This window comes from Macaca thibetana, chromosome 12, assembly GCF_024542745.1.
Source record: "Macaca thibetana thibetana isolate TM-01 chromosome 12, ASM2454274v1, whole genome shotgun sequence".
Lineage (NCBI taxonomy): Eukaryota > Metazoa > Chordata > Mammalia > Primates > Cercopithecidae > Macaca > Macaca thibetana.
The window spans coordinates 59,297,150-59,369,238 of NC_065589.1; the positions used below are offsets into that span (position 1 = coordinate 59,297,150).

Sequence of the window (72,089 nt, forward strand, 5' to 3'; positions counted from 1 at the left end):
CCCTAATAGCCAAGACAATCCTAAGCAAAAAGAAGAAAGCTGGAGGCACCAAGCTACCTGACTTCAAACTATACTACAAAGTTACAGTAACCAAAACACCTTGGTACTGGTACCAGAACAGATATATAGACCAATGGCACAGAGCAGAAGCCTCAGAAATAACGCCACACATCTACAATGATCTGATCTTTGACAAATCTTACAAAAATAAGCAATGGGGAAAGGATTCCCTATTTAATAAATGATGTTGCAAAAAGTGGCTACCCATATACAGAAAACTGAAACTGGACCCCTTCCTTATGCCTTATACAAAAACTAACTCAGGATGGATTAAAGATTTAAACATAAGATCTAAAAACCATAAAAACCCTAGAAGAAACCCTAGGCAATACCATTCAGGACATAGGCATGGCAAAGTCTTCATGACTAAAGCACCAAAAGCAATGGCAACAAAAGCCAAAATTGACAAATGGGGTCTGACTAAACTAAAGAGCTTCTGTACAGCAAAAGAAACTATCATCAGAGTGAACAGGCAACCTACAGAATGGGAGAAAATTTTTGCAATCTACTCATCTGACAAAGGGCTAATATCCAGAATCTACAAGAAACTTAAACAAATTTACAAGAAAAAACAACCCCATCAAAAAGTGGATGAAGGACATGAAGAGACATTTTTCAAAAGAAGACATTTATGTGGCCAACAAATATATGAAAAAAAGCCCATCACTGGTTATTAGAGAAATGCAAATCAAAACCACAATGAGATACCATCTCATACCAGTTAGAACGTGATAATTCAAAAGTCAGGAAACAACAGATGCTGGTGAGGATGTGGAGAAATAGAAACACTTTTACACTGTTGGTTGGAATGTAAATTAGTTCAACCATTGTGGAGGACAGTGTGGTGATTCCTCAAGGATCTACAACTAGAAATACCATTTGATCCAGCAATCCCATTACTGGGTATATACCCAAAGGATTATAAATCATTCTTTTATAAAGACACATGCACATGTATGTTTATTGCAGCACTATTCACAATAGCAATGACTTGGAGCCAACCCAAATGCCCATGAATGAAAGACTGGATGAAGAAAATGTGGCACATATACACCATGGAATACTATGCAGCCATAAAAAAGGATGAGTTCATGTCCTTTACAGGGAAATGGATGAAGCTAGAAACCATCATTCTCAGCAAACTATCACAGGAACAAAAAAACACTGCATGTTCTCACTCATAAGTGGGAGTTGAACAATGAGAACATATGGGCACAGGGAGGGGAACATCACACACTGAGGCCTGTCCAGGGTTGTGGAGCAAGGGGAGGGATAGCATTAGGAGAAATACCTAATGTAGATGATGGGTTGATAGGTGCAGCAAACCATAATGGCACATGTATACTTATTTAACAAACCTGCATGTTCTGCACATGTATCTCAGAACTTAAGTATAATAAAAAATAATAATATAGGAGCAAACCACACACATTTTTTCTTCCTAACCTGAAATATAAACTAACAATTGTGATTATGCCAGAGAAGTTATTTTTCTTATTTATACATGCAATTTGGTAAAATGGTGTTTAAACTACACATTTGTAGGTTTAAAATACATAGTATGATCTGTACCTCTCAGGAAAAGATTGTTCTCTTGTGGAAACCTCATTAGCTCATCATTATGTTATCCTATTGAGAGTCTAGTTTTTATAGTACTCCAGGTATAAATATTAAATGGAAATATTTATACTAAATTGTATCAAAGAATTGTAATTTAACTAGACCTTTTTCATCAACATGAGTTGTGCTTTGAACACATGTTTCTAATTTTAGATCCTCCATCTAGGATTATGAAATAATGTAGATGAGAAATTTCTGAAATGGGTTATCCTAAACATCAGTTAATTTTTTTCTGAAACTTATTGACATGATCTTTTATTCTAGCTGCTAGAAACTCTCTAAACATTTGAATAGCATATGAAAATATATAATGTTTAAATATTCAAAGGTAAAAGATAGCTCACTTAAAAGAAATACTGTATGAATAATTAAAATAAAGACAGGACCTGGCCACGACATTGCAAATTACTGCCTTAAAGTCTCCATGGACAGGCAGTTCTTTAAAAATAGAAAGCTGTTTTAATCAAAGCCAAATGTTTCTATTTTTAAATTCTTGGCACACTTCTTCAGTACAAGATGATCTTCAAAAAGAAAAAGGCAGATGTAGCCGCCAGCCTGCAGTGCTTGAGCCCCAGGGAGGCAGCATGGTTTGATATAGGCAGGCATGCTCATTGCTTATATTTTCTTTGGACAATCAGTATGAAAGAACCAGACTGTGGAAAAAGCTTGGCCTTTGGGTTGTGAGTTGTTTGAGTTGTGGATATCTAGTTGGTGTTCTGTAGCACAGGGTAAAGATAAATCGCACAAGGCATTTGTGGGTATTACAAATAAAAATAAATAAATAAATAAATGAAAAGGTTCAGTACGTTACAGAACCCAGAGTGATTCACCTTTAAGTATTATAATGTCTGATAAAAACAGAGTAGGAAATAAAGCTTAGCAACCTTAGAAGGGTGGTGTTGATCAGCGTGACAGTGCTTTAAGAATTGTCGAACCATTCTAGGTAAACCACTGCTTATAAATGTTACAGATCACAGTAAGCCAATTTAATTTTCTTTGTTGTTCAGATTCCTGGTGAGGATATTTAATGATGTGGATAGATTTCTGACTGAGCTAATACTATCACAATAATTCCCTTGACTTGTAATATTTGTAAGCATCTTATAAAGAGAAAATAATAGGCTTTCTCTAGGATTTTCTGTTATATACAGCTATTTTTCAGTCTTTAAAATTGAGAACTTCATAAGATAATACAAATAATACTTTGTGTAGTAATCTCTGTGAGGAATCAACACAGTCAAGGATTTTCTTCAACTGTTATGCAAAAAATTGTGGGTTTTTTTCTAAGTTTTTTTTTTTTCTTCAATAAACTCAACATAGACTCTTTTTCATTTAGGTTAATGACAATGCCACTTGAGTAAATAAAGAATTCAATTTAAAATGACTTAACCTGTTATCTATGTTTTATATTTTAAAGCTTGTTTTATGATTTTTCTTCTTGGATTCACAATTCACCAAATGAAAGGGAGAATGAGTGAACTTCCTGTTGCAGAATACAGAAACTACTCTAGCTAGTTTAAGCAGAAACTATTTAATATAAGAAATTAAGTGCTTACAAAATCATTGGAAGGGCTGGAGAGCAGGCTTTAGATGGACTCTTCAAGAAGAATTCTAATATCAATAACTCAGCTAACTTAAGGAAACCTCAGCTTCCCCAACCAGGAAGCTCCTGCCATAGCCACTGAACCCAGGCTCTTGATGTCCTAGCTGGAATCTGGGAATCAAAAAGCCACAAACAGAATAAATCTTGAGCCAGCTAGCTTCCTGAATGTAGCAGAAGACATAATCTGAATGTTTTCTAGGCTTTGAAAGCCTGTGAATATATTTTACATTAAAATCAATAATCCAAATATCCATGTTTCAACAGTATTCATAGGATATCAAGTCTTCTTCGTCTTTCCCTGACTTGTATTTATGGTAATCTTCCAAATATCTCACAAATACTTGAGAGTAACTCCCCTCCCATAGCACCCATGCTTTTTTGCCCCATGTCATGCAGAGCAGGCACTGTCCCTGATCTTTTGCTATTTTACAGTCTCTGATACGCGTAGCTGTTCTGATAGTGGGTACTACTACTCTACCATGCCCAACAGTACAGCTGCCATACTCTCCTGCTATAAACTGAACCTTAGTCTCTTTCTTAGCTTTACCAGGCATAACAGTTCTTTGCCTAGTCCTTATCTTGAGTCATGAGGATCTAGCTAAATGTGTACATCCAGAAATGTGTTAGATACACATAGTACTACGTCATAAAAAGCTATTTTGTAACACAGCCATCACTAAAAATTAAATTATATAACCTGAAAAACTGTCAACCTGATGTTATAGAGCAGAACTAGGAAAAGATACATAGTAGTAACTCATTATACAGTATATCTGCTATAAAGATACAGTAGATGTATATAGCATTAAAAGCACAGATAATACTAAATTGTAAAAATAAAATAGAAATTTAATTTGGAGTACTTATTGCTTTTGTGCCTGTTTCCAATAAGCTGACAAGAGTGAGGTGATTCTGTGTTTCTGTTCCCTAACCAATGACCTTGCCCTCATCTTCAAACTCAATCATCTCCACATCCACATGAAGACAGACCCCTATCTCTCACCATATACAAAAACCAACCAAAATGGATTAAAGACTTAGATCGAAGACCTGAAACTACAAAATTACAAGAAAAATAGAAAGGGGAAAAGCTCTATGACATTGGTCTAGGCAATAATTTTTTAGACATGACCCAAAAAATACAAGTAACGAGCAAAAATAGACAAATGGGATTGTATGAAATTAAAAAGGCTCTGCACAGCAGAGGTAAAAATAAACAGTGAAGAGACAACCAACAGAGTGAAGGGACAACCTACAGAATGGGAGAAAAAATATTTTTAAACTATACATCTGTTAAGGGGTAAATATCCAAAATATATAAGGAACTCAGACAACTCAATTGCAAGAAAAATAACTCAATCTAAAAATGGACAAAGGGCTTGAATAGCTATTTCTCAAAAGATAACACACAAATGGGCAACAAGTGTATAGAAAAAAATGCTCAACATTGCTAATCATTGGAGAAATGCAAATCAAATCACCATGAGATATCACTTCACTCCTGTTGGAATGGCTATTAACAAAAAGACAAAAGATAACTAGTGTTGGTGAGGATGTGGAGAAAAGGGAACCCGTGTATAATATTGGAGGAAATGCAAATTAGTATAGCTATCTTATAAAACACTATGGAGGTTCCTCAAAAAATTGAAAATAGTACTACTGGCAATCCTATTACTTGGGCATCTATTCAGAGGAAATGGATACAATATGTTAGTGATATCTGCACACTTATGTTTATTGTAGCACTATTTACAATAGCTAAGTTATGGACTCAACCTAAGTATATATCAATGAATGAATGAATGAAGAAAATGTATATATACACAACGAAATACTCTTCAGTCATTAAAAAAAAAGAACCCCGTCTCTACTAAAAATACAAAAAATTAGCCGGGCATGTTGGCGGACGCCTGTAGCCCCAGCTACTCAGTAGGCTGAGGTAGGAGAATGGCATGAACCCGGGAGGCCAAGCTTGCAGTGAGTGGAGATCGCGCCACTGCACTCTAGCCTGGGTGACAGAGCGAAACTGTCTCAAAAAAAAAAAAAAAAAAGAAAAGAAATCTTGTCATTTACAACAGCATGGTTGAACCTGAAAGACGTTACGTTAAGTGAAAAAAGCCAGGCACAGAAGGACAATACTGCATCAGCTCACTCATATGTAGAATCTTAAAAAGTTCATCTCATAGAAATAGTAAAATGGTGGTTACCAGAAGTTGGGGAGGGTGGGTGAGTGGCCTTGGGGAGATGTTGGTCAAAGAATATAAAATTTCAGTTAGATAGGAATAAGTTCAAGAAATCTGTTGTATAACATGTTGACTATTGCTAACAATAATCTTGAAAAATGCTGAGTGTAAAGTGTTCTCATCACAAAAATGTTAAGTATGTGAAATGAGTTAGCCATTCCAAATGTGTACATACTTCAAAATGATATGTTGTACAGGATAAAAAAATACAATTTGATCTGTCCGTTTACAAAAATAAATTTAAAACAAAGTCCAGTACCTCTTCTAGGCTTCCAAGCAGACTTCTCTCATTAAGGCTGGTCTCTGGCACAGTGTGAGCACACAGTAGAGTTTATTTGACTTCTCCATTTCAGTCTATTTCTTATCCTCTTCTTTTCCCCTTTGGCCCAAATAACACCATTTTTCTGGCTCATTACTTTCTACCAGCTTACCAAAACAGTGACTCACCTATCAGTTTCTTAGCCACTTGCCTTTCAAGGAGAGGGTTTGTGGAAAGTAATTTTGAAATAGCTTTTTCATAAATAACCATATACAGGATTGGCCCTATTGATAGGAATTTCTGACTAATATTCGTTTTATGTGTATATGTGTTTTGAGGATTTGATTCTTTGATTATTGACTTTGTTACTTTTCTTGCACCATGATGCCAAGGTGAGGCCACTTGATTATTTCTCCCCAGAGAAGAATGGAAACTCTAATTTCAAGGCCATTACCTCCTACATGCGCTTTCTCACCCTTACACCACCCATGTAAATGACCCCAGGACATTGAAGCAGGTTTCTCCCTTTCCCTAGGGCTCGCCCTTCCCTGGATGGTGATCAACTCAGTCTCATTCCTGAGCACCAAAGTTTCTAAGTTATGTATACATGGCAGTAAATGAGCCCCTTGGAGCAAGATAATGCATGATAAGGAAACGGTCTCCACATTCTTGTCTTTTCAGGGCAGCCTACTTTTTAAATATTCAAATAAAGTGACTATAAGCTCCCTCCTGTGTGGACAAAGGAAGTCCAGGGTTGTTCCTGGTGTTTCAGAAGATTCTCAGAGGAATTTTCTCAGGGAATATTTTACATCTTGCTCTGAATCTCTGCTCCTGGCTTCAACTCATTAAGCACTTGACTTCTTGTTCCTTCTCTGAAGTTAGAATTCTCCTCCTACCCTCTTTCACCCCATGGGTGGACAAAGACCCCTTCTGTATAATTCCCTAAGGCACCAACAGGGTAGTGACAAATCTGCTGCAGTTTGGAGAGCAGTCACAGCACAGAAAAGGACAATTTAACCTAGGTTTTATATACCTCGCAAACCATTCTTTCAGCAATCCCCTGTTGGGAATTATCGACCACTTCTCTCCTTTGGCTTCTATCTGTTCTTTTATTCCATCTTCTCTTTCTCTGCTCAAATTGAGGACCCTAGTCTCTAGTCTATTCTACTTGCCTTCCCTTGTAAGGGAAACTAACATCTGAGAAACTGAACAAATCAAGCCATTCATTAAAGACTCTCTTTTATAATATTATTCAGAGGAATCTGGCACTGTTTTGTTTTAACCTGCCTTTTTAAAAAGTAAGCATATGGATATATGTGCTACTGTGTGAACCAGTGTGCCTATTTGTTTCTTGTATTACCAGAGATACTTTGTTTTTCTAATCAAAATAGCAGTCCTCTCTCTGTCACTCCCAAACCCAAAGGTGGCAATGACTGCAGTTAAAAAAAAAAAAAAATCACACACATACTTTTTCTTTGTGATTAGGTGATTCCAGGGCTGGTTCTGACTTTATAGCCAGCAAAATACTTCTGCCTATAAATGGGAGATGTTTCAAGAATTCAGACATAACCTTGTTTTGTTGTTCACTCTGCATTTGTAAAAATCTGAATGCATCTTTGTTAGTGGAGGCTTTTGCTCTCTTAGTGAACAATGCCGTACAGTAGTAGACACTGAGAAAGTCTGAAACAGCTCAGTACTGTTAACTGCCAAACTATTTAAGAACACCTGAGTAGTCTGACGGCAAATTTTTCAATCACTATTAAATTACTTCTGTGCCTTGGAGGGTCACGAGATGCTGTAAATGTCAAATGTTTTTGTCATTCTACTAGATTTCTATGAGGAACACATGCACCTCAGCCATGGCTGGAAAGACTGAATATAAGAAAATATAATTCTAAAAAGTTAGGCAGGGTAAAGGATCACCTTTAGAGAAAGATTACATAATTACATTATAATAGGCCTTCAGGAAATACAATCTCTTCTTAATTTTCTTTCACTCTGCCACAGATTTCTTCCTGAGTACTGTCTTAAGAAACTCCTGCAAGCAGGAGCAGAAATGTAATTATCATTTCAACCATATTATTCATACTCTTTGGCACACATATTTATTTGTATGAAGTCACGGTCCTTTAAATTTCCTAACCAGTATCCAGGAATATCAAGTAACCCTAATTTGAGGTTAATTAATTTATTTCATGAGATAGAGGTTTTTTTTCTTCATTTAATGAAAAATTATTCAGTGATTTCTCTACTTGCACATTACAGGTGAAAGATTAGCTTATAAAAATTTAAAAATTCAAGCAAATTTTTCACACAAAAACAAAGTGATGAAAATCTGTCCACAAGACAATTTGATGACGTTGCTGACATGCTGTATACTTACAATAATAAATAAGATAATGCTGCTCTAGTACTTTTAATTAAATATCAAGATGATAAAACAGAATCAAATAACGATATATTGGTCTTGAATACTGGTATATGAAATTTGCTTAAAGGAAAACAAGATGGTTGTTAGACTCTGAAGGCATCTGGGTACTTTTAAGCACATGCAGGGGCTGATGAAATAAACAACTAATTTTGACCAAATGCTCCCTCATCTTGGGGTAGGTGTGTATACCAAGCACTACTCTTGGTTTTCTTGGTTCTAATTTCTTTTTTAATAAGGTAGCCAGCATTCCTCATGGTAAAATTAGCTAAATGTTTCTGACACAGCTAAGAACTGCGATAAATAGAAAAGCAGGGAAAGATATGTGGATAGTCCATATAAATGAGAAAGTTGATGTACACAGCTGAATTAATTGAATTTTAACAAATAGGAGACAAAAATATCTGTGTACTGACTTTGAGAGCCCCAGAGAGGAGGTGATTGTATCGTGGTGGTTTGGATTGGGGTCAGTAGGTGACACCATCAATCCAGTGCCCTTTGGTAGCTTCCTGGCACAGAAAGGAATCTGTATGAGGTCAAACAGATAGTTGTGTTAAGAACAAGCTAGATAAATTTTACTCCATTACATTCTTAATTCCCCAATATACTTCCTTACAAAACAGACTATCAGTTTTGCCTCCAGAGGAATTTTTAAATCTGTTCCTCCCTTTAACCAGCCTTCCTAACATCTGTACCATATTTCAGATTTTTATTAAGCTCTTCTATTTTAATATCTTCCCAATTAGTTGTCAAGACTCCAGTATCTTTCCCCTCTAATACATTCTTTATATGACTGAATTGGTAGTTCTCTTGACAGTAATAAACATAGTTAATTACTTCACATTTTAGATTTAGTTAATTCCATGTATGTTCCACAGGCCATATAAGGCCTAATTGTGGAAGATGGTCTAGTTAAGATGTTTAGCAAATAGTCTCTAATTTACCCAGCATACTTGAGTTGACAGAATAATAGACTATTTTTGCCTGTTTGCTGCTGCCTAGATAAAATTGGCTTCTGGTAATCATCATTCTAGTGGACTTGGCTTTATTAGTAATTATAGTTGAAGCTAAATGTAATTAATATATATTGACCTTCAAGAATCATTTAAATTCTATTTTGAAATGTGGGCATAATAAATTACTAATTAAAGAAAAATTAGTTGAGAGTATAATATTCTTATGTATTTAGAAAGCTACTGATTTAGTGTTCCTTACTAAAAATGGATTTTCTTGACACACTATTAATAAAAATGTATGGGGGGCAGACTGATATGGATTTCTATTATATGAATCAACACTAGGTAACAATAAAATTGGATGCTTCTTTCTTAAATTATTTTCTGTTATCCAGAGGCAAACAGTGACATCTTTAGTATGGTACTCTAAATCCTTTATATTCCGACCTCTATTGGCATTTCTATTGATTCTGCTATACTCCATGCTGGAGCCACAGCCATGAGAGGCTGTTTATTTCGCAGACAAAATCCAATTCTTCAAGAGCAACCTGAACTTTGTTCCTTGTGAGGTATTTTTTCCATAGTTCCTCTGTTTACCATCCATTACTCAGTGCTCCTGAAGCAGTGCACTCATTTCTCCTTTCTAGCACTTACCACCATTAGCTGATTGAATTCCTCCCAACAGCCACACTCTGTGCTACCTGTGAGTAGGAGTAATACTATGTTCTGTGCAATCCAATCCCCTAAGCAGAGCACTTGGCCCATTGGAAGCAATGAAACACGTTTAATTGATTGTTACAGGAGGCACATTATATGTTAGAGGCTTTTCACTCCTTTCTGTATACCGGAATTGCCAGCAGAGATTTGTGAACTTATGAGTACCTGGACTCCATACCAGACCCACTAAATCAGTATTGTTCAGGGATGACTCAAGGTTTGTGCATTTGGAGCAGAAGCTCCACAGCTAATTCTAGTGTGGGTGTAACTGAATTTGTAAAAGAATAGATCAATGTAGACTAGAATCGCTAGAGAAAGGTTGTAAAGAAGGGGCCATGCACCAAACTTTGAAATTCTAGGAGAAGATATATCAGGTCAAGGAAAAAAAAAAAAAGGAAAAGTACCAAGATGGAAATAAAGGAACCAGTTTAAGGACAGCAGTTTTTTGAATAGAAGGTTTATATGATGAGTAATGCTTGATAATTATGGCTAAGCACTATAGGACCAGAGCATGGGGAACTTTGAAAATCTGCACAGACTCAGTGCAGTCCACACAGACTGATAATCTTAGAAATGGGTGCATCACTGAATCTTGTGGTCATGCAGCATATGTCTAGGAAAAGGGTAGCTTGATTATGAAAAAGAGGAAGGCCTTATTCACAAGAATTTTGTTGAAGCCTGCCTTCTGAAATTTGCCAGTTTTTTTGTTGTTTTTTTTGTTTGTTTTGTTTTGAGACAGAGTCTCACTCTGTCGCCCAGGCTGGAGTGCAGTGGCTGGATCTCAGCTCGCTGCAAGCTCCACCTACTGGGTTCACGCCATTCTCCTGCCTCAGCCTCCGGAGTAGCTGGGACTACAGGCGCCCGCCACCTCGCCCGGCTAGTTTTTTGTATTTTTTAGTAGAGACGGGGTTTCACCATGTTAGCCAGGATGGTCTCGATCTCCTGACCTCGTGATCCGCCCGTCTCGGCCTCCCAAAGTGCTGGGATTACAGGCTTGAGCCACCGCGCCCGGCCTAAATTTGCCAGTTTTTTAAAGAATCATAGAATTTTGGAGATAAAAATACATATTTATCTTTTGTCCCTAGGTAGAATTTCACAGAAAGTTTATTTCTCATTAAAAAAAAAAAAAAAAAAAAAAAAAAAAGAGATGCTTCAGTTGTTAAATAAGTTTGAGATATTGGATCAAGTGGTCCATTTCCTTTCTAAAATTGATGAGTGCATAGGTTATTTTTAAAAAAACAGTATGACTTCCCAAAGCCTACAATATAGTAATTTATATTAGAAATCTCTAAGAGGGAAGTATAGTAAGCAAGTTTTCCCAAACCCTTTGTTAGAAGTAGTTTATTAACATGTCACTGGACACTTAATCCTTTACAGACAAGTTCGGGAAGCATATTATGTCATAGGAATTTAAGGAAATGACCTTTGGAATTAAGCAACTTGAGTAAAAAACCCGACTTCATGATGTGAACTGATTTAAGTTGGCTTCATCATTCCCAATTATGAGATTTTTTAGGTGAGAGCTATAGGTTTTGCCTCAAGCCGTGTGCCTTTTCTTCAACTTATGAGAGATGGGAAATTATGATGAGAGCAAACTTCAGGCCTCAGACTCGATCCTTCCACAGAAACAAACAATTTATTAGCACACTATCAAACAATAGTCATAAAATCTATTCACTCTGCTTTTTTGTGGGCATTTGATATAAAGACCTCTGTCCTTCAGACACCTGAACCAGACCTTGCATGAATAGGCTTATTCAAAGCAGATGTTTCAGTCTTCTAGGCAGGCAGGATACTGCTAAGAATCAGAATCAGACAACAGAATCCTCTCTTAACGGATAAACATAGTTCCAATTGTGTCCTAAGCCCAGAGCACCTGTGCTAATTTGCATTTTCTGTGGAAGCAGGTATCAAGATAGGATTAGGAGTGCAAAAGGTTTATTGAAGAATAACACACATGAAAGGAAACAGAGTGATTTGGTAGTGTGAGAGTCTTCAGAGTGAGGGGCAGACCTGACACAGCAGGAGACTTTCAGCCAATCATGCACCTTGATATCCAAGTGGATCACAGCACCACTCTGAAGTGTGCTGTCTTCTGGGATCATAGATTCCTAAGTCCTTTTCATGCAAGGGCAAAAGTACTTGTAAATATTTCTAGCCAGTCCACATATCTGTGTTAACATTAATTTTACCAGTAAAAATCTCTTCTACCATCACTTAGCTAATTAGCAAAGTTTCTACTGCTGATCAGAGATGGAAATAGTCCAAGTTGTAGAAGTGGGCTCTAAGTGTGGAATCCTGATTGGAGTCAATCAAATGCTAAGCAACCACCTGTGAGTATGAATTCTTAATTAAGGCTCCTGACAAACATTTGACCTTTGAGCAACATGAGTCTGAACGGTATGGGTCCACTTATATGCAGACTTTTTTCTATAAATATATTGGATTTTTTCAGAGATTTGCAACAATATGAAAAAACTTGCAGACAAATCATGTAGCCTAGAGATACTGAAAAAATTAGGTATGTCATGAATGCATAAAATATGTAAATACAGCCTAGTTTATCATTTGTTACCACAGAATATATACAAATGCATAAAAAATGTTTATGAAAACTTACACACACACGCAGACCATACATGGTGACATTGGCAGTCAAGAGAAATACAAACAAAGTAAATGTTTGTTTACGAAGTAGGTGCAGTATTAAATTATAACTGCATACAATCAACTATAGTACATACTTTACTATTGTAATAATTTCATAGCCACCCCCTGTCACTATTGCAGTGAGCCCGTGTTGCCAGAACCTCTTTAAATAAACACCATGTGACTCTCATCATCTCTGAGTGGTTTTACTCTCCAGTAAGTTGCACATGGCAGAAAAAAAAATGGTATCTTGCAGTTCTCAGATATTTTTCATGTTTAATGCAATTATGTAAGCCTTTAACACCATGGGACTCATAAGAAGTGCCACTGGTGATCCTGCAAGTACTCCCAAGAAGCAGAGAAAAGTCATGGCATTACCCAAAAACCGTTGAACTGCTTTACATGTACCATAGGGTCTGCAGCTGCAGTTGCTCTGTTTCAGACAATTCATCTTGTAAACAGACAGCATAAACATGGTATTGAAGTATGGTACTGCAAATTATGATTTTCTTAACCTTATGATTTTCTTAACATTTTCTTTTCCCCAGCTTTTTCTATAATACAATATGTAATACATATAACATAAAATATGTGTTAATTGATTGTTTATGTTATTGGTAAGGCTCCCAGTCAACAATAGGCTATTAGTAATTCTGTTTTGGGGTAGTAAAAGCTATATGTGGATTTTCGTATGCTCAAGGGTTGTTGTCCCTTGCAGGGGCCTTTGAAAACAGTATGCTGAGAATAGATAGGGCTCAAGGACAGTATCTCCAACTGAACTTTTAATGAACTCCCGTAGGCGCCAAGAAGGCAGGCAGATAAGAAAGAGCATAGAAACAAGGAACTGAGTAGAAGGTTGCATCTGGGAAAAGAAAGTTTGTTTTGCACTGTGTCCTTTCTGCTGACGTGGGACTTATGGAGTATAAATAAAGTGAGGCGGAGGCTCTGAGTGCGGCCGCCATGTTCTCTGTTTGTCTTTGTCTTTTGTGTCCTTTCATTCTCCACCACCCCGGGCACGGACCCCAATAAGTGGCGCAGCGAGCAGGGTCAGCACGGGTGAGTAGGGGAGAACAAGAAGGGGAACCTCCTAGGAGCGGGTAAAGCCCGGATATTGTTAAGGGGATCCTTCTTAAGCTTTCATTATGGGAATTCCATCTCTCTGGCCTCAGAATATTTATGGCTGTTTCAAGGACTGTTGCTGTCTATAGGAGTAGAAGTGAAAGAAAAAGACTTTGAAGCGATTGTTTGCCCATGTTGAACAACATTGTTACTGGTTTCGGTATCAGACTAAAGTGCAGCTGAATCGGAGAGAATGGTTACAGGTAGTAAAAGCTCTGCTTAGAGCTCACCAGTTAGGGGATATTATACCTCTAAAATTGTGGACCTTGTGTAACTCCATCACTCAGACATTAGAGTTACTTGAGACTGATTCAGAGTGTGGTGATGTAGCCACAGGAGGAAAGGTATCTGAGGATTTGGGAAAAAATAAATCTGAAATGGAGCCCATTTGTGCCAGGGTAACAGAGGATGGGGGGGTAGCAAAAGGGGGAGAAGAGAAAAAGCCAGCTCTTCCTTCTTCTAAGGGGAATTCTGACATGTAGTGTATTATGGAAATGCTTCAACAAATATTACAGATACATTCTTCTAATTCACCTTTGCGAGCTTTCCCTGTTTCTTTTCCTTCTGCCCTGTTAAAAGAGGATTTTCCAGTGCCTCCAACCCCCCAGCTTCCTTACCTTTACCTTTGTCTGGCAAAGTTTTCTCAGTGCCTTGCCCGCCATTGGGGGAGGGAGAAAAAGAAAAGATAAAAAAATTTAAAGAGCTGGATCTGTTTCCAATTATTTGTGCTTCTTTTGCTCCTAATGCTCAGTTTTCAAATAGTGGCAATAATGTCCAATTTAATGCCTTACAAATTAAATTTTTAAAAGAAATGAAAGCTGCCATTTCTAACTATGGACCTCAATCTCCTTTTATTCTTGGTCTTCTTGATGCTTTTTCATCAAAAAATTTGATGATTCCTATAGACTGGGAGACTTTGGGGAAGGCTTTTCTTGATCATTCTCAGTGGTTACAATTGCACAGCTGGTGAATGGACAAGGCGCATGTACAGGCTAGAAAAAATGTTACGTGTGATCCCCCAGGACCCACTGAGGAACAATTCACAGGCACGGGCCAATATGCTACTCTTAATGCTCAGGCTGGTCTAGATGATGTTGCCCTTACTCAAATCAAGACTTTGTTTTTAAGGGCCTGAAATAAGATAGAGATAACAGGAAAATCTTCCCTTTCCTCTGTGAAGATTTTACAGGGCACAAATGAACCATATCCAGATTTCGTAGCCCGTCTTTAGGATACTGTCTTGAAAATTGTGGGTGCTGGCCTTGCTTCAAAAATTTTGTTACAAACATTGTCTTTTAAAAATGCTTATGCTGACTGTCAAAAATTGTTAAGATCGTTAAAGGCCAATGGGGCCAATTTAGATAAATATATTAAAACTTGTGTTAGTGTTGGAGGGGCTATTTATAATCCTCAATTATTTGCTGGACCTTTGTCTAAAGCCTTAAAAGGAAATAACAAACAAGGTGTTTGCTTTCAGTGTGGTAAACCTGGACATTTCAAAAAAGAATGTCATAAAAATTGAACACTTTTATCCCTCAAGGCAGAAAGCTGCCTTCAGAGGTATACAAATGTTGTGGTAAAGGTCGACATTGGACAAATGAATGTTGTTCCAAAACTGATGAAAGTGGAAATTTACTGTCTCCTCTCCTGGGAAACGGGAGTCGGGGCCCACAGGCTTGGGGCCCCAACAATTACAATACAAGTCTCACAATTTATACGCCTAGAGGCAGAAAAACGTATTCTCAATAGGGAGGGTTTGGTAGCACAGAAAAAACTGTTTTTTGGGAAACTTTAGTTTCTAATCAAAAGCCCTTATGTTCATTGCACATTAATGGAATAGTTTTTAAAGGGTTAATTGATACGGGGGTGAATATGTCTATCATTTGTTTAAATTAGTGGCCTATACAATGGAAAAAAAGACAAGTTTCAGTTATACTCACTGGCTTGGGTGCTGCTTCTGTGGTTTATCAAGACGTAGAACCTTTAACCTGTGTCAGTCCTAAAGGTCAACAAGGTCAAGTGTTTTTTTTTTAATATATTATTCCTATCAATATTAATCTTTGGGGACAACATCTTTCACAACAATTTGGTGCTTTTTTAAACATTCTTCATATTTCCTCAGCTGCCAAAAATATGATGTTCAAAATGGGCTACAATCCTTTAAACTCATAGCCACTGTTCACCAGCCTCAAGTTTTATAATTAAAGTGTAAAACAACCACTCCTCTTTAGGTGAAACAGTGGCCATTATCTAAAGAAATACTTAGGACTTTAAAAGAGTAAGTCAAAAAACAAATGGCCGAGAGGAATATAAAGCCAAGTACTTCTGCATGGAATTCCCGTCTTTGTCTTGTTCTTAAAACTATAAATGTTTACATTCAACCTAGGGGAAGTTTACAGTCTGGTCTTCCTAATCCTGCCCTTATCCCACAAAGTTAAAAATTAATGGTCATGGAATTCAAAAATTGTTTTTTCTCTATTCCATTACAACCTCAAGATTGTAAAAAGTTTGCCTTTACTATTCCTAAATGTAATAATGGACAACCCATTCAAAAATATCAGTAAAAACTTCTTCCCCAGGGTATACTTAATAGCCCTACTATATGTCAAAAATTCGTACATAGGACTTTAAATCCTGTAAAAAATCAGTTTCCAACTGTGTTAATTTATCATTGTATGGATCTTCTCTGTCCCTATTTTTAATAATTCTCAGCCACTTTCTTGATATCAATGGAAAGTTTTACCTCAAGGTATGTTAAACAGCCCTACCTTGTGTCAAGAATTTGTCCTTTTGCATTTCTTTCTACTCACTTAATATTGCCCCAGAAAAAATTCAACTGAATTTTCCTATTCAATATTTAGGTTATACCTTAGGAGCACGAAATATTCGACCCCAAAAAACTCAAATTCGACGTGATCATTTCAAAACATTAAATAACTTTCAAAAGATGTGTCCTGTTTTAGAAATACCAACATATCAGTTATAACATCTTTTTTCTATTCTAGAAGGAGACAGTCACTTGGACAGCTTATGCCATTTAACTCCTTTGGCTTTACAGGAACTCCAGCTTGTAGAAGAGCAACTTTAAAAGGCCCATTTACATTATATCCTTCCCAATGTTCCCCTTTCCTTTTGTTTATTTCATACTTTACATTCTTCCACAGGAATGATTCATCAAACTAATCGGCCACTAGAATGGATCTTTTTGTCCAATAAAATATCTAAACGCTTGGCTACTTATATCAATCGTTACTGTCGACAACTTTGGGGAGGAGATCCTTCCTTAATTATCTCTCAATTCACTCATAGTCAGATTACTTATCTTCTTACAACTTCTGATTCTTGGCAAGTTGCTTGTGCTTCATTTGTTGGTCAGTTTTCTACCAAATATCCTAAGTCTCCAATCTTTTCATTTTTTAGACAACATTCTGTGTTGCCTTTCTCACCAATTTCTATATTTCCTGTTCAAGGTCCTACCTTTTTTACTGACGCTAGTAGCAATGGTAAGGCTGGATATTAGAGTGTTCATCAATTTCGAGTTACAGTTTATCCTTATCCCTCGGTGCAACAGAGAGAATTGTTTGCTATTCTCATGGTCTTAGTTGATTTCCCTACTACTAGTTGTAACATTGTTAGTGATTCTCAATACGCCGTTTATGTTACTTATATTTCTCAGGCCACTTTACCTCTTTGTGCTACTTCTTCTCTTCAGAAACTCTTTTCTTTGTTATCCTCTACTTTGAGCCAATGTCGAGCTCCTTTATTCATCACTCATCTTCGTTTTCATTCTCAACTTCCTAGACCATTAGTTCATGGTAATACTCAGATTGATTCGCTTTTAATCGGCCACCTACATGCTACAGAACAAAAATATACTCTACATCACACTAATAGTTCTGGCCTTCAACGACGGTTTCATTTAACTCATAAACAAGCTCGTTCTCTTATTCGAGCTTGTCCTTCCTGTGCTCTTTTGAGCATTCCATCCTTCCAATCCACGAGACGTCCCTTCTTTTGGACGATTAAAGTATGTTCATCATACCATTGATACCTTTTCTCATTTTCAATGGGCAACTCCGTTGCCATCTGAAAAAGCTGATTCTGTTATTACTCATCTCTTAGCTTGTTTCGCCGTCATGGACATTCCTCTTATACTTAAAACTGATAATGCCCCTGCCTATGTCTCTCGTAAATTACAAGTTTTCTTACAGCAATACAATATTCAACATATCACCGATATCCCGGGCAACAGTCAAGGTCAAGCCATCATTGAGCGTGCAAATTTAACCTTAAAAACTCAACTGCTAAAACAAAAAGGGGGAAATGAGCCCCCAGAAACCAGATTTTGAAGGTTCCTTTTACCTTAAATTTTTTGAATCAATGGAGACAATTGCAAGACTCCGCTGCCGTAACCCATCTTTCCTCACCTCCCTCGGTGATAGTCCCCGCTGACAACTTAAAGGTTTGGTATCCTAATGAAGAAGGTAAGTATGTTCAAGGGCAAGTTCTAAAACAGGGACGGGGCTATGCTCTTGTCCTTACAGGGAGCGGACCTGAGTGGTTTCCTACAAGATGATTGAAACCCTGTTGAAAAGAAAACTGGATTCAGCATGCATTTCTTCCTTTGTTGGATGTGCCTCGGTGGGGGACTTATTTCCCTTAGTGAGGCTTTGTATGAATATTGGACTTATATTCCCTTTCCACCCTTGTATCAGGAAGTCGCCTGGGGGGAGGCGGAAATTAAGGTTTTCACCAATGACACTACTTGGATGCCGTCCCCCTATATGAACAAGGACAACATAGAATGGGAAATGGGAATCATAAACAGCACATACCAATTTGGAGTGGAAAGACTTCCAATATGCATGGGAAATAGTCCTCATTGTCTCCGAAAATCACATGAAGCCTGGGCTGTTCACTATAATCATAGTCATATGGCTGCTAATACTGTTATTATTGTAACTAGAAGCTTTTAATATAATCATACTGTATATAGTAATGAAACTATTCCTAGTTCTTTACCTTTTTGTCCTATTCCAGAGGTTTCTCCTAATATTGAGGTGCTGGAGTGGCAACAATGTCGGGGAACTAAACCCCAGATTTTATTAGAATACAATGGGATGCAAATAACTGATTGGAGTGTGCATGGTGATTTTCAAATAAAATTTAGTCACATACCTTTGAAATGGCACCGGGTAAATAAAAGTATTGCCGCTAACAGTAATGAAACCTTGGTATGGCGTAAAGGAGGCCTGAAGTACAGAGTCATCTTTGGAAGTTGTTAGCTGCAGGCGATGCCATTAGCACTTTTGTGGGGAATATGTCCCTTAATCTTTCTAACCCGAATAACCCCTTTCATATTCAGTTATATCAGAATACCTCCCGATATATTATTGCTTGTGTCCATAAGCCCTACCTATTATTAGCGGGGAATTTGACATGGGATAATGATACGGGGATTGTTAATTGTACAGATACGTGTACATTTTTGTCTTGCCTCAATCATTCCTGGTGGCACAACTTTACTGGAGATATTCATATCCTTAGGGCTCGTAAGGAAATTTGGCTACCTGTTAACCTTACACGACTGTAGGGGACATCACCTCTTGAGACTTATATTTGGACTTCTCTCCAGCGAACCCACCGTGCCCTTGGACTTATAATTGCCTCAGTAATGAGCCTTTTCGCCATCGCCTCCACTGCGGCCGTAGCAGGACTCGCTCTTCATCAAAGCATACAAAATGCTAAATTTGTGCAGCAATGGCACGAGCAATCTCACCAGTTTTGGCTTCAACAATGAAACATTGATTCTCAACTTGCTGAAAGATTAGACAACATGGAGCAAGCCTTGACATGGCTTGGAGATCAGCTTACTGTCCTCAGTACTCGGATAACCTTACAATGTGATTGGAACTCCACTCAATTTTGTGTAACACCTGTGCCTTTTAATATCTCTCAGAATTGGACTGAAATCTGAAAATTATTAGTAGGCCATAAAAATATTAGTTTGGACATCCAAGAGCTCACTCAGAACATTTCTGAAGCATTTCGACAACAATTACATGTGTTGTCCAGAACTGCAACCCTGCAGGAGCTGGGTCAACGCCTTGCTGCCCTTAATCCATAAACCCAGATGAAAACATAGATTTCTACAATCTCTGGAAGTATATTACTTTGGGCACTTGGATTGGGTCTACTTCTCTTGGTGATTCGATGCTCCCTCTGTCACCTCCAAAAACAAAAGAAAACACAGGAACAAATATGGGCTACCTTTTTAGGATTGAGGCAAAACAAAAAGGGGGAAATGCAGGGGCCTTTGAAAACAGTATGCTGAGAATAGATAGGGCTTAAGGACAGTATCTCCAATTGAACTTTTAATGAACTCCCGTAGGCGCCAAGAAGGCAGGCAGATAAGAAAGAGCATAGAAACAAGGAACTGAGTAGAAGGTTGCATCTGGGAAAAGAAAGTTTGTTTTGCACTGTGTCCTTTCTGCTGACGTGGGACTTATGGAGTATAAATAAAGTGAGGCGGAGGCTCTGAGTGCGGCCGCCATGTTCTCTGTTTGTCTTTGTCTTTTGTGTCCTTTCATTCTCCACCACCCCCGGCATGAACCCCAATAGTCCCTGACTCCTGTGTTGTTCCAGGGTGAACTGTATTAACTACTTCAAAGGTGTAGATTAAAATGCTGTTAATATTTACAATGCAGTCTATGGCAAAATGGTTTTAATGTAAACTAGAAAATGTAATATTCACTTACTGTGTGCTTGGGTTATACACTTAACCTCTTTAAGCATCAACTTTCTTGTTTGAAAAATAAGAATAATAATAGTTTTTACCCTGTTAGCTTGTGGGATGAATGCTTAACAAAAGAGCTTGATGGATCACAACTCTTATAAAAGTTACTTGTTATTATATTTTAAATGCGTGGAACATGTACCTGGGGCTAAAATAAATCATCAAAATTATCCGGCTTGTTGGTAAAAGACCAGACAAGAGTCCAGGCCATGGATTCTTAGTCTAATAATTCTGCCAGTACATTGTCACCATTTTTGTTAATAAAAGACTTTATTTTTAATCATATGAGACAACTACATTGGTGGTCTGAACAAAGTTTATTAATAATTTCTTCTCTTGAAATGCATGTATTACCGGGGTGATTAGCTTTGTTAATCATGCCTACCATAAAGTCAACCAATTAATTTCCTTCTGGATAATCTCTGTATTATTGTGAGAGTGAAAATTTTGGGCATTAGAAGAAGTATATTTTTGGACTATTAGGTTCTAACTCAAAGATTTTGAAAGCCCGGTGGCAACAAATGCCTTGAGGATAAAGGGCAAGATAAATGGAGGTGGAAAATGAGTCAAAAAGGGAAATAGAAAGATAATAAAGCATGGTTTACAAATTTGGCTCAGAATATCATGCTGCTCTATATGTTACTGATAAACACCTGCATTAGTCAGGGTTCTCTAGAGAAACAATCAATACAGGATATATAGATATATAAAATAAGATTTATTATGGAAATTGGCTCACATAATTGTGGATCTGAGAAGTTCTACAATATGCCTCCTACAAACCAGAAAATCAGGAAAGCATGTAATATACATCAACCTGAGCCCAAAAGCGTGAGAACTAGGGAAGCCTATGGAATAACTCTCAGCCCAAGTCTGAAGGCCTGAGAAAGGATTTGGTGGGAGTTGGGAGTAGAGGGATTCAGGGGGCTGCTGGTGTAAGTCCCGGAGTCTTCAAAGGCCTGAGAACCAGGACTTTTGATATCCAAGGGCAGGAGATTATGGATGTCCCAGCTGAGAAGAGAAAGTTTGTCCTCCTCCTGTGCTTTTGCTCCATTCAGTTCGGCCCTCTGTAAATTAGATGGCGCTGGCCTGTGTTGGTGGGGGTAGATTTCTTTACTCAGTCTACTGATTCAAATACTAATATTTTCTGGAAACACCCTCATAGATGCACCCAGAAATAAAGTTGTATCAAGTATCCAAGCACCCCTTAACTCAGTCAAATTGACACATTAACTTATCTTTCAGCTAACTTCTCTAAAACTACACTTTTTATAGTTTCTCTGAAATTTGTACTATTACAAGAAGGTCTATTTAGTCTGGCCCTTTTGAGGATGAATTACTCTTTTGAATCTAGATTGATACATTTTTCAAACTTATAAGCTCAGTGATTCATTTATTAATAAATATTAAAATGCATTGAATTAATGTACTTTTTTGGGATGGCGATGGGTTATTGATTTCTACAAATACTATGTATATCATCTTACCTAGGATCAATATATTTCATTACCATACTGGAATATCTTGTGTCTGGAGTTGCACTTTGAAAGTGATTTTATTCTAGAGCTGACAAGGTCCGTTCATGGCTGTCTAATTTTAGGAAAACTTTATCTGCATTTTTGTAGTCTTTTCATACTTAATAAAAGTTATGCTGATGTTGTGACTTATCTGTCTTCATGGACTTACTCTCTAGTCTTACAATCAACTGTTTGTATGTTGTATGAATTGTTCAAGTATCTCAACTGAAGTGACCTCAATATCCCTTTATCTAACCCTCCATAGAAGATTATCATCATCATTGTTATTATTTGATTACTTGTTCCACATCTTCTTTAGTTTCTGATTGTGTCATATCTCTTTAATTTTATATTTCCATTATTATAATTATATTGTGACAACCTGTGTCATATCCATTCTAAAATATTTCATTTGGCTGATTGTATAAGTTTTATTTCAATTATACCTGATTGATCTTTAATCATAAGAATAATATTTAATGTCAGTAATGCTCCTTTTTCAAGTAGAGAATTATTATTTTGATATTTGATCATTTGAGTGCAAATTTTTCTGTTGGAAAACATTGCTTCCTTGCTTAGAAGTGAAAAAATATAATAAGGAGTTGGGCTGGCGCAGTGGCTCACGCCTGTAATCCCAAGCACTTTGGGAGGCCAAAGTGGGCTGTTCACTTGAGGCCAGGAGTTTGAGACCAGCCTGACCAACACGGTGAGACCCATGTCTACTAAAAATACAAAAATTAGCTTGGCATGGTGGTGTGCACCTGTATTCCCAGCTTCTTGGGGGACTGAGCTGGGAGGAAGTATTGAGCCCGGGGGCGGAGGCTGCAGTGAGCTGAGATAGTGCCATTGCTCTTTAGCCTGGGTGACACAGCGGGACTCTGCCTCAAAAAATCAACAAATAAATAAATAAAGGAGTCGATGGTACTGCTGTGTATATATGTTATATATAGAATGTATATTTACAGATATGCACAATAGTATATAGGTATTGCATACATGTTTATATTTATGCATCTTTCACTTAAAATTTTTAATTGATTTCCAAATATCCTGCTACTAAGGTAAATAGCTATTAAATGGACACAAATATTTTGATAAATTGTAATGGAAAAAGTATGCATTTCATCCCAATCCAAGATAGAAACAAAATATTGTTTTTATGAGAAAAATAAGTATCAGTTTGGAAGTAAATAGTTCATTCAGAAAATTTAACGTGATGAAAGTTTATACTATTCCCATTTTCTCTTATTTTTCAATAGTTTCTTTAGCACATTTTTAACTTTTTAGGGGTCATAGTTCTCTTGTACTCAAATGACACAAAGACACAGCATAGAAAAATCAAAGCAAAATAAGGATCTAACAGGTGACTACATAGAAAAACATGAAAATAATGTATAATGAATGTATAGTACAGTTGCAAAGTCATAGAAGACTTGCCAAACATTCTCAAAACATTTGTTTTAATCCAAATATGAGGCACAATTCAAAAATATTTTATTTGATATTCTTTAACCAAGCACGTATGGTGAGAATATTAGCATTTTTCTTTACCTGTAACTATAAATTGAAATATTACTACTTAAAGAGTATTTATTGAATGTGTATATTTAGTAAAAGTATTATACTCCACCCAAACAGAAATTATTATGAAAACAGTCTGTTAACATGTAATTCTGTATATTTAGTATAGTTTACTTTATGCTCGCGTATGAAACACTTTTATTCCTTTAAACCTGTCATTCATTTAAAACAAGCACTATGTGCTTTACAAAATTTAGATATGTGCAGAGGGTAAATTATGAGTTTATAAAAATTAAAGTCACATAATTTTAACAAAAATTCAGGGCACTCAGCTGAGTGAAACCACTTCAATGACTATTTTTAATAACTGTGGGATCTTCCTACCTGATGCTGATGACTCTCATTTGTAGGATTGAGAGTAAATTTCAATCTACAATACCTCATTGCCATCTAGCACTGATAAAATAACATTCAAGGAAATAAACCAGAACAGAAGACTTTATAAGTTACTTACCACCTCAGTTTCAGCTCCAAAGTACCTAAAATCTTTAACAGTCCTTATCTGTTACATAAAATATGTTATGTAACATATTGTTATGACTGATAACTTCTTTTTTTTTTTTTTTTGAGACAGAGTCTCGCTCTGTCACCCAGGCTGGAGTGCAGTGGCCGGATCTCAGCTCACTGCAAGCTCTGCCTCCCGGGTTCACGCCATTCTCCTGCCTCAGCCTCCCGAGTAGCTGGGACTACAGGCGCCTGCCACCTCGCCCGGCTAAGTTTTTGTATTTTTAGTAGAGACGGGGTTTCACTGTGTTACCCAGGATGGTCTCGATCTCCTGACCTCGTGATCCGCCCGTCTCGGCCTCCCAAAGTGCTGGGATTACAGGCTTGAGCCACCGCGCCCGGCCATGACTGATAACTTCTGGTCTAACAAATATCTTCCTTATTGTTGTCAAAAGTATGTGGAACTTTCCATACTTCCTTTTTTCTCCACCAAGACACATTTAGGGATTTTCCTAGGGGGAAACTTGGGGTTGAGGATCTTTCTAAAAGTTAAATTTTTATTGTTATTTTTGCTAGAGATGTTGGGTTTTGTTGATGAGTATGAAAGTTGTTTTGCTGCTCAACTATGGCCTGAATATCAGCAAAATCACCATCACCTGTGAGCTGGTAAAAAATGTAGAATCCTAGGCCTCATTCCAGACCTACAGAAACAGAACCACATTTGTTGGAACAGAAAATACATATTTGAAATGAATCAATTAGAGTAGTTGAATCCAAAAAGAAAGGTATAATAAGAGTTTAAGGGATAGTTGTGTGACCAAAGTGAGTCAACCTGATGTTAAATTATGTGATTTAGTGAAAAACAAAGGAAAGCTATATGCCACAAAATAAAACATAGCGCATTCCTCTGTGCCATATCATACCCTAATCACAAGTATGAACTGAGGAAAAGAAGAGTAAGGCAATATGCTGAAGAAATAGCATAATTTCTCTTTTGAGTTGCATATTAACCAAAAGGAGATGCCGGTAATATATATCCTTCTCATTCCTGTGGCATTTATTTTAGGGATCCACACAAAGAGGGTAACACATGCATCAATCCAATGAATTTATAATTTATTACTCAAGGAAAATAGGATTTTTTTTCCAGCTTTTATCTTCAAACCACTTTTAATTTCTTTGCATCAAGAAATAACTACAAATTAAGTGCCAGTAAGTAAATACCTGATTGTAATAGATTATTGCTTCTAATAATTTCCAAATAAGAAAGGCTTATTGTACTCTTTTAACCAGGAGGGTGTGTCCACTCTCACAGTAAGCTTGGAGGAGGCAGGAGGGAGGAACAAGATACAATTCATAATAACTTAGCGGGGCACACAGCCAATATTCAAAACCAAGAATCCAAAATCCACAAATTGAAGGTTTTTCTATAACATTCTGACGAATATATGTGCTGCTTTTACTTTTAGAAATTTCAGATATTGATGTAGTTGTAATATGCAGTTTTATTTACCTCTTGTTTATAATTGCATGGTGATGTATGCATACAAAACTTTACTGTAATTATTTCATATTCAATTACAATTACAAAATATTTGACTTATCCTAGTGATAATTCAGTTTCACAATTAAATGAGTTGCAATTGATTTTGCTTACATCTAGAATCAACTTTAGTGACAGGAATTTCTTGTTTTGGCAATATTTTAAAAAGTGTCTAAATCGACCTTTTCATTGTCGACTTTGGAATATTTATTGTATTTTTTCCTCAATTTTAGTAATATATTTTAAAATTTATTGTTCCTACTCACTTAAAAGTTATAAGCGTGTGTTAAAACTGTAAGTCTATATTATTCAGGTAAAAGAAAAGCATATTAATTATTGATTTACTACTATATCTCTCTTCCAGTTCTTCAAATTAGTACAGTAAATACTGCAACAAAGGCAAACAAAAGTGAATTTGAAACATATTTGCAAAGCTATAGACAAAAAGTGTGACACACTTAGTTTGACTCTCGATCCTATGTTTTATGATGGTTATATACTCTGAATTTTGCTCAGCTACCTATGCTCCACCTACCTATGCAGAAATTTATTTTGCTGTGGCACAACTAGTTAATAAATACAAATTTGATAGTGTCGCTGCTACAATGTAGGAGAATGAAACAGAGGAGATTTTAGTGAGTGAAGTTACCCTATTGTGGCAAGGTCTGCTAGTTGTGCCCAAATCCTTTCACCTTTCTTGCTGGTGTGATCCTATGACTAAATTCTTAACTATGGTATGTGAGTGGAATGATGTGTATAACTTCTCGTTTAATTGATTAAGATGACTATACTGAATTTTCTCTTTCCTTTCTTGGTGGTTGAAAATGGCAACAACTGAAAAATCTTGGAAGTGACAAGTTAAGAATAGAACTATCCTAACTATCTGGTAAGTCTGGGTTCTGGGATGACTTTTTTGGAGCTGTGACCAACTATCTGCCCTGGACTACTATGGGAGAAAGAAAAACACATTCCTATGTTCTTTGACCAGTGTAGTTTTCTCGATGACAGTAGCATAGCCTTCAGTCTAACTAATGCAACTACTCACACATTTTCCTGGTGATCATAGTTAGGATGGCCATATAATTGTCCAAACTGAGAACTTCTGGGTATAAAAGGGTGTTCAATTAATAATGAGTCTAGGAGAGCTGGTGTGAGTTGTCAGTGTTAGAACGAGGAGGTGGATGGACTGGAGCAGAGCAGCTCTGGCTGTAAAGCCATTTTTCTTTTCCTACAATGGCAGTCTCATTACGTCATTCATCTAAGCATGTTATAAGGCTGGCTCACAGACTGAGACCTTTCACCATTTGGATTTATAATAGGTACTATTATTTTGTGAGCTCAACATTTCAGATAATGGACACTTTCAGTCCACCTAAAATCTTTAGTAAAATAAATGAGTGAGAAAAATTGGGTTGTCCCAGGGCTATCCTCTGATTGAATACCTACATTTTTTTGGCCCTACTCCCAGTGGCCATGAGGTTTTTGTACAGTCTTAAGACAGGTTCTTGTTCCCAGGAGTCTTGCCTTCTCTAATTAACCTCTGAGTTTGGATTCCTCACTTATAAAATGGGAAAAAGAATACTTATTTTCCACTGCAATTGTGAAGATTAAAAAAGAGAAACCACATAGGGAATTTAACATGGTGCCTGGCCAATGAAAACCAGTCAAAGTCAGTGGTAATAACCAAATAAAAGGGAGTTCCAAAGTTCCTAAAACTAGGCACCCCAGAGCAGAACTCATCATCATTTAACAATATGTACATCTTTGTTATATCATCTTTTTTTTTTTTTTTTTTGCTAATAATTCCATGAGACATTCTTGTGTCCACACTTGAGTATTGGCTTCATGTTTACCTCCATCTTCTCTTTCATCCCCAATTCCAGTTGGTCACAATATCCTGTTATGCCCATCTCTTGGATCCTGCCCTCCTCTTCCTTTCCACTGCTACTAGAGTTCAACTTCAGGTCCTCTCAGGACTAAACAATCACAACAGTCTTTTAAATATTCTTTTGCTTCCCAAACATTTTTTATATAGCCAACCCCCCACATAGCTACAACATTTTTTATATGAAAGTAACAATTTTTTTTTGATGGAAAAAATCCATGAATAAGGTACTAAATTTGGGAGGTGAGGGGAGTAGAGTACAAAGAAGAATTTAAAGTTTCTTGTTAACACCTACAGATATTTTTTCTTCTACTCATGTATTTAGTCTTATAAGAATATTTTTTCATAAGTAGAATTGTACTATATATATTTTGCCAACTTGGATTCAAGACCTGGATTAAAAGGATTATAGATTTTATCAATTACCAGAATTTCTAATGTCATTTCTAATGTGTTTGATAAGATTAAGAACTCTTGACTTCCTGCCTCTTTTTTAAAAGCCTATTTTAGAAGGATACCTGTCAAAATAAGAAATACTTTAGAGGTTTTTCTTTTTTCCTTCCCTTCAAGCTATCATTTCTAGGAATAGAGAGTTTCTATGTGCAGGCCTCCATGGTATACCAGATTCCTTATTTTCACCTGAATTTAGCAACTAGGCCATACTTGATATCCTTGGTTATTTCTTTTAGGGATTCATTATATAGCAGGTTACATTTGGGAATATCAGAAGATTCTCACAGCAGTAGTGCTACCACCTGGCTTACCACATTATAGCTTTATGCTTTTCATGCTTTACCTGATTTAAGAGATGAGGGAATTTCCAGATCTTTCAGCGTATAAATTCTCTGATTTTCTTAATTAGAAAACATATGCTATTATCCTTAGTGCATTTCTACCCTAATGCTTCACTCATATGGTATGTAAAACACTCATATTCCCTTTCCATGGGTTCCCACAGCCCAAAGTATGAGGAAACAATTGTTGATAAACAGTGACCACTTTGTGCTTACATATATGTTCCAAGACTTCAATTAATATTTTTAAGCCCCAAAACTAAAGTATTAATAACAGAGAAATGAGCATTTATTGTGATAATTATATGAAGAAATGGGTTGCATGGCAGCCTCCCCAAAAGATAGTATGCCTCCTAATTCCCGGTACTTGTGAATATTACTTTATTTGGAAAGAGGGACATTGCAGATACTATGTTATGGACCTTCAGATGATGAGGTAATCCTGGATTATACTGTTACACCCTAGACCCAATGACAAGTATCCTCATGAGAAAAAGACAGGAGAGATTTAACACAGAAGGAAGAGAAGAAACACACACACAGAGGAGAAGGTGATGTGAAGATGGAGGCAGAGATTGGAGCGAAGTGGTTACAGGCCAAGGACACTAATGGTGACATTCACCAGAAACTCCCTGCAGACACCTTGATTTGAGATGTCTAGTCTTTAGAACTATTGTAGAATAAATATCTGTTATTTTCAGCTACCTAGTTTGTGGCAATTTGTTACAGTAGTCACAGAAAACAAACACACATGACAAATCCTTTTAAAAGTCATTTTTCCCAAGTCATATAAAGAGCTTTTTTTTTTTTTTTTTTTTTTTTTTTTTTTTTTTTTTTTTTTGAGACAAGTCCTCACTCCGTCACCCAGGTTGGGTGCAGTGGTGTGATCAAGGCTCACTGCAATCCTGAATTCCTGGAGTCAAGCAATCTTCCCACTTCAGCCTCTCAATTAGCTGTGACTACAGGCACGCACCACCAAGCTTGGCTAATATTTTTAATTTCTGTAGAGACAGCGTCTTGCTATGTTGTCAGGGCTGGCCTCAAACACCTGGGCTTAAGTGATCCTGCTACCTCAAGCCTCCCAAAGTGCTGGGATTACAGATGTGAGCCACCATGCCCAGCCAAGACCCTCTCATAAGCCAGAAGTAGTCTTACCTACAGATAGCAAAATGTGTTTTTTAAAAAATGAGTAAATTCTACTTGATAAAGATGGAAAAACAGGAATGGGGCTTACTCTTATATTAGTTTTCTATACCTGCATAAAATTTGCCACAAATTAGTAGCTGAAAACAAAAACTTATTATCTCACAGTTATATAAGTCAGAAATATGAACATAGCATGACTACATTCTCTATTTAGTGTCTCACTGGGCTGAACTGAAAGTATTTCTAGGTTTTCAGCTTTCTTTGGGGGATAAGGGCCCTCTTCTCCAAGCTCACCTACCCTTAGCAGAATTCATCACGTTGCCACTGTAAGACTGAGGTTTCTGTTTTATTGAGAGCTATGGGTTCAGAACTACTCTCAGCTCATCAAGCCCATCAACATTCCTTGCCATGTGACCTCCTCCATCTCTAAAGTAAGCAATAACATACTGAACTTCTCTGAATTCCTCTTCTGCAATCAACTGAAGAAAAGGCTTTGCTTTCAAAAGATTTATGTGATTAGGTCAGTTCCATCCAGACAGTCTTCCTATTAAGGTCAATTGATTTGGGGTTTTTATTATATCTGCAAAATCCCATCACAGTAGTACTCAGATCAGTGTTTAATTGCATAAGTGGGAAAAGACATGTGTGCCCCAGAGTCTGGGAATCCCACAGAGGCCACCACCTTAGAATTTTTCCTATCACAACCCTCCTCTCTGAAACAACTAAAACACGAGGTAAGATGATATATGAAACAGTGGCTCTTATGTCACTGGTCACCAGGCAATGGTGGACAATGGCTACTAAAAGATGGGAAACAAATGAGGTGAATCCTACAATCACTGCAGTTTACTGCATGGAGATAAGTTTCCAGGCTATAGTACAAGGAGAAGAAACCAGTGATGGTTCAGCAGTCCCTCCAATAGAACTGAGAGTCTGTGAGACCAAAGGCAGAGTTCTGGAGAAGAGAGTGTGACACATTGAACTCCAGAGATCTGCAAAGGGTCCCTTTCATGTCTTCAGCATAGCACTAATCAGCATATGCAAGTATAGGACTTAGGCTCGGTCAGGAGAATATCACTCGAAATGATTGAATGTATTTAAGGGATCATCTCCAGGATGTATACAAACCGGGAAGCAGTTTCTGATATTGGGATATGTCATAACTCGGACTATTGGTAGACTGAAGTATGTTGCTTTAGTCATGGGTTAATATTACCTAGACTAAGTTCAGTGCTAGTGTTTATATAACAAAGCTTAAAAGCATAAAAGGGTCAGACTGTTTCCAGTTAATTAACTGCTTCCCGGGATAAAACTTGAGTATTTATAGGAGTACAAAAATATCTAGCACTCAAAAAGGTAAAAATGCATAATGTCTGGTATCCAAGAAAAATGTTCAGACATGGAAGGAATCAGAAAAATGTGACATATAATTATGACAAAGTCAATAGAAACATGACTCAGAAGTGGTACAGATAATAGAAGTATAGATGAAGACATGAAAATAAATTGTAGCTATATTCCATATGTCCAAGAATGTAGAGAAAGGTTATTGTGGAGAGATGTGGAAAATATAAAGAAGGCCAAAGTTGAATTTCCAGAGATTTTAAAAAAAAAATCTAAGATGAAAAATACACTGAATAGGATTAATAGCAGATTAGACTGCAGAATAAAAGATTAATGAACTTGTAGACATGGCAATAGAAACTATCAATGAAAATCAGCAAAAAGACTGAAATTAATAATGGATCAACAAGCATGGGACAAATTTTATTTTATTACTTATTTATTTACTTTTTTTTTCTTTCTTTCTTTTTTTGAGACAGAGTCTCGCTCTGTCGCCCAGGCTGGAATGCAGTGGCGTGATCTCGGTTCACTGCAACCTCTGCCTGCCAGGTTCAAGCGATTCTCCTGCCTTGGCCTCCTGAGTAGCTGAAATTACAAGCATGTGCCACCACTCGCCACCACGCATGGCTAATTTTTTGAATTTTTAGGAGAGACAGGGTTTCATTGTGTTATCCAGGATGGTCTCAATCTCCTGACCTCATGATCCTCCCACCTCGGCCTCTGGAAGGGACAAAATTTAATTGCATTTCTATATAGTAATGATGAGGATTTTTGCTCCTTAGTTCAGCTAAAATCGGGGTTCTTGTCTAACAACCTGGAAAAATTAGGCACACAGAAACAGTGAAAAGTGAGGAAAGTGGAATGTATAAAAAAAAGCTCTCAGCGAAAGAAAAGGGGGTCAAGCTGTGTGTTCCTAGCTCACAGATTGAATACCAGGCCACCACACAGGCTGAAGAGGCCAATGTATCAAAGTATCCCCTCCTACCCTTCTCCACCCCCATGAGGCAAGAATTCCTGGTGACTCTACCCCATTCTCCCAGTGCACAGGCGAGCCACTCCACACTGATTTATTTCCTTTACTGTGCATGTGTTAAGGGACAGAATTTTTGACCTTGGGCATGTTTAAGCAAGCCCCTTGTGCACAATGAGCAGGGCAGAATTTGGCTGTCTTTTGTCTCTATCCGTAACAATGAAGAAATAGAACTTGAAATTTTAAAATACTATCTTACAATGGCATAAACACAAAATACCTGTGTACTGAAAAGCTTAAAGCACTGCTGAGATAAATAAGCAGATCTAAATAATGGATCTAAATACTTAAATTCACACACCTAATATTAGAATGTCGATTCGCCCCAAATTGGCATATATTTGTTCAATGTAATCCCAATGGAAATCCTATCAAATTTTTCAATAGAAATTGGCAAAGTACCTATAAAATTCATATAGAAATTCAAAGTGTCTAGGGTAGCAAAACATTGAAAAAGAAATTTGAAGGGTTTATGCTACTCAATTTTAAGACTTAATAAAAGCTATTCTAATCAATATAGTCTGGTATTTACCTAAGAATAGACAAGTAGTTCAATCTAACAGAACAGAGAGCACAGAATTAGAACCATACATTAAAATTTGACTAAGGAGCAAAGCAATTTAGTAAATAAATGATTGCCTTTTCAACAATATGTATGTCAGAACAACTGGATATTTACATGCAAAAACATCAATTCATGCTTCTCACTATATAAAAAAATTAACTCCAATGATTTACACAACTTAACATAAACCATAAAACTATAAATCTTTTATGAGAAAACCTAAGAGAAAATCTTCATAATTTTGAGTTAAGCAAATTTTCGTAGCTATAACAACAAAATCATGAACCATTTAAGAGTAAATAGGTAAATGGAGAGCTATTTATGACAAACTCATAGCCAATATCATGCTGAAAGGGCAAAAGCTGGAAGCATTCCCTTTGAGAACTGGCACAAGACAAGGATGTCCTCTCTCACCGCTCCTATTCAACATAGTATTGGAAGTTCTGGTCAGGGCAATCAATCAAGAGAAAGAAATAAAGCATAGTCAAATAGAAAGAGAGGAAGTCAAATTGTCTCTGTTTTCAGATGACATGATTGTATATTTAGAAAACCCCATCACCTCAGCCCCAAAAAGTCTCAGGATCCAAAATCAATGTGCGGAAACCACAAGCATTCCTATATAGCAATAATAGACAAACAGCCAAATCATGAATGAACTCCCCTTCACAATTGCTACAAAGAAAATAAAACACCTAGGAATACAACTTACAAAGGATGTGAAGGATCTCTTCAAGAACTACAAACCACTGCTCAAGGAAATAAGAGGGTACAAATGAAAAAAAAATCCATTCTCATGGATAGGAAGAATCAATATTGTGAAAATGGTCATACTGCCCAAAGTAGTTTATAGATTCAATGCTATTCCCATCAAGCTGTCATGGACTTTCCTCACAGAATTAGGAAAAAACTACTTTAAACTTCATATGAAACAAAAAAAGAGCCCACATAGCCAAGACAATCCTAAGCAAAAAGAACAAAACTGGAGGCATCATGCTACCTGACCTCAAACTATACTACAAGGCTATAGTAACCAAACAGCTATCTGTCCTAATGTTTGGTACTGGTATCAGAACAGATATATAGACCAACAGGACAGAACAGAGGCCTCAGAAGTACATCTACAACCATCTCATCTTTGACAAACCTGTCAAAAACAAGCGGATGGATTAAAGACATAAACATAAGACCTCAACCATAAAAACCCTAGAAGAAAACCTAGGCAATACCATTCAGGACGTAGGCATGGGCATAGACTTCATGAGTAAAACACCTAAAGGAATGGCAACAAAAGCCAAAATTGACAAGTGGGATGTAATTAAACTAAAGAGTTTCTGCACAGCAAAAGAAACTATCATCAGAGTGAACAGACAACCTATAGAATGGGAGAAAATTTTTGCAATCTATCTATCTGACAAAGGTCTAATATCCATAATCTACAAAGAACTTAAACAAATTTACAAGAAAAAAAAAACAACCCCATCAAAAAGTGGGTGAAGGATATGATTAAACACATCTCAAAAGAAGACATTTATGCAACCAATAAACATGAAAACTCACCATCAATGGTCATCAGAGAAATTCAAATCAAAACCACAATGAGATACCATCTCATGCCATTTAGAGTGGCGATCATTAAAAAGTGAGGAAATAACAGATGTCGGAGGGGATGTGGAAAAATAGGAATGCTTTTACTCTATCTGTGGGAGTATAAATTAGTTCAACCATTGTGGAACACAGTGTGGCGATTCCTCAAGGATCTAGAACCACAAATACCATTTGACCCAGCAATCCAATTACTGGGTATATACCCAAAGGATTATAAATCATTCTACTATAAAGACACATGCACATGTATATTTATGGCAGCACTATTCACAATAGCAAAGACTTGGAACCAGCCTAAATGCCTATCAATGATAGACTGGATAAAGAAAATGTGGCACATGTATACAATGGAATACTATGCAGCCATAAAAGAAGAATGAGTTCATGTCTTTGCAGGGACATGAATGGAGCTAGAAACCTCACTCTCGACAAACTAATACAGGAACAGAAAACCAACAACTGCATGTTCTCACTCATAAGTGGAAGTTGAACAATGAGAACACATGGACAGGGAGGGGAGCATCACACGCCAGGGCCTGTTGGAGGGTGAGGGGCAAGGGGATTGAAAACATTAGGACAAATAGCTAATGCATTTGGGGCTTAAAACCTAGATGACAGGTTGATGGGTAGGCAAACCACCATGGCACATGTATACCTATGTAATAAACCACATTCTACCCATGTATCCCAGAACTTACAATATAATTTTTAAAAAAATGCAAATTAAATGTCTCTTCTTTAAAAGCCACGTAAAAGAGAATGAAAAGACAACCCATAGACTGCACATCACATATTGGATGCTAGATTTGTATCCAGAATATATGTAAACAATGCTTAAAACTCAAAAAGAAAAAAGTGACTCAATAAAAAGAATGGGCAAAATATTTGACACTTTACTAAGTATGTATGAATGGTGTGGTAGGCAGAACAGTGGCTTCCCAAAGAAATATGCATCCTACTCCCCAGAAAATATGAATATGCTACCTTATGTGGCAAAGTAGAATTAAGATAGTAAATGTAATTTTGTTACCAGAAGTTAAAATGGGAAGATTAGCATCAGTTATCCAAGTTAGCCCCATATAATAATCGCAGGGTTTTTTGTTTGTTTGTTTGTTTGTTTTTTGAGATGGAGTCTCACTTTGTTACTCAGGCTGGAGTGTAATAGCGTGATCTCGGCTCATTGCAACCTCTGTCTCCTGGGTTCACACGATTCTCCTCTCTCAACCTCTCAAGTAGGTAGGACTACAGGCACACACCACCATGCCTGGCTAATTTTTTGTATTTTTAGTAGAGATGGGGTTTCACCATATTGGTCAGGCTGGTCTCGAACCCCTGACCTCAGGTGATCCACCTGCCTCGGCCTCCCAAAGTGCTGGGATTGCAATCATAAGCCACCCTGCCCAGCTCTCACAGGGTTCTTAAATATGTAAATGGGAGGCAAAAGAATCAATGTTAGAGAGATACAACATGAAAATGGCTTGTCTGGATTTATTGACTTTGAAACTGGAGAAAGGGGCCATGAACCAGGGAATATGGGCAGTCTCTAAAGACTGAAGAGGCAAAACAGAGTGATATGGTTTGGCTCTGTGTCCCCACCCATATCTCATGCCAAATTGTAATCCCCAGTGTTAGGGCCTGGTGGGAAGTGATTTGATCATGGGTGGTGGACTTCCCACTTCCTGTTGTTGTGATAGTGAGTGAGTTCTCACAAGATCTGCTTGTTTAAGAGCCCCCTTTCTCTCTCTGTTATTTTTGCTACAGTCATTTAGGAAGCAGTGCCTGCTTCCCCATTGCCTTCCACCATGATTGTAAGTTTCCTGAGGCCTCCCCAGCCATGCTTTCTGTACAGCCTGTTAACTGTGAGCTAGTTAACCCTCTTTCCTTTATAAATTACCCAGTCTGAGGTCTTTCTTTCTTTTCTTTTTCTTTTTTTTTTTTTTTTTTCAGATGGAGTTTTGCTCTTGTCACCTAGGCTGGAGTGCAGTGGTGCGTGTAACCTCCGCCTCCTGGGTTCAAGCAATTCTCCTGCCTCAGCCTCCCTAGTAGCTGGGATTACATGCACCCACCACCATGCCTGACTAATTTTTGCATTTTTTTTTTTTTTTTTTTAGTAAACACAGGGTTTCACCATGTTTGACAGGCTGGTCTTGAACTCCTGATCTCAGGTGTTCTGCCCCCCTCAGCCTCCCAAAGTGCTGGGATTACAGGCATGAGCCACCGTGCCCAGCTCAATCTGAGGTATTTCTTTATAGCAATGCGAGAATGGACTAACACACAGAGTGACTCCTAGAGCCTCCAGAAAGAAATGCATCCCTGCAGAGCTCTCTTTCTAGAGAAATTTCTCTCGTCATTCTCTCCTGTTCAGTGTTCAAGCCTCCTCTTATATACTGTCAAAGTGGCTAATGGGAAGTGTTTTAAGCCAGTAGCTTCATGGTAGTTTGGCATAGCAGCAATAGGAAGCTAATGCAGATGGCAAATAAGTGCATGGATAGTTGTTCAACGTCATTGGTCGTCAGGCAAACACAAACTAAAGCTACAGTGAAACACCATTAAACTAAATTTTAGAATGATTAAAATTAAAAATATTGATCATTCCAAGTTTGTGTGATGACGTAGGGGAACTGAAACTCTTAAACACTTCTGGTGGAAGTATACAATTTTGCAACCATTTTGGAAAACTCGTTTCTTGACAATTTAATAATGCATCTACTATATGACCTATCTAATTTGTAGGTATTGACATAAGTCAGATAAAACCCTGTCTATATAAGGATCTGTACACAAATTTTTATACTACTGTTATTCATATTAGTCCCAAACTAGAAACATTCCAATTGTCCATTCACTGGGAAATGTACAAACACCATGTGGTGTGTTTATAATAATGAACTATTTAGCAATAAAAATAAATGAGATATATATGGTACACATAAATAAGCCACAGAAAAGTTATGGTAAATGAAAGAAGCCAGACTAAAATTAGTAGCCACTGTATTATTCCAATTACATGAAACTCTAGAAAACAAATGAATCAACAGTGACAGAAAAACAATCAGTAGTTGCCTGAAGACAAGAGTGGGGAATGACAAGACAAAGGAGGATTACAGAGGGACTCAAGGAACTATTAGGGTATCGTGGACACGGTTGTAAGAAAACTTGATTGTGGTAATGGTTCTATGGTATATATATGTCAACGCCTATCCAATCACACACATTCATTCACATTCATTATGTGCAGCTTGTTAGTCTTCAAAAAGCTTTAAAAAATATAAAAGTGAGAATTCTTCCATTACTTTTGTTGAGACTCTAAGGATTGAAGCTAAAAAGTTTAACTTATCCCACATTTCAAAGACAGGTATTAGACCATGTATGGTCAACTGCTTTGTGTCCTAAACTTGACTGGCCACTTTCCATTAGTCACTTTGACAATACACAAGGGGAGGCTAGAACACTGAGCAGGAGAGACTGATGAACAAAATTTCTCTAGAAAGAGAGAGAGCTCTGCTACTATTTTGTTTCCCCATCTTATATGGTTGAAGGATGCTTTAAGTTTATCTTAAACCAGTGAGCAGCAAGTAAGAGACCCTTACCAAAAAGCACCCACCTGACCTATGATCTCTGGAAGCTGGGGAAGGCAGAGACTAGGACATGGTCTGTGGATTAAAGAAGGCCAAAGCTGAAAGACTATTCACTTGCCTGAAGACAGAGCACGGAAAGAAGACCACAATGTGGGAACTACATTCCAGAAATGCCAGGAAACGTGCCTATTTCTCTCATCTACACATGAGCCACACAGACAGGAGATGGCCGTGAGTTGTCCTCGAAAGGGATACTGATTACCTGGATCACCTGCCGGATGATGTGATACCAAAAGAGATCATCTGCTGTGGGGTGAATTTCCACAAGTCTAGAAATGAAGCAAGCTTGTTCACAGACAGCCGAAGGAGGCAACTCCATTCCAGCTAACTGAAATCAAAGAATCTTTTAATGGGGGATCACTCCCCATTGCTAAATGGAACCCACAAAAGCACTCTGAAGAGGAAAAGTCAACACTGGGCACCTTCCTGATAAAGGCACCAACATCAGATTACAACAGTGTCAGTCAACTATACATTTCTGCCTCATCCTCTTTTTCTTTTCCTATCATAACATTGAAGAAAGAGTGGCAGAGGGGCAAGTGGGGAAGGAGAAGTGGAAGGTATGGTGGAAAAATGATGATGAAGCCAACTTCGTGCTGTGTCCAAGAATGCTAGCTGTTTCCCCAAATTGATTATCTCCTTAAGAGACAATAAATTACATAATTTTCAGTGGACAAATGGCAATCCCCCCACTATTTCTTGGGCCCCCTGTACTTCTGAGAGGCCATGTGATCAAATTTTGGCTTGATGTAAGTAGTAATATCATCTATAACTTCCGAAATGTTTGCTTTAACTAAAAGGGACAGCACAGTCTTCATCTCTTTCCTTCTGCTAGGGAAAATATGGATATGATGCCCTGAGTGCTTTCAGGCATACTGAAGTTGAAGTGGATGTCACATGGTGTCAAGAATAATGGACAAGCTAGTATAAGGAGCCTGAGTCCCTGATGACAGAGTGGTACCAGCCTCCCAGACCTGGACTTTACATGAAGAAGGAAGAAACTTCTATCTGTTTTAAGGTACTGGAAGTTTAATTATGCACATCTTAATCTAATATTGATATATGTGCCTTCATCAAGAGAGTTTTCACAATTTGAGACAGTACTGAGCTGGGGAAGAAGGGAAGTTCTGATTTGGGTAATAGTGAAACTGTATTTTCTACGTAAATGGACTTAACACCTCTAAAATGAGACTCAAGCCACTAATGGACTTAATACCTCAATGAGACTCTAGTTCGCTAATATCTGAGAGTGACTGGAAGAATAGCCTTGTGATCTGTCTCTGAGGGGTGCAGATGGGGGATTCATTGATAGACAAAGAAAAGCAGTAAAGTAAAAACAAAATAAGTTGCACGTATTTGTTCCCTTTCTTTTAGGGCTAACTCATTCAATGAATTGGTTACACATTTTTTTTCCTAATTGACTGATCAACACGTTATTATGTGTATGAACTCAGTTTAATATACTCATGATACATACTACCTCGAATTGCTCAGAGGAATCTTTAACCATTGTTAAAATATTGCTTATTAGATATAAAGATATTAATGTTGGAGCCTTAGTAATTAAATATAATTGTAATAACTAATAAGAGCTATAATTATTTTCAACTTTGTCACAAAGAATCTTTATACAATATTTGTTCTTCCACTATTTAGGGTGTTATAATTGATTCTAAGGAGATCTTACATTGTATTGGATATACTTATAGTTCAGCTTTCCATTGAACCTATATTAGTTTTTTTTTTTTAACATAACCATATTTGAACACATACTGGAAGACAAATGTGTTCCCCGCCCCAATACCTCCTTCTGTATTTGGCGTCTTGCACAATTATAAGACAGATATCCCTTGAGAGACACTATGGTTTTCAATTGCCCTTGAAAGAGAACATTTCTTCTCATAAGCAATTGTAGAAAGGAGCCTCTCATTACACCTCAGTTTCAGCTGTTTTGAAGGATGATTACCTCTTTCTTCTGGTGCTCAGATATTAACCTTGGTTGCCCTTGAAAGAACCTGTTCCTTCTGTCAATGGTTTTACCATCCTGATTTGCTTTTCAAAGGGAATTTTATGCATCCTATATCGACTATATTTTGTCAGGCCATTCCAAATACTTTCCAAATTTGACAGCCATTTTTTTTGCATGTGTTTTAGTAATAACTGGACCAAAATATTAATTTTTAAAAAATTTATCTGTCATTTTCCTTCATCCTCTTTTTTTCTTGCAATTATAAATGGTGCTGCCACGAGCTTTCTTTACTCACAAAAGAATTATGCATTAAAAAGTGTCCATGCTATTTACTTGAAGTAAATATTGAAAAATAGAATAACAGCATATGCCACTAACATTTATTGATTCTTACTATCTATAAGGCTGTATGTTAAGTCTTAATGAAAACACATTTTCTGTTTTAATCTTCACGACGAGGTAGTGCTGTTAATGTTTTGAACACATGAAAGAACTGAGGCACAGAGCTATTAAATATATTGTCCATGGTCATGCAGAAAGTGATATAGTCAGAATTTGAACATAGACTTTCTTCTTTTAGTGACCTTGAGACAAACGGTTGTGAGGAGTTATTATTCTAAAATGTAAATCTAACCATATTACTCACCAATGATGTTTTACAGGTAAATGATGCCAGTATAAACCTGACTTAAAGAAATGTTCTCAATGTGACTATAACCTATATTTTCAATCCTCACCCAATCTGTTTCGGTCACACACAAATCATCATCTTACACCAGAAGTGTAGAACCACTTTGCTGTCCAGGTTATATTCTCTTATGACTGTACTTTGGTATGTGGGGATCCATCCATGCTTAATCCCTTTGTGTATGTTAGCCACCTGCAACCATTTCACTCTTTCTTTAATATGTCATTTGTGAAGACTTTCTCAGTCTCCACTACTGGAAAGAATTAATTGTATCCTCTAGAGTGGGGCGAGACTGCTACTGTGGCACAATGTTTTGAAAATATTGTCATAAAAAAGAATGTTAGGATGGTATCTGGAGTAAAAGGTAGGGATAAGGAAAATATATTTTTTAATATGGGGGATATTTCAACATATTTAAATGTTTATGGGACAGTTCCTGTAAAGAGAGAGGCTAAAATGGGAATTATCCTTAGTGAGTGGCATGTAAGAAGATGTGAGGAGATGGGATCCAGAGTAATGAGAAGAATTTGCCTTAGAGAGGTTCCCTGGGAAGAAAGATGCTATTTTAAGATCAGGAAAAAGAGCATCCAGGTAGGTATGTCTTTTCGGGACCTGAGAGTCAAAAGAGTACCTAATTTTCTGTGAAGGAAGAATCGATGCCACTGAAAGTCAGTGAAGTCTTGTGGAGTCAGAGGGAGAAAAAGAGAATGAATAAGTAGCTCAAATCTTAATTCCAATTATGCATTTTAAAAGTCTTTGTGTTTGCAAAGAGTATATCACATGTAAAATATGGAGAAGTGGAAACAGAGCTAAACATTTAAAGGGGCTGCAGGGATAATGTTCCATCATCACTTAATTAGTAACATCTCCACAACACAAATAATGAAATGAATTGAATGTGTAGAACAAAGGGGAATAAGGATGCAGGCCAGCTTTCCCCTAAAGAGTTTTGTCTAGCTATGTCTGGTTATGTTGTTTGTCTCATAGAATATATATTTTTTCTCTTTAACGTGCAGATCTTAATAACATCAGTCATTTGTAGCTTTCACAACAATAGAAGGTCTAAGTGCTGAAATAATAGGAAGTCTAAGATATTAATTGTTGCTTTATCAAATGTGTGATCAGCTTTTCTCTAAAAATGAACTCTAACAAGAGATAATCAAATGACAGGGACTGTTTCTTTAGTCCTTGCAATCCCATTTTAGTTCTCTGCGTATGATCAACAAATTCTGGTTGAAATGCTTTTCATGAAATCTGCAGTTCTTACTATTTTCTAACTTCCTCTTCTCTCTGTGTAGAGAGAACAATGAAATTTCAGTGACTCTTATGAGCAATTCTTTGATTTTCATTTTGTTCTGCTAGGATCACTAGGATGGCAGTTCAAAGCATTGTTTTCCCCATGCTAGAGGGTCTGTTCTCTTACTTAGGTAATTTAGGGAATTGTTTAGTTGTTTAAATTCATTCAAACAATGGCCAGTTCTGATATCAAAACATTTATTTTTGTTACTCTTTGCTTGAAATAAGAAATTCAAAGCTCTGAAAATGGTACACACAGAGCAACACTTTCCCAGGGAGAGATTAACATAGCAAGAGATTCCTCCGAACTGTAATCTACTACTTTTCAAATGAATGTCAAGTTATGCTGGCCAGTGCATTCAAATGCTTTAATCACTTCATCTATTCTGTTCTCTGCTTTCAAAAACTAAAGTACAATTCCTAATGTTTGCTTCATTGTCATACTGTCACCAAGGATACCTGACGCAAAGATTCTCAGCACTGTAGGATTACAACAAAAGGTTATAGATCTTCATTACTGACTTCAGTACAGACAATCATTACAGAACTCTAGAGCACTGAATATTTTGGTGCCTAAGATTCTTTAAGGTGGTTATCTTAGATGATGTTTACCTTCTCTGTGTAGTGTATATAAGAAACTGTGAAGATTTCCACAAGTCATTACAAATCAACCCTTAAATTGTCAGTGTCTGTGGTATTATATCTAGCAAGTGGAGTTTCACTGGTTCATATCAGTACTTGGAACATATAAGAATGTTATTTTTAAAAACATAATATTTCTTTTTTTAACTTTAAAGTTCAGTGATACAAGTGCAGGTTTGTTACACAGGTAAACTTGTGTCATGGGGGTTTGTTGTAGAGATTATTTCATCACCCAGGTATGAAGCCTAGTACCCATTAGTTATTTTTCCTGATCCTCTCCCTTCTTCCACCCACCAATCTCCAAAAGGCCCCAGTGTATATTATTCCCCTCTATGTGTCCATGTGTTCTCATGATTTAGCTTCTACTTATTAGTGAGAACATGTGGTATTTGATCTTCTGTTCCTGTGTTAGTTCACTAGGATAATGGTCTCTAGCTCCATTCATGTCCCTGAAAAGGGCATGACCTCATTCTTTTTTATTACTGCATAGTATTCCATGGTGTATAGGTACCACATTTTCTTTATCCAGTCTATCATTCATGGGCATTTAGGTTGGTTCCATGTCTTTGCTATTGTAAGTAGTGTTGCAATGAACATACATGTGCATGTGTTTGCATAACAGAATGATTTATATTCCTTTGGGTATATACCCAGTAATGAGATTGCTGTGTTGAATGGTATTTCTGTCTTTAGGTCTTTGAGGAAATACTGTCTTTCACAATGGTTGAACTAATTTACACTCCCACCAACGATGTATAAACATTCATTTTTTCTCTAAAAATAATATTTCTATTTACCTTCTTAATTGTTTTTTCTCTACTTCAACTTTCTAGCTAAAATTGAATGCAAAGAATTCAAAGTTCCACCATCTATTCATATACCATATGTTAGTTTGACCAGTAAAAAGATAAACCAAGGCCCTGCTTTAAGAAATGAATGAATTATTCACTAACCTGAACAGGAAATTGGAACTTTTTGATCTTCAGCATGTGTCAGATTATGGCATAGAGAGGTAGTCAGGGTGATCAAACTCTGCAATTACACAGAATTTCATTAAAACCAAGTAAGTCCAAAAAGGCCATATGATGAAAATGTGAATTTAAAGCCAGAGAGTTTGATATTACTTACTCTTCATTTTTACATCTTACTGCTTTATCTATTATGAACAATAATTTATGCAGTCCTCTATTACTTTTAATTATTGTTGCTGATGTTTCTTTTATTCATGGCCAATAGTAGTACAATATTTAGTAAGTATAATTTATAGACTTGCTTCCAGGGCATCTTGAATATTCTGTAGAAAAAAACCTCTACCAATATATTCCCAAACTAAAAATTATGTAAAATTTAATTCCATATCTACTAGTTAAGGATTTTTTTCAGATTAATTCTATAAACTATACAACATTTCATTGTTTTTACATGGCCTGTTGATTTTTATATTCTCTGAATTAGTACGTCACATTTAAAAATATATACTTGCATAGAAGATCTAATTTTTCACCTAATGCAAATTGAGTACATATTAAACAATTTTGTGCGAAAAGGCACCTTACTTGCAAGAAGCTCACAGCCCGATAGGGGAGACAGGCACAAAATCTGAAAAATTGCAATGTACAAAAGTATTGCATATTTTAAAATAACTAAAAGAGTGGAATTGAAGTGTTCCTAAAACAAATGAATGATAAAAGCTTCAGGTGATGGATATCTCAGTTATCCTGTTTTGATCATTACACATTTTATGCCCATAATAAAATTTCTTATGTACCCCATAAATATATACAAATATTATGTACCCATACTATTTAAATTTTTTTAAGACAGAGAAAAATAAGTGATAGGTCAAAAATATAAAAATAAAGCAAGAACACAGAATGAAGCAATGAATTCTGTCCCGGAAGACTGGGAAGATGGTGTTGGAGAGGTGAACGTTGAAGAAATGGAAAGCTTTCATTTCTTCACAACCAAAGCTTCCATTTCTTCATACAGCAATCCCATTACTGGGCATATACCCAAAGTAATATAACTCATTCTATTATAAATACACCTGCGTGTGTGTTTGCATTGCAGTGCTATTCACAATAACAAAGACATGGAATCAACCTAAATACCTATCAGTGATAGACTGGATAAGAAAATGTGGTTTTACAGTGAGCCAAGATCATGCCACTGGACTCCAGCCTAGTGACAGAGCCAAGACTCCATCTCAAAAAGTGGTTTTTTAAAAAAGATAGTGTAATAGTCTGTTTTCACACTGTTGATAAAGACATACCCAAGACTGGGCAATTTGCAAAAGAAAGAGAGGTTTAATGGACTTACAGTTCCACAGGGCTAGGGAGGCCTCATAATCATGGCAGAAGGCAAGGAGGAGCAAGTCACATCTTCCATGGATGGCCACAAGCAAAGAGAAAGAACTTGAGCTGGAACATCCACCTTATAAAATCATCGTATCTCATGAGACTTATTCATTGTCATTAAAACAACATGGAAAAGGCCTGCCCCCATAATTCAATAACCTCCCACTGACTCCCTCCCACAACGTACAGAAATTTAAGATAAGATTTGGGTGGGGACACAGCCAAACCACATCATTCTGCCACTGGCCCCTCCCAAATCTCATGTCTTCACATTTCAAGACCAACCATGCCTTCCCAACAGTCCCCCAAAGTCTTAACTCATTTCAGCATTAACTCAAAAGTCCCTAGTTCAACATCTCATCTGAGACAAGGCAAGTCCCTTCCAGTTATGAGCCTGTAAAATGAAAAGCAAGTTAATTACTTCCTGGATACAATGAGGGTACAGGGGTTGGATAAATGCTATTCCAAATGGGAGAAATTGGCTAAAACAAGTCTATAGGCCCCATGCAAGTCTGAAATCCATCAGGGAAATCAAATCTTAAAGTTCCAAAATTAGTCTTCTTAGGCTTTGTGTCTCACATCCAGGTCATGCTGATGCAAGAGGTGAGTTCCATGGTCTTGGGCAGCTCTACCCTTGTAGCTTTGCAGAGTACAGCCTCCTTCCTGGTTGCTTTCATGGGCTGGCATTGGGTGTCTGCAGTTTTTCTAAGTGCACAATGCAAGTTGTCTAGAAGTCGGTGGTCCTCTTCTCACAGTTCTACTAGGTGGTGCCCCAGTAGGGACTCTGTGCAGGGGCTCCAGTCTCACATTTCCCATCCACACTGCCCTAGCAGTGGTTCTCCACGAGGGCCCTTCCTCTGCAGCAAACTTCTGCCTGGGCATCCAGGGGGTTCCCATACATCCTCTGAAATCTAGGCAGAGGTTCCCAAACCCCAGTTCTTAACTTCTGTGCACTCACAGGCTCAACAGCACATGGAAGCTGCCAAAGCTTGAGGTAGCACCCAATGAAGCCACAGCCTGAGCTCCACATTGACCTGTTTCAGCCATGGCTGGAGGGGCTGGGATGCAGGGCACCAAGTCCCTAGCCTGCACACAGCTCAGAGACCCTGGGCTGGCCCACAAACCACTTTTTCTTCCTAGGCTTCAGGGCCTGTGATGGAGGGGCTGCTGTGAAGGCCTTTGAAATGCCCTGGAGACATTTTCCCCATTGTCTTGGGGATTAACATTCAGCTCCCTGTTACGCAAATTTCTGTTGCTAGCTTGAATTTATCCTCAGAAAATGGGATTTTATTTTCTATCACATTGTTAGGCTGCAATTTTTTTGAACTTTTAGGTTCTGTTTCCCTCTTAAAACTGAATGCCTTTAGCAGCACCTAAGTTGCCTCTTGAATACTTTGCTGCTTAGAAATTTCTTCCACCAGATACCCCAAATCATCTCTCTCAAGTTCAAAGTTCCACAAATCTCTAGGGCAGCGATAAAATGCTGCCAGTCTCTTTGCTTCAATGTAAGAAGAGTCACCTTTGCTCTAGTTCTCAACAAGTTCCTCATTTTCATCTGAGACCACCTCAGCCTGGACTTTATTGTCTATATTTCTATCAGCATTTTGGGCAAATCCATTCAACAAGTCTCTGGGAAGTTCCAAACTTTCCCACATTTTCCTGTCTTCTTCTGAGCCCTCCAAACTTTTCCAACCTTTGCCTGTTACCCAGTTCCAACATTGCTTCTACATTTTCAGGTAACTTTTCAGCAGTGCCCCACTCTACTGGTACCAATTTACTGTATAGCCTGTTTTCATGTGACTGATAAAGACATACCCAAGACTGGGCAATTTACAAAAGAAAGAGGGATTTAATGCACTTACAGTTCCATGTAGCTAGGGAGGCCTCACAATCACGGCAGAAGGCAAAGAGGAGCAAATCATGTCTTACATGATAGGCAGCAGGCAGAAAGAGAGCTTGTGCAGGGAATTCCCTCTTATAAAACCATCAGCTCTCATGAGACTTATACACTATCACAAGAAAAGCACAGGAGAGACCTGACCCCATGATTCAATTACCTCCCACCAGGTCCCTCCCACAACACATGGGAATTCAAGATGAAATTTGGGTGGGGACACAACCAAACCTTATCAGATACTGTAAAACTTAAGATAATTCTAGAAAGGCAGTAGTATGTGCAAACATATAAAGGTAGATAAAATTTTCTACCTGGTCAGGAAGGTAACTTTTACCCTGGTGTCAGAGGATATTACCAGCTCACAGCCTATTTCAGGGATGAAGAGTTGATTCCATGCCCAGTAAGTGACAAAAAATACCTACAAAAACTATAACCATTAGGCCGGGCACAGTGGCTCAAGCCTGTAATCCCAGCACTTTGGGAGGCCAAGGTGGGTGGATCATGAGGTCAGGAGATCGAGACCATCCTGGCTAACACGGTGAAACCCCATCTCCACTAAAAAATACAAAAATATTAGCTGGGCATGGTGGCGGGCGCCTGTAGTCCCAGCTACTCGGGAGGCTGAGGCAGGAGAATGGCATGAACCTGGGAAGCAGAGTTTGCAGTGAGCCGAGATCGCACCACTGCACTCTAGCCTGGGTGATGGAGAGAGACTCTGTCTCAAAAAAAAAAAAAAAAAAAAAAAAAAACCTACAACCACTAGCCTTACTACTGATTGTTTTTTTCATGGAAATTTCTTCTACTTTGTAATCAATTTTTTTAATTTTCCTGTCTACATAGGATTGTGTTTGAGGCTTGACAAAGGTAAGCATGCTAATATATACATCTTAGAGAAATCACATTTCACTATGATAAGCTCAAGTGATTTATTTTTCAAAAATGTTACCAAAGTCATCTGGATGGGGTATGGTAAATGGGACTAGCTTCTGAAGTCTCTTCAGTGCTTTTTCACCCAAGGTGCGCTCAGGATGATTATGATATTCTACCTGGGCAGGTGAAGATCTTGCTAGATTGTAGGAAGCCCCTAATGGTAGCTTAATAAACCTCTTATAACTATGGCATCCTAAAATTCCAAAGTATATATCCTGTAACTGACAAAACTGCCTTTCATAAGCTATATATCTATATCTAACAACTGTGATCTTGGTATCATGTTTTACTTTGTTACCAGGAAATCAAACATGTTCTTTTATTTTTGTTTGGTGATAAGATGATCAACAATAGTTCAGGTATACATTCTACCAGGCTAGAAATTCCTGGAGAAGGACTATACCTTTGCACGTAGTTCAGGTAGAAAAGTCCTGGAGACGTCTCTAGTTAGGTTGGCTGGGGTCAATGTAATGAATAGCCCTTGCTGGCTCTCACTCTTCTGGTCCAGGTGAGAAGAGTAAGGTGAGCCCTATGTAAATCTAATCACATGGAATGGAAATCCTATAGAAAGAAGAATTTGAATAATAGGAAAAAAACCTGTGTGTGTGCACGTGTGTGTGTATTTAAACTGGTGGTGGCAGGCTGGAACCAAAAAAAGGCAAATACCCACAATAGTCATCAATACTGTTTGCTTTTGTAAATATTATTTTATTGTTTCATTGTTGACATATTTTCACTATTGTAAATGCACCGAAGTTGGTTCTCAAAGCAAAAAAAAAAAAAAAAAAAAAAAAAAAAGTAGTGCAATAAAGATACTTCTGTCTTCCCATTGTATATTTTTCCCATTATAAAAATAGAATAATACCTGTCTGTTCTACTAAGATTTTTTTTTTTTAAACATAGCACTAATTGTGTGTAGCAAATAAATTTGTTCCCTTAATCTGGCAGACATTAAGCCACTCCACAACTCTATAAGTAAGATTGACTAATGACCTAATACTTTTTAAATTGTCTCTGAGTTATAGAGACTTTTGCTTCAGGTTTTTTCTTTACCTGTCCACTGATGTCTGCTAATATTAATTAGATCATAACCACTAAATTAATATAGAGTAAAGAAAAATAAAGTGCATAAATAAGATATATAAATGACATTGCCTTTCTACATATTTTATGTTGTTTTAATCTCAGGCAATGATCTAAAATATTCTTCAAAAGAAAGTGGCTGTATAGCAGTAGAAGCTTTTACTCAAATATTGTAAAGGTTTAATGATTTCAGTAAATCATCATTAATCTTGCTAATGAAATTTCTGCACTTTAAGTGGTAATTGACAATTTTTTTAGCTCAATAATGTTTTCATAATTTACCTGTTTTTAACCTGCCCTTCATATTTTTATGCTGCAATGGAATATATTATTTATATAAATCATTTTCTCTTTTTAAAAAGAGTATTAAGGTCATCTGTACTCTCTGGGTGGAATACATGTATCTACTATGCTCAGTTTATTTAAATCTTAGTCTTTTACATTTTAATAATGCTAGTTATTATAGTTTTTCCATTCTAATCCCGAAATATTTGCCGGGGACAATTTTGAATCTGATTTCTATATGTAAATTCATAGCCAATGAATGATTGATTAATTACATTGTTACTATGTTTACTTAATTGACATTTCTCTTAGTTTATGGTGTTTCTCGTTAGAGTTTTCATTTAAGTGGAAACGATCATGTCAATGGATTTTAAGAAAAAAATTTAAGCCACCAAACTAATCTTATTCCTTTCATTATATAGTTAGAGGAAATTATTTAAGGAATAGTTATGGTTATTTTTTCTTTTTGTCAGTATACTTAGCACATACTATAAATGTTGCAAAAATTATAATCAAAATTTGTCTTTTTTTGTTGTTGTTAAATATTATGGGTATTGTTTATAATTAATGCATTAGTCAGAGATTTCTTTTCCTTCAACATGGCCCATAAAAAATTAACCAAATATTTCAACAGAAGCATTTCTAAAATAGCTTGATGGCAGTTAACTACTCATTTATTAAAAATAATTGGATACTAAAAGTTGAACTGCACAGATTTTCCTAACTCTGCTTAGTCCGACTTGTTATTTTTTTCTGCTTCATCAGAACATAATCATTCTGCAAAGTTAGTCAAGTCTGGCAGGCTTTTCATCTTAAGTAAAAAGGTAGAAAAGATAAAAAGAAAAATAAGAGGCATATCATCTTAATGGAAGCTGGTTATTAAGAGAAAATGTTCCTTTTTGGGGCCTCGGCTGCAACATGGTATGAAGGGCTCTCAAATCTCTTATGCCTAGAACTTAACAGAGGGATGTTGCCACTATTTAGAACAGCATGAACAAGGTTTAGGATTTCTTCTGGTTGGTGTCTAACGAAATGAACACTAGGGGCAATGACAAAATGCTATGACCTAGGAAAGTTGATATCCCCTTTCAGCTGGCCTGGAGATGGTTTGCAAGTGAAGATGCAAACTAGATGATTCTTTTGGTAGAAAGGAATCATTGGTTACTCATATATTCATGAAAGTAGATAGAGAACTAAGTGGTTTGTCGGGTTGCTGCATAAGAAAAGGAATTTAGAAAAGAGTTTATTGGACTCCTCTGTGCATGAACGCAGAATAAAGCATCACACATGCACACAAAACCAAGAAACAATAACAAAAATCCGAAAAGTTTGACTTCTTCTGATTAGATAAATAATTAGGTGTAAAGTCTAGCCTCCTTACCTTCCTGCAAGGTTTAAAGATCTTGCATCTCACAATCGTTCATTCACATTTCAAGATATTTGCGTAAGATTGGTTAATCATTTCCACTTAGTTGGCTACAGAAGCTAGTTCTTATTGTATTTGTTCCATTTGATGTTAATTAGTAGATTGGTAAACTCATTTATTTTAAAAAAGATAGTTATGATTTTTAATTTGCTAATCATTTTCTTCCATGTAGTAGATTTTCCTTTGTCCCAAACAAAAATACATATTAATACATCTAATTTTATGATTTTTTATTTCTACTGTCTGCCAAAGAGTTTATCATTTTTAGGCACAAAAGTCATAGTTAACAAATATTATTGTTAATACTCTTATATTAAAATATTGGCAAATACTCTGAAGAATAACAAATGAAGTCGCTTGAGACCTTAAAGGGTTTCTCAAGAGTCTGATGTTTTTAGCTAATCAAATATGTGAACTGGTAAATTAATCTTATTGTACCACTTTTTGAACAGTCCCCAAATTTCTGATATTCAGCCAGTTGGCCAGTTAATTTGTTACTCCAAGTTCACAGTATCTTAGCTGAGTGATCTACTGGAAAATACTTGCTTTATTAGGGCATTTGTTTTAATAGAGACCATTAACTTGAATGTATCGGTACAAAATCAGATTGAAAAGTGCTAATATGGCATTTTAAAATATCTATTTCACAAATACTGGTTGAAGCCATGATCAGATCTCATGTTGCCTTTTGCCATTGTCCCTCACCTGGCCTCCCATCTTACACATTTGTTCCCGTCTAATCCATTTGTGAAATAAATACAGAGCTCTTTAAAAACAGAAAACAGATCATGGCACATCACAATTTGAAAGTCCTTTAAGGGATTCCTATAATGTTTATAATACAGGTCAGACTCCTTACTTCAGTTTTGCATGGTCTGACTGGCCACCGACCAACTCTCAAGTGCTCTCTTCTAGTGCTCACTCTCACACACATGAGGCTACAGCCTCACCAGCCTTTTTTCAGTCCCTCTAGCCTGCTGCTTCTCTCCTATCCTGGGATCTGAACACTTAACATTCTCTGTCATTGTGATTTTCATTAGCGTTCACAGGATTGGGCTCTTCTCATCCTTATTGTTTAATTGTTTACCTTCTATGAGGTACCTTGGGTTACATTGGTGCCTGTCCATCCAATGAATAACAGGTTACTTGCTCCCTTCAGTTATCTTCCATCATGATACTCTGAGATTTTCCATCATGGTACCTGTCACAAATTATAATTAGGATTATAGTTTTTAATATGTTTCATGCCTATTTCCATCACTTTCAGCAGCTTAGGGGTCAGGGACTATGCCAGGTTTTTTTTGTTGTTGTTCACTATGGTGTTACTAAAACATGAACTACAGATATGATTTGAGTACATATTTTATTACATAATAAGTTTTACAAACAAACTTCTTCAAAACTTCTTGAAATCTTCATTATTTTACATATAGGTTTCCTACACATATCTGCTCTTGGAACCACCTTTTGAATGAAAAACTCAAGGGATTAATGTTTCTTTGTTTACTCATAGCTTTTCTAAATGGAGATGATTCCCCAAGTGATCCTCTAGCTATATCCCACATACATTGCAATGTTTATTGACTTAAGTAATCAAGTTTTCTTTTCTTTTCTTTTTTTTTTTTTTTTTTTTTTTTTTTTTTTTGCCTTATTGGTGCTCTGAGAACAACATAGTTGCTATGGGTAAATATAACAGAAGAATAACATGACATTTCTCATTTACAAATTCGCTTTAGTGATCAGAAATACCTGTGTAAAATCATCGGAAAAGCAGGCACTGTTACCTAGAAATATGTAAATTTATTAATACTATGGTGAATTTATAAATATATGAAATCCATTCTCTTATACAGGATGTTAAGTCACAAAACAGACACAAATTGGAGTGTGTCATTATCAACAAAAATACTTGTATTTACTCTCAATATTTTTTATATACTGTTTTTTGCATTTATAGGCGTGTATGTATATGTATTAATACATATGCATGGTGTCATTTCCTCAGCCCCATTTTCTACTTAGTAAAAAAATGATGCCTTGTTAAAGTTTCTATGTGTGAGGAATAGTAGATAGCTTAGAAAACTTTAAAAATGTATTGCGACTTACCTCATATGTGCAGAAAATATGTATATTTTAAAATAAAAATAGTAAAATGAAAAAATATGTATCCACTACTCAGTTTAAGAAATCAGATATTAGCAGTACTATATATATAGATCAATGGTTATCTAATATTTTAGTATCAGAACACTTTGTACTCCAAAAATCATGGACAAGCACAAGGAGCTTTTGTTTAGGTAGGTTGTATCTATTGATGTTTAAAATGTAAGGCATTATAACTGGGGAATTTTTTAAACATTTAATAATTTAGAAATAATAAACTTATACGTTACAGTATATGAAATAACTTTTCCAAAACAAAATGTTTTAGTGACATGGCTTTGTATTTTTATAATCCTCTTTAATATCTGGTAAATATCTGGCAGATTTTTTTATATTGCTTCTACTCAACCTGTTGTAATATGTTATTAATACTATGGTTGAAATATATGAAGAAATCCATACTTACATAGACATAACTGGAAAAGAGTGGAATATTTTGAAATAATCATGGATATTTTCAATACTATATCAAAATTCTACTTACTAGTGGTAGCTTCTTAAAGGTTTGTTTGCAATGTGGGACTTGAAATTTTCACACACCCTTTTGTTAAAACTCACCTGTTTTGCACTTTGAATGAATCTCTTACCCATGTATAATTTGTAAACTTTATGAATTAGTCATTTGGGAAATAGGGGTTCACTGAGTTATATAATGAGACCACAAAAGTAAAATGTACCAATAACATCTTATTACTAAGATACTTTGGATTTAACAGACTTCCTGAAAATGTATCAGGGACCCTAAGGGGGTCCACAGACCACACTTCGAGAACTCCTGTTTTAAATGCCTTCTGTGTGTCTCACGTCAATCATTTGTTGCTTCCTCTTGCCCAGAGGTAAGCATTATGATTTTGTATTAATAACTTTTTTAATCTGTGATTTTTGTCACTGTTATCCTAAAACCTCCCATATTGTTTAGTTTTTCTCATTTCTGAAACACATATACCCATAAGTATTCTTCTGTAGCTACTTTCATGTAATATTAAAATACTGATGATCTTAAAGTTCTTCAGTAGTACCAATTATATCCTATTTTGAATTATTTTAGAATAAATCTTAGTATCTGGTTCTATCTGAATTTTTTCCAAAAAGATGGTCTTTCTTATGTCAATCGTGAAATGGATAAGGCTTCCTTTATGGGATGCCATATGCAGTAAATTTTTTAAAGTGTTTGGTGATTGAAAAAATGTATATTCTTACATTTTGGTATATTCTAAATATATGTCCATTCAATCAAACCTTGTGTTGTATTCTATTCAAATCTCCTTTATTTTTCAGATTTCTGTCTGCTTGGTTGGTGTATCAATTATTGAGAGAAATTTGATAGATTTTCCAACTGTGATGATGGATTTGTCAATTTCTTGTCTTTGGTCATTTTTCACTTTATATACTTTGTATACTTATATTAAAGCATACAAATTTTGAATTATAACAATCTAATGATGTCTTTATCTTTTATATTTTGTTTGTCTTTAGTCTATTTTGTCAATTATCAACATAGTCATTCTAATTCACTTTTTATTAGAATTTTTTTGGTGTATGTATATTTTCTTTCGGTGACTTTAATGCTCTTAATATACTTCTGTTTTAGGAGTTTCTGTTATAATTAACATATCCTTGCATGTTTTTCCCTTTGTTTCTCTAAGCAATAAAAATCTTTATTTTGTGGACCTTTTAGTCTTTTTGCATTCATTTATTTATATTTATATTCAGGGCCTTATTATGGGCTTTCTATTTGTCCTTTTCATAAAAGGAGGGAGCGCTTCCCCTCCTTTTATGGTATAATTTGGACTGACTGAGGATTTCTGCTTTTTCTTTTCTCACTCTACCTCTCTATGAGTTAGAAATTTTTGTGTCTTTGTCTATAGTTCAGATGGTACTAGCTGTTAATATGCATACTTAAAAATCTAAAGTTAATCAATAGCTTTACTTTCTTCTCAAATAAGAAAAGCAACATAACAATGTCAATCTATTTTAATCTCATAATTTATAAATTATTTTTTATAGTCAACACTTATTCAAATGTACCTATACATTTGCCACTTTCACTGCTTACCATTAATTCTATCTTCAAACCTCCATCTGGCATCATTATCCTCTACCTGAAATATATTACCTTAGAATGTTATTTCTACTAGCAATGGCATTAAAATTTTTATTTATTTTTTGGTCATAAATATTTAAATTTTGTCTTTGTTTCTGAAAGGTAGTTTGTTAGGTGTGAAATTTTAGCATGGTAGAATAATACTTTTCAGCCCACTTATATTATTCCACTGCCTTCTGCTTTGTATTTTATATTGTGAACTCCTAGGTCTGTCTAATTGCCACTCACTTGACTTGTCTCTGGCACCTTTTAATAATGTTTCTTGTTTTTCATTTTCATAGTTTCACTATGATCTTTATGGGTGTAGATTTGTTTTTACTTACCCTGTTGGGAATTCATTAGGCCTCCTAGATCAAAAGAGTGTTATCTTTCAATAATTCTGGATAATTCTACATATTATTCCTGCTATACTGCTTCTTCCCTTTTTCTCTATCATATGTTTAATTCCTCTTAATCTCCCTTTCACACCTTCCTTTCTTCATATACTGCATTTTCTACAATTTATCTTCCAAATCACTATCTGCTTTTTATCTCTCCATCGACAGTTTAATTTTGAATATTTTATTTCTTAATATTCATACCTTGTATTTTGTTATTTTATGAATCTGGTTGGACATTTTTAATATTTTTATGACTTAAGGGTCTATTTTCAAAAATAAGAGTTATTTTATGCTCTCTGATAATTCTAACATATAAAATCTTTGCAACTCAGAGTCTTTTTTTTTTTTTTTGGTTGTTTCTGCCAGCTTTCATTTACAGTATCTTGTTTCTGTGTGTTTTATTTCTGACACTGAATTTTCTACCTATGAGCATCATTTAAATTAAACTGCATTCCGCTAAAGGAGATTTTTGTTTGTTGGTAGCACTGGGGGTGCTACCAATCCATAGCCACTTTAAGTTCTCCCTTTGAAGGTTGCTGTCTTTTTCTTTCCCCAGTCCAAACAAGTGCTGTCTATTCAGATTCAAAATTTGTATGTGGACCAGTTTGCAGTTATAAATTCTTAGGAGAAGAATTTTATCCGCTCAGTACAAAGTCAGGATTGGAAAATTTCCTCATTGTCTAAATTTTATGAGTGGGTTTTATATTTTAGTTGTCATTCACTCTTGCTCTATATGTAGCCTTTTAGGTTTCAAGCTTTATGTTGGAGGTCCCCTCAAAGATGTTCTACTTGGACAGGCCAAAGGTTTAACATATACCCTGAGTCTCTGGATCTTGGCAGAAAACATGAAGGACAATATTAGCATTGACATCTGATGACTTTTCAGAGTACCTTTATGAATTTCGGTTTTGGACTCTTCAGTTTCCCTATTTTCATGCAAAATAAGCAATACATTTAAAATGTATTTTATCCAACTTTTTTTTTTTAATAAATTTATTTATTATTATTATACTTTAAGTTGTAGGGTACATGTGCATAACGTGCAGGTTTGTTACATATGTATACTTGTGCCTTGTTGGTGTGCTGCACCCATCAACTCGTCATTTACATCAGGTATAACTCCCAATGCAATCCCTCCCCCCTCCCCCCGCCATGATAGGCCCCGGTGTGTGATGTTCCCCTTCCTGAGTCCAAGTGATCTCATTGTTCAGTTCCCACCTATGAGTGAGAACATGCGGTGTTTGGTTTTCTGTTCTTGTGATAGTTTGCTAAGAATGATGGTTTCCAGCTGCATCCATGTCCCTACAAAGGACACAAACTCATCCTTTTTGATGGCTGCATAGTATTCCATGGTGTATATGTGCCACATTTTCTTAATCCAATCTGTCACTGATGGACATTTGGGTTGATTCCAAGTCTTTGCTATTGTGAATAGTGCCGCAATAAACATACGTGTGCATATGTCTTTATAGCAGCATAATTTATAATCCTTTGGGTAGTACCATTCAGGACATAGGCATGGGCAAAGACTTCATGTCTAAAACACCAAAAGCAACGGCAGCAAAAGCCAAAATGGACAAATGGGATCTCATTAAACTAAAGAGCTTCTGCACAGCAAAAGAAACTACCATCAGAGTGAACAGGCAACCTACAGAATGGGAGAAAATTTTTGCAATCTACTCATCTGACAAAGGGCTAATATCCAGAACCTACAAAGAACTCAAACAAATTTACAAGAAAAAAACAAACAACCCCATCCAAAAGTGGGCAAAGGATATGAACAGACATTTCTCAAAAGAAGACATTCATACAGCCAACAGACACATGAAAAAATGCTCATCATCACTGGCCATCAGAGAAATGCAAATCAAAACCACAATGAGATACCATCTCACACCAGTTAGAATGGCGATCATTAAAAAGTCAGGCAACAACAGGTGCTGGAGAGGATGTGGAGAAATAGGAACACCTTTACACTGTTGGTGGGATTGTAAACTAGTTCAACCATTATGGAAAACAGTATGGCGATTCCTCAAGGATCTAGAACTAGATGTACCATATGACCCAGCCATCCCATTACTGGGTATATTTTTGTTGTTTTTATTTGGAGAATCTTTCAAGCTAAGCAATTTACTATACTGCTAGGAAAAAAAAGCGACTTTTGAAAAATGTTTTTACATTTTTTGAAACAAAAATTGTTTTCCAAAAATGTAGTCTGTCTTGAAAGAAAGAGGAATAAAAGAACATGAACTTTTAGAGAAGTGAGGCTAATTAGTGTTTGAGTATTATTAATCATGCATTTGTATAAGGAATCTTAATTTTGTGTTTGGAATTTAAAAGGAGGACGCAATTAGAAAAAGCATTTATGATAGAGTTAAGCTCTTGCAGTGGGAATACTGTGTCAGTGCAATATAATACAAATTTTTTTAAAATTAAGAGCTAGGCCTTCATTTGAATGTGTTCCCAAAAATTTCATGTGTTGGGAACTTAATTGCCATTGTAACAGCATTAAGAGGTAGGGCCTTTTAGAGGTGATTAGGCCATGAGGGCTTCACCCTCAGGAAGGCATTAATGCATTATCGTCAGAGTGGGTTAGTTATGGGAGTGAATTCCTGATAAAAAGAATGAGTTCAGCCTGATTTCCTCTCTGTTTGTGTACTCACTTCTGTCTTCTGCTATGGGATGACTGCCATCAGATGCCAGCACCCTGCTCTTGGACTTCTCAGCCTCCAGAAATATGAGTCAAAAAGCTTCAATTCTTTATAACTACCCCATATGTGGCATCCTGTTACAGCAGAAGAAAACGGAGTAAAATAGGTTATAGTTCTTCGCACTAGCACTAGCTAGAATAAAATAGAAGTGAATCGTATTCCCATTTTGGTAGCTTTTTTGTTGTGTCAACTTGGCTAGGCTACAGTCTCTTCAATTATTCAATCAAACACTAATCTAGTTGTTGCTATGAAGAGATTTTGCAGATGTAATTAAAGCCCCAATCAGGTATCATTCAGTAAAGAAGAAGAGTGGACCTGACTGAATCAGTTGGAAGCCCTTAAAAGCAGTGCTGAGGGGAGAAAGAGGGAAAATAAGAGATGAAATTCCACCTGTGGATGACAGTGTCAGCCTGTGCCTACTGTCAGTGGGTTCATGCCTACTGTGATCTTTTCTTTTTGACTGCCTATCCTACAAATTTCAGGCTTACCTAGCCAGCCCTACAAGGTGTAAGCCAATGCTGTGTAAGAAATAGCACACTCCTCCTAACTGCCAACCAATATATATTAAACTGCTGGTTTGGCTTCTCTGATTAAACACTGACTGATACACCCATCTAGAGTAATTTTTCCAAAACATTTTGTAACCATGTTTCTAACAATTTCATTTTAAAGAAATATTCTCCAACTTCTAATGATCTGGCAACTTCTGTTTGCCAAGAACTAGAGAGTTATAAGCAGCTGATAATATTAGCAGACTATTTGTGATAAGATTAAGCTTAGTGTCTCCACACAAATCTCATCTTGAATTGCAATCCCCATAATCTCCATAATCCCCATTTGTGAAGGGAGAGACCAGGTAGGGGCAACTGAATTAAGGGGGTAGTTTTCCCCATGTGTTCTAATGGTAGTGAATGAGTTCTTATGAGATCTGATGATTTTGTAAGAGGCCCTATCCCTTCGCTCAGCACTCCTCCTTCCTGCCGCCTTGTGAAGAAGGTGCTTTGTGTGCCTTTCGCCTTCTGCCATGATGGTGTGTTCCTGGGACCTCCCAGCCATGCTAAACTGTGAGTCAATTAAACCTCTTTCCTTTATAAATTATCCAGTCTCGGGCAGTTCTTTATAGTAGTATGAAAACAGACTAATATAATTTGAGAAAAGACCTTGCCTCCCATTAAAAAGAAAAAAAAATAGAAAAAGTATGTAGAAACTGATATATAGATTCCTAGAACAGAAGAATATTCACTTGTGCTTTTACTTCCTGTCAGTGTTTGTCATAATAGGGATAACTAAAATTTACTGAATTCTTTCCAGAAGCACTATCATCACCAAGTGCCAGAGCACTATACTTTCCTTGTTCTCCTAACTCATGGGAGGCTCTTTCAAAATCTCCTTTTCTGCTATATTCTCTCTTCTTGGATCTTTTAATGTTGAAGCAGTGAAAATTTTAATAGTTTGTCCTCTTGTTACTTTTTATCTACTACTGTAGTGATCTCATCCAGGTTCGTGATTTAAATAGTGTCTCTATACTGGTGACTCCAAATTTAAATCTCATCAAGGAGTCTTTAGACTTATGTTTACAACTGCCTAATCAGCATCTCCTCTTGGCTATCTAATGGGCACCACAACAGTTCCAATATACACTCCCCATCTCCATTTTCCACACCCCAAAACCTGCTCATTCTGCAGTCTTTATTACCTCAGTTATTGATAACATTTTTCCTTCCAGGTAGCCAAGTCAAAAAGCTTCAGTCAACCTGACTCTCCTCTCTCACTCACATCCCACCTCCATCCAACACCCCAGACAATTCTCTTGTCTCTATCTTTAGAATAATCTGGACTCTGAAGGCAGTGTTCACCGCCCTTGCTGCTTCCATTCAGATCCAAACTGACAATTATCTTTCTCCTGGGTTATGTCAATAGTTTCTCATCTGGCCTCCCTGCTTCCACCTTTGCTTCCTCGTATTAGTCTACTGTCTATCCTGTGGCCAGAGTAATCCTTTTAAATGGTTAGATCATGCCAGGTGAAGTGGCTCCTGCCTGCAATCCCAGGTACGTGGGAGACTGAGGCAGGAGGATCGCTTGAACCCAGGATTTCAAGGCTGCAGTGAACTATGACTACACTCCAGGCTGGGTGACAGCAAGACATCTTTCCTTCACTTCTCCAAAAAGTCAGATCATGTCATCTTATACTCAGAATCTTGAACTGGCTTCTCATCTTACTCAGAGTAAGGGCCAAATCCTTCCAGTGGCATCCAAGGCTCTTATACGACATGCATCCCCCACCATACTCCATTTTCTTTGGAGAAAGAACTTTAGAAGACTTTTCTTTTACCTAAACTACATTATTTCTTTTCAGGGAAACTTTAAAATTAAGAATAAATCTTTGGTTACTGATAAATAACATTTTAGGTACATTAATAAATTGGGGTTGAATTGCCATTACATGATATTTAGACACTGGCTTAAAATTCTGCACCTAGAATTCAGAATGTTTCACTGGTATGAAGATAGCAACATGAAAACTTAAAAAAAGATCCTCTTCAGTTTAATGACCTGGCTGCCTCTAATAATTTACTGAAATGAGTTGGCTAGTAAGCAATACTTGAGAAAATAGAGACAATAACTATAGAGAAAACTGTTTTCTGAAATAACGATAATAGAAAGAAGAGAGTAAAAGCGAAAACTGGATGAAGATGTGAGAATCAAGGAAATGCTTTCATTTTTTAAGATGTAAAGAAATTTAACCATGTTTAAATATCATTAGGAATGGTACAAATGAGATATGAGTTGAATGTACATAAGAAAGAAGGGTTATTTGATGCTGTAAAACTCTTTGTTTGTCAGGATGATGTAGGATTCTGGGCAATAGTGAAATAATTGTCCTTTATTCGTGTGTGTTGGGGTAGGACGCTCTCCATAAAGGAAAAAGAGAAGCTAGAGAGGATGCACACAGATGTTAGGTGGAGTTGGAGGTTTAAGGGCACCTGGGACTTAATGTCTCAATGCCCATAATGACAAGCATAGATTTTGAATTTAATTTTCTAGTTTTGTGTGTGTTCATCAGCACATACTGTCACTGAGTCTCTATATCAGAATTTACCTATTTAAAAGAAATATTTCAAGTAATTAATTCAAATATATTGGTATTTTTCTAGGTACTGGTTGCATAATTTTAATCTCAAAGGGGAGTAGGTAGTTCAAGGTTAAAAAGCCATCACTGAGAAAGAGATTATGTCTTCCTTTCTCTGGTATTCTTCTCCTATAGCCTATTTTTACATTCAACATGGCATAAAAATTATAAATATTGAGTAATTGGGTCATGAGAGTAAAGTGTGCCCTCATTTTCTTCACTCTTTTTTATTTCCCTTCCTAGCTTTTGTGTTGAGTTCTAAAGACTGTGATCTTCTGGGTTTAAGATGATATATAATTGATTATTATTGCTTGGGAGATAGTTACTAGAAAAGGGAGGAGGTAGAATTTATGAATGGCTGATAATGTTCTATTTCTACACTTGAGTGCTAATTACACAGGTGTGTTTACTTTGTGGAAAGTTATTGAATGGTATGCCATGATATTTTGTGTACTTTTATATGCATATAGAAATACAGACATATAAGAACTAATAGTCTATAATGTACATCCTATATGTAAGTATATAGTGAAAATATAAATATCTTCATAAATATAATCAGTGTCATACTATAAGTATTTATAGGATGGCATCAGATTACTCTATTGAAACTGCTATTTTAAATGTCTCCAATCATTTAATCATCAACTACAATGGCTTCTTTTGAGTAAATATTGTCCATAAGCTTTCTGACCACCAAATGCTATATTTCTTTGGATCCTAGACTATAGTCTTCTGTGTCTATATATAGCCCAATATATCTTTTCTTTTGTTTCTATCCTGGAAGAACCCATCCTTTCCTGAAGGTTTAACTGTCATTGCTGCTTGGATGACTCCTAGCATTGTCTTTGTCATCTTGCTCTCTTTACCATGCCTCAGATCAAAATTCAAAGCTGCCAACCAACCATATCTACAGTAATGAAAATGCATCTCATTCTTTCTCCTTGTACATTTGGGTAAATTATCAATTGATCAGTTTTTGTTATGTGAAGCTTGTGCCTTTCTTTGGTAAAAGTGATATATTTTAGTAAGCACTTAGGAAATGTTAGTTTTTCATGAAAATTTTGCCATCATCAAACTTTGTTCCATTGCTTAATAGCCAATTTCAGAGGACCAAATGTCTTAATAGACAATTTCAGGGACCAAATGTTAGTGGTAGGAAGTGATTGTAAGTATATGTCATTATCAAGTTTTTATACTTTTAAAGTGTAAAAATGTTAGAATTTTTGGACTTTTATTATAGAGGTCCATCACATTTGTTTTACATATTAAGAATTATAGGTATTTGAGTATAGTTTTTCCTTTTCTCTTTATTACTTTTAATAAATGGTATCCTGTTCAGGGATTTCCTATTTTTCATGCCCTGAGTATCATCTTGATTTCTTAGAAAATTATAAGCTGATTAATAAATGCTAAAATTATCTCTCATACTTACCTTAGTTTTGAAGGTGAGAAAGTCAGCATTGCTGAAAATCTGAGATGATTTTTGATGATTTTATGAAAAAAAATGAGTCTGCAGCATCCTCTTGCCTATTACAGTTCCGTGTGCATTTGAAACAAAATGAAAATATATTTCATAAAGAGAACACGAAGACAAGAAAACACTTTATTTTTGTTTTAGGGGATGTTAAAGAGAACAACATTGTAGGTATTTTCAAGGTCTCTATGATCATTTTAAAAATAATACAAAACATAAATACAGAAAACAATTATGTCTTGTTAAGATTATAGGAAAAAATATTAAGGTTTATCTTGTGTTTGGTTATTATAACATGGTTACCATCACTACCTAGGCTTTGGTATTAAATACTACAGTTTTATATTACATACTACCCAGAAATATAAATTAAGCAATTTCTTTTTGGAAAAATACAAACTAGATCAAGGTTATTATTGATACATAGTATTTGAATGAGACATCTAATATTATACTTAAGGTACCATATTATGTGCTGTAGATTAAATACACCTTGAGGAAGAAATAAAGCTTTAGACAGAAAGGAAAAGAATAACAGTAGTAATGGCTTGAAAAAAAAGACTCGTAGCTTTTATAGACAGCAGGTTAGGTTAAACCTGAAAGTAGCTAAATATATTCTCAATATGAGGCTGGGACTTGGGACTAGAAATGGTAGACAATGTCCAGTGTAGGTATGAGAAGTCTAATATGCTGACTGAAGAATAGTTCCTGAAGAGTGTGGTCTCACTGCAGGTATTAGTTTAGTATTGGGGAGATATAGGAATGCTAAGAGATAGCTGGGCAGGTAGGCAGATGAGAAAAGCACATTACAGGAGTATTCAGTATTAAGTGACATAGACATATGGGTGTCACTTGTCTATAGATTGCTCTTTCCAATACTGAACTTAAATTCAAGAATCGTACTGACTTAGGAAAGTTTACACAATAACGAAGCAGAGTCCTGGTATGGAAAGACATAGAATAATGGGAAGGTATTTACTAAGACAGGGCCTCCTTGGCAATTAGCTGGGAACTGAATTATTGAAGCTAGAGTGTAATCCTATAATGTGAGGTCAAAATAAAACTGAAAACTTCAGTTGATTTTATAATGAATTGTCTCCTAAAATAAATTTTATCTTGTAATGACATATACTAAATCTAAAGCCTGAGGCAGGGGTGAGTATGGATCAGGTATCTCTAGCTGTAGACAGAAGAAAGGTATAATAGGGTCAGGATACCTGAAAAGGTTCTTATACACCTTTTTACTAGACCTTTTATATTTAAACATCACATGACGGTAGAGAAAGCGAAACCAACGTAAGAGAATAAACCCAACCTCATTATCTACATACTTTGAAAGAGATATAAAAACATTACAGATTTTAATTTGCCCCTGATTAAGCAAAACATTTTAATACAACTATTCATTTCCTTTAAAAATGATCAGCTGTTTGCTAGGTAATTTTTGGTGTATTAGACGAAATTCCCATTTGCAATATAGCTGTAGGAACAAAAATGATACAGGGAATAATAATGAAATAAAATCAATAACATAGTAATTCTTGTGTCATTTATCTGTGTATAGGCCACTGGCTCTTGGTTTTAGTATTTAAATGATTATGTCATTAGGTAGTATGTATACACAGTCATACACATGCACATATATTCATGGAGACATAGCTTCTTATAAACAACAGGTTTTTTCTTAAGAGTTGGAGCTCAATTTATTCCACTTGGGTAGCATTTAAGAATTCTAAGAAATCAGTTCATTAGTTTTATGCTATTTAACTACTTTCTTTTAAAATGATAAATATAAAATAAGCCTAGGAAATAAGCACAGAAAATGATCTCAAATGTGACAAAAGCAATAGATCTTAAAGGTCAAAAGACTTCAAAAGTATAATTCTCAAGAGACAATGACAAGGACAAGTGGATAACAAAAATCATAAAGTTATCCCTCATTACATTCAGCACCCTAAAATGACATAGAAAGCCTCATTTCAAGAGCACAAAAGGCAGTGTTTGGAAAGAAGAAAAAAATACATTATATCAGAAGCCTTGCCTTTCCTTAATCAGTGGTAAGTATACGATGTTTACATACAATATCAATATATTGTATTTGTATTCTGGTGCAAGTGCATTGTATTCATGATATTACAGAAAACATTAGAAACAGAAAACCTTAGAAAAGGTTTTCTGTAATATCATCTCCTGAGTAAGCCTCTAGAGCATAAATGAAGAGAAGCAACTGTATTAGTGCTATCACCCTGAAAGGTGAATGGGCTGCCATTTCCAATATTGTTGCCACTAAGTTATGTAGCTGAGTGCCAAGATCCATGGGCATTGTCATTCACTGATAGGATTATATACTGCCATGAAAAGACTCATAATGATGGCACAAGGTAATCTCTTCAAGATTAGGTTTCTGTCAAGACCATAATTCTTATTAAATTAGCCTGAGAAATTATAGTCCACCAAGTTCTAGATAAAGTAATAATTATGGTCAGTAAAGTATATAGAAAAGTTACAGCATTATTGCTGAATATACACACACACAAAAAAACTTGTTTAATTAGGTAACAGTAGAAGAAGTCATGCTTGGAATTTTAATGAGAACCATTATTAGAAACTTTTGGCCTTTGGCCAAACCAGGTAAAGTCAAACCTGAAGAATGACTTTTAGAGATGAATGAAGAAGAATTTAGTCACAAGGTATACTGTAGAAACTGAAAGTAGAAACATGGCTCTTGTATTTCCAAATGAGGTAGGCTATATTATCTATTCATTTTCCCTTCTCCTTTTATTTTGGATTAATGGCATCCATGGCCTCTCCATCAACTCAATAAGTGCACAAAAAGCTAGGAGTTATTTCTGGAGCCAGATTTCTTGATTGTTTCCCTAGATGGTATAGCAGTGAAGTTACACTATAGGATAATCAATACTAACCCCCCTATATCAATGTCTTAATCTATCAGTTTTTTTCTTAAGTCTGTTATGTGTTTGAGTGATCCTCCAAGCAAGCTGTTCTCCATACTCAGTGATCTATGCTACTTAACCTTTTGGCTCTGCCATCTTATACAAAGCCAAGTGATTACTACCACTTAAAAGTGGCACATGCCTTATCTGCTTATATTTCTTGTTGAATGCCCATGTTCATACCGAATATATGAGAAGAGAGGAAGAACAACTTTTTTGTGTACTTGGAGGTAAAGAGGAAAACTGAGTATTAGGGAATAGCTTTAATGTTCACAATAGGCATATATTGGATAGTGTTAGCAATTTCCTTATTAAGGAGATGGCTGTTGTTCACACTGCTCATTTAATTTACCTTCCTTGAAAAACACAATTCTAAGATTTTCCATTCATTCCCACAAATTTCTATTTAAGAGAGATGGAAACTCTGACTTCCCATAGAATATATAATGCAAACAACTTTTTTTCTAGATATTTTCAAAATCTAGAATTAGAAAAAGTTCAAAGTAAAATTACAGAAAGTCACCAAAAATATTGCTTGCTATTTTGGAAATAGAAAGGAAATAGAGGATTATTATGATTTAAAGAACCAATTAATACATACACCATTGCTCTTTAGATACTATATTAATATTATATACAAGACTGTGCCACAGTAACAAGCCAACAACTCTCAGCAGCTTAACAGAATAACATTTTATTTCTAAGATATACAGCTGGGAAAAACCTAAATGTATATTGTTTAGGAGAAAAAAAAAAGTAATGAGAGCTTTGTAAAACACAAGATTATCAGGCTTAATTCTTCCCTTTCCCACTGTATTTACTTACCACAAACAGTTTTTGTTTTCCTTGGCAAAAATAATTTGCAAATCCAACCTCTTGATATGAAAGCTTAGGCATACTCGATTTATTTTAGAATTATTTATTTGCCTAGTCAACAAATTTTTAAGACTTTGAAAATTAATGTTTTCTATTCATGTTTTATTTCTTTTTTAATAAGCTATCTTTAAACACTAATCATTGTAGCATGAATAGAAGTAGTTATTGTCTAGGAAAATGGATATGATACAGATACTGACTTTTGTTGCAGTGAACATAGAGATTTATTGACCTGGAGATAAGGTCAATATTTTCCTTGAGAGACAATATCTCTAGATGTTCAACAAAATATAAAGTAAATATTTGTATTAATACCTATGTTTTGAATGCCTATTCAAAAATCTCTAAACATTTCTCTATAGTTGAATTTCATGATTTTTGAAAAGTGTGTAATTCTAAATAGACCTTGAAACAAAGTTTGAAGCTAAGAACAAAATAAACACCAGTGAATACTTCAAAATATATTGGCCTGTATTTTGTAACAATCTCTTTTGCAAAACAAAAACAAAAAAAAAAAGTGGTATTTCCTTTGAAATGTATAAACTTTAAAAAGTATGTGATTAATGTATAATTTTATGTATAATGTATATAATATATAATTTATTTTATAATTAATGAGTAACTGATTGGTTTAATTAACTAAACAAGTAACTGATTGGTTAACACCATCACACTAAAGTACATTTTAACACCTACAATGCATACATAATAGAACTAGAACTCTAAGTGTATAAGCAAAATTTTGCTTCCCCTTGATTCTGATTGCCATTTTCTTTTCTCTTTGGACTTCTAAGCATTTCTTTGCAAATGTTTCATCAGCATTTTAAATATAGTCCTCATAATCTTACTATGGTGCTTTTTCTTAGGCACAAAGGTTTCATTAGCAAAGTGCATAATTGGTTAGAGTGCCTCATCCATTAAGAGACACCTGTTATGTATAGACTACATAGTATTGATTTCAGAGACAAACTTTCTAGAAAGGACTTGCAATTATCAAAACAAAACTAAGTAACTTCCACCAAATGTCTCTCCCTGACAATTTTCTGTCACTGGTTTATCTACCTTCCAAATCACCTGGGCTAATCATCGTAAAGTTCACTGACTTTTCTTTGTCCTAATCCTCTAGTTTTAATTCACAACGAGTGTCTGAGCCCATGGAATTAACTTTATCCTCCTCTTCTGTCATTGAAATAGTCAATGGCTTATTTTATTTTTTATAGTTTATGTTATTTTATTGTAAATTCTTGGTAAATAACTTAGAAACTCTTTTTTTTCCTTTTAAAAATCCACTTGTAACTTCTGCTAATAGAGTGTATATTCAGGGAAAATTGCATCTATGTTCCTGGGTTGCAATCCTCACACTTGGAGGATTGCAAATAAACCCCCTACATATATAAACTTTGCTGTGGCTTCTTCATTTTAGGTTGGCATATCTGGCATAAGTCAACCAGATTCAAAGTCACTTGACCTGACAACTGGTGCTTCCCTCTGAAAGTACAGTTAGTACCAGTACAAACTCTGTCTTCAGAAGACCCACTGGATGTTTCAGGTGAGTTGTCCTGAATTCAGACCACTCACTCTTTGGTTAAAGGTCTAGATTTTATATGGGTGTATATATATATATATAACAGTTCTGGGGTACATGTGCAGAACACTCAGGTTTTTTACATAGGTATACACGTGCTATGGTGGTTTGCTGTATCCATCAAACCATCATCTACATTAGGTATTTCTCCTAATAATATCCCTCCCACCTCTGACAGGCCCTGGTGTGTGATGTTCCTGTCCCTGTGTCCATGTGTTCTCTTTGTATAACTCCCACTTATGAGTGAGAACATGTATGTTTGGTTTTCTGTTCTTGGGTTAGTTTGCTGAGAATAATGGTTTCCAGCTTCATGCATGTCCCTGTAAAGGGCATGAACTCATCCTTTTTTATGGCAGCATAGTATTCCATGGTGTATATGTGCCACATTTTCTTTATCCAGTCTATCATTGAAGGACATTTGGGTTGGTTCCAAGTCTTTGCTATTGTGAATAGTGCTGCAATAAACATACACGTGCATGTGTCTTTATAGTAGAATGATTTATAATCCTTTTGGTATATACCCAGTAATGGGATGGCTGGGTCAAATGGTATTTCTGATTCTAGATCCTTGAGGAATTGCCACAAAGTGTTCCAGGATGGTTGAACTAATTTACACTCCCACCAACAGTGTAAAAGCGTTCCTATTACCCTACATCCTCTCCAGCATCTGTTGTTTCCTGACTTTTTAATGATCACCAATCTAACTGGCATGAGATGGTATCTCATTATGGTTTTGATTTGCATTTCTCTAATGACCAGGGATGATGAGCTTTTTAAAAATTGTTTGTTGGCTGCATAAACGTCATCTTTTGAGAAGTGACTGTTCATATCGTTTGCCTACTTTTTGATGGGATTGTTTTTTTCTGGTAAATTTGTTCAAGTTCTTGTAGAGTCTGGATATGAGCCCTTTGTCAGATGGATAAATTGCAAAAATTTTCTCCCATTCTGTAGGTTGTCTGTTCACTCTGATGATAGTTTGTTGTGCTGTGCAGAACCTCTTTAGATTAATTAGATCCCATTTGTCAATTCTGAGTTTTGTTGCCATTGCTTTTGGTGTGTTAGTCATGAAGTCGTTGCCCATGCCTATGTCTTGAATGGTATTTGCCTAGGTTTTCTTCTAGGGTTTTTAAGGTTTTAGGTCTTATGTTTAAGTCTTTAATCCATCTTGAGTTAATTTTTGTATAAGGTGTAAGGAAGGGGTCCAGTTTCAGTTTTCTGCATACAACTAGCCAGTTTTCCCAACACCATTTATTAAATAGGGAATCCTTTCCCCATTTCTTCTTTTTGTCAGGTTTGTCAAAGATCAAATGGTTGTAGATGTGTGGTGTTATTTCTGAGGCCTCTGTTCTGTTCCATTGGTCTATATATCTGTTTTGGTACCATACCAGTACCATGCTGTTTTGGTTATTGTAGCCTTGTAGTATAATTTGAAGTCAAGTAGTGTGATGCCTCCAGCTTTGTTCTTTTTGCTTAGGATTGTCTTGGCTACATGGGCTCCCTTTTGGTTCCACATGAAATTTAAAGTAGTTTTTCTAATTCTGTGAAGAAACTCATTGGTAGCTTGTTGGGGATAGCATTGAATCTATAAATTCCTTTGGGCAATATGGCCATTTTCATGATATTGATTCTTCCTATCCATGAGCATAGAATGTTTTTCCATTTGTTTGTGTCCTCTCTTATTTCCTTGAGCAGTGGTTTGTAGTTCTCCTTGAAGAGGTCCTTCACATCTGGTGTAAGTTTTATTCCTAGATATTTTATTCTCTTTGTAGCAATTGTGAATGGAAGTTCACTCATGATTAGGCTCTCTGTCTATTATTGGTATATAAGAATGCTTGTGATTTTTGCACGATTTTTTATCCTGAGACTTTGCTGAAGTTGCTTATCAGCTTAAGGAGATTTTGGGCTGATATGATGGGGTTTTCTAAATATACAATCATGTCATCTGCAAACAGATGACTTCCTCTCATCCTATTTGAATACCCTTATTTCTTTCTCTTTCGTGATTTCCCTGGCCAGAACTTCCTATACTATGTTGAATAGGAGTGGTGAGAGAGGACATCCATGTATTGTGCTGGTTTTCAAAGGGAATCCTTCTAGTATTTGCCCTTTCCATATGATGTTAGCTGTAGGTTTGTCATACATAGCTCTTATTATTTTGAGATACATTTCATCTCTACCTAGTTTATTAAGAGTTTTTAGCATGAAGGTTGTTGAATTTTTGTCAAAGGCCTTTTCTGCATCTATTGATACAATCAGGTGGGTTTTGTCATTGGTTCTGTTTATGTGATGGATTACGTTTATTGATTTGTGTATGTTGAACCAGCCTTATATCCCAGGGATGAAGCAGACTTGACTGTGGCAGATAAGCTTTTGAATATGCTGCTGGTTATGGTTTGCCAGTATTTTATTGAGGATTTTCCCATCAATGTTCATCAGGGATATTGGCCTGAAATTTTCTTTTTTTGTTATGTCTCTGCCAGGTTTTGGTATCAGGATGATGCTGGCCTCATAAAATGAGTTAGGGAGGAGTTCCCCTTTTTCTGTTGTTTGGAATAGTTTCAGAAGGAATGATACCAGCTCCTCTTTGTCCCTTTGGTAGAATTCATCTGTGAATCTGTCTGGTCCTGGACTTTTTTTAGTTGGTAGGCTGTTAATTACTACCTCAATTTCAGATCTTGTTATTGGTCTATTCAGGGATTTGACTTCTTCCTGATTTAGTCTTGGGAGGTTGTATGTGTCCAGGAATTTATCCCTTTCTTCTAGGTTTTCTAGTTTATTTGCATTGAGGTGTTTATAATATTCTCGGATGGTAGTTTGTATTTCTGTGGGATCAGTGGTGATAGGCCCTTTATCATTTTTTTGTTGTGTCTATTCGATTCTTCTCTCTTTCCTTTGTTAGTCTTCCTAGTTGTCTATTTTGTTGATCTTTTCAAAAACCAGCTCCTGGTTTCATTGATTTTTTGAAGGGTTTTTTTTGTGTGTGTCTATCTCCTTCAGTTCTGCTCTGATCTTAGTTATTTCTTGTCTTCTGCTAGCTTTTGAATTTGTTTGCTCTTGCTTCACTAGTTCTTTTAATTGTGATATTAGGGTGTCAGCTTAAGATCTTTTCTACTTTCTCTTGTGGGCTCTTAGCGCCATAAATTTCCCTCTACACAATGCTTTAAAGCTGTCCCAGAGATTCTGGTACATTGTGTCTTTGTTCTCATGGGTTGCAAATAACTTCTTTATTTCTACCTTAATTTCGTTATTTATCCAGTAGTGATTGAGGAGCAGGTTGTTCAGTTTTGATGTAGTTCTGTGGTTTTAAGTGAGTTTCTTAATATTGAGTTCTAATTTGATTGCACTGTGGTCTGAGAGACTGTTTGTTATAATTTCTGTTCTTTTACATTTGCTGAGGAGTGCTTTACTTCCAACTATGTGGTCAATTTTGGAATAAGTGTGATGTGTGCTGAGAAGAATGTATATTCTGTTGATTTGGGGTGGAGAGTTCTGTCGAAGTGTATTAGATCCGCTTGGTCCAGAGCTGAATTCAAGTCCTGAATATTCTTCTTAATTTTCTCTCTCCTTGATTTAATATCGACAGTGGGGTGTTAAAGTCTGCCACCTTATTGTGTGGGAGTCTAAGTCTCTGTGTAGGTCTCTAAGAACTTGCTGTATAACTCTCGGTGCTCCTGTATTGGATGCATATATATTTAGGATAGTTAGCTCTTCTTGTTCATCTCTTTACCATTATTTAATGCCCTTCTTTGTCTCTCTTGATCTTTGTTGGTTTAAAGTCTGTTTTATCAGAGACTAGGTTAGCAACCCCTGCTTTTTTTTTTTTTTTTTTTTTTTTCTCTTTCCATTTGCTTGGTAAATATTCCTCCACCCATTTATTTTGAGCCTATGTGTGTCTCTGCACGTGAGATGGGTCTCCTGAATACAACACACTGATGGGTCTTGACTCTTTATCCAATTTGCCATTCTGTGTATTTTAATTGGGGCCTTTAGCCCATTTACATTTAAGGTTAATATTGTTATATGTGAATTTAATCCTGTCATTATGTTGCTAGCTAGTTATTTTGCCCGTTAATTGATGCAGTTTCTTCATAGTGTCAATTGTCTTTCCAATTTGGTATATTTTTGCAGTGGCTGGTACTGGTTGTTCCTTTCCATATTTAGTGCTTCCTTCCAGAGCTCTTGTAAGGCAGGCCTGGTGGTGACAAAATCTCTCAGCATTTGCTTGTCTGTAAAGGATTTTATTTCTCCTTCACTTATGAAGCTTAATTTGGCTGGATATGAAATTCTGGGTTGAAAATTCTTTTCTCTAAGAATGCTGAATATTGGCCCCCACTCTCTTCTGGCTTGTAGAGTTTCTGCAGAGAGATCTGCTGTTAGTCTGATGGGCTTCTCTTTGTGGGTAAACCCAACCTTTCTCTCTGGCTGCCCTTAACATTTTTTCCTTCATTTCTACCTTGGGGAATCTAATGATTATGTGTCCTAGGGTTGCTCTTCTTGAGGAGTATTTTTGTGGTGTTCTCTGTATTTCTTAAATTTGAATGTTGGCCTGTCTTGCTAGGTTGGGGATGTTTTCCTGGATAATGTCCTGAAACGT

At 36.2% G+C, this 72,089-nt stretch overlaps 2 long non-coding RNA genes across 2 annotated transcripts in view; one reads left to right on the forward strand and one right to left on the reverse strand.

The window, feature by feature from the left end:
• Positions 1–43,045: 43,045 nt before the first annotated feature.
• LOC126932928 (uncharacterized) lies at positions 43,046–51,392 on the reverse strand. Its single transcript, XR_007718374.1, has 3 exons — positions 51,203–51,392; positions 44,457–44,518; positions 43,046–43,169 (listed from the first exon to the last, which is right to left on the reverse strand). It is a non-coding gene; the product is annotated as an uncharacterized LOC126932928 (long non-coding RNA).
• A 15,952-nt stretch (positions 51,393–67,344) lies between these two features.
• LOC126932929 (uncharacterized) overlaps positions 67,345–72,089 on the forward strand; it is a 25,748-nt gene continuing 21,003 nt past the window's right edge. Inside the window, exon 1 of the long non-coding RNA XR_007718375.1 lies at positions 67,345–67,459. This is a non-coding gene — a long non-coding RNA (uncharacterized LOC126932929). The remainder of the gene's footprint in view (positions 67,460–72,089) is intronic.